The 51,678-nt window shown below is 40.4% G+C and overlaps 5 protein-coding genes across 7 annotated transcripts; 2 read left to right on the top strand and 3 right to left on the bottom strand.

The window, feature by feature from the left end:
• Positions 1-8,173: 8,173 nt before the first annotated feature.
• On the top strand, positions 8,174-12,054 carry krt98 (keratin 98). The gene is made up of 8 exons (XM_040146166.1): positions 8,174-8,512; positions 9,239-9,321; positions 9,497-9,653; positions 10,332-10,493; positions 10,581-10,706; positions 11,432-11,652; positions 11,838-11,848; positions 11,957-12,054. The coding sequence occupies exons 1-8, from the start codon at positions 8,174-8,176 to the stop codon at positions 12,052-12,054; spliced, it is 1,197 nt and encodes a 398-aa protein (XP_040002100.1).
• A 1,937-nt stretch (positions 12,055-13,991) lies between these two features.
• krt15 (keratin 15) lies at positions 13,992-16,377 on the bottom strand. The gene is made up of 7 exons (XM_040146165.1): positions 15,896-16,377; positions 15,538-15,620; positions 15,245-15,401; positions 14,956-15,117; positions 14,704-14,829; positions 14,351-14,568; positions 13,992-14,184 (listed from the first exon to the last, which is right to left on the bottom strand). The coding sequence occupies exons 1-7, from the start codon at positions 16,325-16,327 to the stop codon at positions 14,079-14,081; spliced, it is 1,284 nt and encodes a 427-aa protein (XP_040002099.1). The 5' UTR covers positions 16,328-16,377; the 3' UTR covers positions 13,992-14,078.
• A 6,104-nt stretch (positions 16,378-22,481) lies between these two features.
• Positions 22,482-26,525, bottom strand: LOC120800235 (keratin, type I cytoskeletal 50 kDa-like). Its single transcript, XM_040146169.1, has 9 exons — positions 26,277-26,525; positions 24,845-24,973; positions 24,293-24,375; positions 23,821-23,977; positions 23,483-23,644; positions 23,237-23,362; positions 22,824-23,050; positions 22,698-22,735; positions 22,482-22,588 (listed from the first exon to the last, which is right to left on the bottom strand). Exons 1-9 carry the CDS (start codon positions 26,508-26,510, stop codon positions 22,482-22,484), a joined length of 1,263 nt encoding a protein of 420 aa, XP_040002103.1. The 5' UTR covers positions 26,511-26,525.
• A 2,382-nt stretch (positions 26,526-28,907) lies between these two features.
• On the top strand, positions 28,908-31,331 carry LOC120800234. 2 transcript variants are annotated; one of them, XM_040146168.1, is made up of 6 exons: positions 28,908-28,948; positions 29,202-29,286; positions 29,426-29,504; positions 30,295-30,564; positions 30,642-30,911; positions 31,065-31,331. In XM_040146168.1, the coding sequence occupies exons 3-6, from the start codon at positions 29,441-29,443 to the stop codon at positions 31,139-31,141; spliced, it is 681 nt and encodes a 226-aa protein (XP_040002102.1). In that variant the 5' UTR covers positions 28,908-28,948; positions 29,202-29,286; positions 29,426-29,440; the 3' UTR covers positions 31,142-31,331. The 2 variants fall into 2 exon arrangements, with proteins under 2 accessions (XP_040002102.1, XP_040002101.1); XM_040146167.1 differs by lacking the exons at positions 28,908-28,948; positions 29,202-29,286 and adding an exon at positions 29,011-29,035.
• Positions 31,332-31,339: 8 nt separating this feature from the next.
• Positions 31,340-47,420, bottom strand: hap1 (huntingtin associated protein 1). Of its 2 annotated transcripts, XM_040146164.1 has the most exons (15): positions 47,059-47,420; positions 42,451-42,527; positions 42,130-42,246; positions 41,931-42,025; positions 40,546-40,654; positions 39,982-40,060; positions 39,764-39,894; positions 39,502-39,576; positions 38,898-39,109; positions 35,174-35,392; positions 34,571-34,908; positions 34,287-34,475; positions 33,937-34,039; positions 33,541-33,599; positions 32,940-33,045 (listed from the first exon to the last, which is right to left on the bottom strand). In XM_040146164.1, the coding sequence occupies exons 1-14, from the start codon at positions 47,216-47,218 to the stop codon at positions 33,560-33,562; spliced, it is 1,944 nt and encodes a 647-aa protein (XP_040002098.1). In that variant the 5' UTR covers positions 47,219-47,420; the 3' UTR covers positions 32,940-33,045; positions 33,541-33,559. The 2 variants fall into 2 exon arrangements, with proteins under 2 accessions (XP_040002097.1, XP_040002098.1); XM_040146163.1 differs by lacking the exon at positions 33,541-33,599 and having other exon boundaries at positions 31,340-33,045; positions 47,059-47,418.
• Between the last annotated feature and the right edge of the window lie 4,258 nt (positions 47,421-51,678).

Below are 51,678 nucleotides of genomic sequence, written 5' to 3'. Positions count from 1 at the left end.
AAGATACTGAGTATTTACTCAAAACAAACAGGGCCTGCAAGACTTCCAAAAACTTAAAATAAACACACATTATCTAATATTTAAGTCTCAGTCACTGTTTCTGTAGTTTAATCCTATAAATCTTTGAATGTTTATAGGATTAAACTAAATCTAAATTTATCTCAAATTTAAAGTGTCTTCTTACGCATTATGAGTCATAAACTGCATGACTCAGTAGAAATACCACTCCACCCTCTGCCCTCTTCAAATCCGACTGCTTACTGAGAGACGAGAGGTAAAATAAAGACAAGGTTCATCAATACACAGACTTCAACCTATAGTAAAAAAGTTTTTTGGTTTTTTTTTCCAGGCCAAGAGACAGAGCAAACTGTGCAGATAACTGGTTTGCAGGAAGTGCCACTTGTTAATCTTTGTGTGATGTGTATCATGTAATGCTGTACTGTTATGTCAATCACTGTACGCTGTGCTGCAGTTAACAAGGTAAGGTTTCAATGGGAAGAAAAATTAAAGTGGCACGGTGAACTTTACGGTTAACATTAATGAAGTGTTTTAAGGTCATAAATCTGTCCCAAATCACCTGTTATTAACGATTGATTCACACTGTGAAGTAGCCTAATATTGAACTGTAATGGGGAGATTACCTCCGGCAATATCCATTCTGTTCAATTCTGAAATTTCTTCTTCCTGCTGTATAAAATGGACAGATGGTTTCTATTCAGTGCAAAAACAAAGGCTCAAGGCTCCAGGAGACATGAAAGGAAGTCTATTGTTCTGTTTCTTCACTCAGGCATATCTCCTGAAAGTTACCATAGACTCAAAACAGCAACTAATAATCCTCTTTGTTTGCAGCATAGCAAATACAAGGATGGCGGAGTGTATGTGTCACTAGTCATGTTTGAATTTTATCTATTGTGTGTTCTGGATGGTCTGGATTCCTGCACCTGAGCGTGGATAAATACAGTGTCCTTGCCATCAGTTTCATTGTGCGGTGGGAATGAGAGTTGGCTGGCGTTCTCATGTCTTTCAGAAACCAGTCACTATTTTTCGGAAAAGTTGGCACGTCATATTAAGATGGCACATGAATGCACGTTTGTTCTTCGTTTTAGCACCTGGAAGTTTGTCAGTGCCGCTGGCACATGTGGAGCTCATCCTCTCCACCAAAATATGTGCCTGTCGATTGCAGATGTCGGAGGGTCATCCTGAAAGTTACAGTTTAATCTCTAACCTCATTACCATTTTTTTCTGATCAAGAGACACATTTTTATCAATTTAAATATAAAACAATATGAGAGCTACCTGAACAAAGTTTTCTTCATCTTAGGTGATTATCACATCACAGTGTGGACAAATAGCACTAAGAAAAGAAACAGGCCCGCTTCTTCTACACGGAATCTGAGTTGGGTGCTCCACCTCAAAAAAGAACTGCAATGGGTTTTTGTTTTGCCCCAAAAAAAAAATCTGCAGAAAGGTGGCACTTTAGTGGTAATAAAAAAAAGGGAAAATGTCACCTCGTGTCTTGATCATTTTGGTGAAATTTCAATTATAGGTAATGGAATGACAAACGTACAGACACGTTTCGGTGGGAAGGATGCACATACTGTATATGACAGCAGTGAGCTCTCTGCTTGACTACACCAGCAGCATGGCTCTATGGATGTCGGTCCACCACTCTGGTTCAGACTGAAATATCTCAACAGCTATTGGACGGATTCCCATGACATTCTGAACAGACTTTCCTGATTCCCAGAGGATGAATCCTAATAACTTTGGTCAGCCACTGACTTTTCATCTCGTGCTATCATCAGGTGACCTCAATCAAATCTGATGACATTCCCATCAGTTTCAGCTATACCTTGTGTTAAGTGCTAATGGGCAAATGTTAGCATGCTGACATGCTCAACAAAGATGGCGAACATGCTAAACATTATAACTGCTAAACATCAACATGTTAGCATTGGCATTGTGAGTCTGTTGGCACGTTGACATTAGCGTTTAGCTCAAAGTACCACTGTGCCTAGAATATAATGATAAAATTGAAAAATATAAGTAAGTATAAAGTAGAGAATACTTTGTATTTTTATCACTGGAGTGTTATCTTTCTTTCTGTCTTTCTTTCTTTCTTTATTTGCTTAATCTGTTTTAAGGGAAAACAAATGAGTACTGTATTGGTGCAGTAACCACTGAGCAGCCTACTGCACCTCATTCTGGAGAAACTGGAACAGCAGGTAACCAAGACTAATCTCTGTGACTTTGTCTATATACTTATACCAGCAATGGAGTGTTTGCCACGAGGAGTGTTTGAAAGTGCTCTTTGAATCGGTTCCACAGTTATATGACTTTTAGAGAAAAGCCATATCCACCCTGTATGAAAAGCTAATCACTTCTTTCCTGCACAATAACCAACCGTTCATCAAATTTTTAAGAACATGTATTCAGGGTGTTTTGTAATGCTTTGCTTAGACAGACAGATGTAATGGCGCACAAACAGCAGTGGCAGCAGCTCTGTGCAGACGGTCCTTGGAGCCTTCTCTAAAACGTACCACACCCCTCCTCCGGCATTATCACATCCAGCTCAACTATTTAAGCCTGCACTGTGCAATAACATCCAAGCATGCATCATCTCTGACAAAGGTCCAGGAATGAACCTCCTCAGCAAAATGTGCTGAGAGGTGGGATTACACCTGTGACTGTCTGTGTGTGTGTGTGTGTGTGTGTGTGTGTGTGTGTGTGTGTGTGTGTGTGTGTGTGACATGGTGTGACATATTGTGTGTGTGTGCTCATTCTATGTGAAACCAGTTTCTGCAGACAGAATTAAACATTCACCTGCACATTGTTCAATTATCAGCTGTGAATATAGACTCTCTCGTATCTATTCATGTTGTGTCAACAGACCTACCTTCGCTCAATCCAGTAGTACAATTAATAAAGATAGATTGGAACATAGCCTGGTCTGCCTGAAAGTGCTTTATTCCTCATGGGCTTCTCTACAGTAACTACTTCATTCATTTCTTCAGATAAATTGAGTACTGATATACTGACATATAAAGCATGTCTATGTCATAGTATGGTGTCACATTTGTGGAATTTCTCGTAACACCCATAAATACCTCCTTTGAAACAAAAGTCCCTCAAGTAAAAGTTTTCAGTAACTCTCGGCAGTTGTTCCATTTTATTTGAAAGTTCAACTGAACTAAACTAAACTAGCTAAAGACTAAAAGTTATTTAAGAATGCTTAATTTCTTCTGTGCTTTCCTTTTGTGTGTAGCTGACCTATTATGACCTATTATGTTGATAATAAAGCTCCCTACTGGACACAGACAATAGACAAATAGAAATCTGCTATTGATGATAAAAATTTAATGTTCCAAACGAGCACAAAGCTCATAAGTTGGGCAGGAGAAAAAGACAGTTTAATATGGTTTTTAGTGACCAATAGGTCTCTCAAAATGCAACTGGTTATCACACGGCCACACACATCCTGTAAAATGGATTTCTGAGCCCTGGAAGTGAAATTTATAGCTGAAGTGCACCATCTAGTGATAGTCGTTGCGAACACTGCTCACCATGTAAACCGAGCATGCATCATTTCTGTGTAGGAGTCGCAAGTGAATCACGACGCCACGCCCGAGCAAGCTTAGAAAGCTGAGGAAAGTAAGAGGCGGAACTACTGGTGTATCAAACTCTCTTTGAGAATTTGACATCAGCGTTCTCATTTGTTTAGTTATCTATCAGACAGCCACAGCCAATGACAAAATGAAGTAGGCAGAAAACGGAAATATGAGATTCAAACAATGACATAATCTGTCTAATGAATACTATAAAATGTATTAATGCAACAAATAATAAGAGAATGTTGTGTGTGTTTAATTTCCAGAGGGTTTCAAGGTGTTTAAAATGCAGCTGAATAGTCCCACAGATTCACACATTCTCTCCCTGTGACACACACAGACAGACACAAAAAATGTGGCTGTTCAATCCACACGACTGCACATGCATGCACACTGTAGCCCACATCTACTGACAGCAAACAGCTGCAGAATGTGTTTGTGCGAATGACTGAGGGGATCTGCACTCATGGAGTGAGCAGAAAAAAGAGACAATGCAGTTGTTCTTGCTCTTGTTCTTCTGAGCAAATCATTCGAGTCCACTTTTATCTCTTTGTCTAGCGTTCTGTTGTGAACAGTGAAATAAAGTGCGTGATGAGAGGCCCACTTTTTCACTGAACAATGCTTGGGCTGGATTGGTCCGAGCGTTGTACTTTTTTTTATTACACATCTTGGGGCATTTTTCTTTTAGCTCGCCTGCATCTCTAAACTCACTGACAACATACCCTACAGTGTTTTATTTCAGAATATAACTAAATACAAATTTATACCTCAGCCCTGTTCATCATGGTGGGACTACTGTTAACTAAAGACACAGGTTGCTCTTGGAAGGAGACTTTCATTGAGATCTGCAGGAATGTCTATTTCCTGGGATTTATCTGTGATTATTTTAAAATAGATTTTATTGCATCATGAATAACAGTGGTGTTTACTATTAATTTAAGCATCAAATGATTTTCTACACTGGACCAGTGTATGATTAAACACTCAAAAAACAGCTGTGATCACACAGAGGGCCCATGCTCCCCATACAGTGCTGAATATTCAAAGTCTGTATATAGTGTACTAGTATTATGTGAAGTCATATGTATTGCATAAAGAGTGACTTTGTTAACTTTGCAACCAGTCACTTTTTTAAAATTGTATTTTTCATTAATTTAGGTCAGTTTGTAAAAGCTGCTTTCCATATAGACATCAAAGTGTAATTCTTATCAGTGTATAAACTCCTAATTTTATCCACGGCAGTTCAGTGTAAAACGCAAACCAAAAAAACAATAACAAGCAGAGAGAATATTTTTCGTAACACTGAATCTCCCTTCACTCTCAATCTAACATCCTCATGTCCCTGTAATGCTCTGTGTCAGTTTATGTTTCTGCCCAAGAACATTTGTTGCACACGTCATCTAAACTATTTTTGATTCTGACTCTTTGAATTTCTGTGATTTAATCTGATTCAATTCGCAACTTTGCCAAATCACAAGGTCAGCTTAGTTCTGTCTGGAATTAATTGCACAAAATACAGTTATTTTCAGGAACCCCTTTATAAAGATATTGGTGCAATACTTCAAGCATTGTTCGAGCATGAGTACATAAAGGTGTGTTACTACACCTGAAATGCCTCTTACCACATGCAAACATACCTTCAACGTCTCTTATGTTAAAGAATTTGTAGGCATACCAAAGGGTGCCGGTGTGATATAGAGAAGGCAGGCAGAGCAGCATTTTTTTTCTCAAGTGTTTAAGAGAACAAAAGAGTTGTTTTTGTTTGGTTTTTTTTGTTCTTTTTTTACACAGAGTTGAAAACGAGAAAGTTCTTTTACACTCTAATCATGCAGATCAGGTTACTGCATTACTGGAGGGCTGTTGGTCCCACAAGGCTTTAGGGAAATGAAGTATAAGTTTTAAAACCTATTATAAGTCAGAAGAATTAAGATAATGTGTAGAAAGTCCTACAGTAAAAACACATTGCTTAGATGAGATTTATGCAGTGTTGTGACTATAAAACCAAATTTAGCCTTGGGTGATCTAAACCTTGTAAAAGAAGGGAGGAACTTAAATTGATAATTTTAGATAATTTCAATTGGCCTTTTTCACAGCAGACAGTTTGGCATGTCAGAGCAGGAAAACCAGATGTATCATATTAGTCATCATTAATCATATTAATCCCTGCTATTGTGCACACTGTCTTCTGGTTTACTGAGACACGTAAACAGAATGGATTGTTCAGGTGTGTTTACACATGCATTTTACCTTCTATGACAGGTCAAAATGTCTGCTGTAAAAAAAAGAAAAACTACCTGAAGCACCTTTTTGTGATGACAACTTAAGCGTTTGTTTGTTTTTTAATCATTAATTTAAAGATACAGCACAGTCTAAAACTTGAGGGATCTAAGACTTCAAGTCAAGAACTTCAAACAGACCTCATCCCGCATAAATCCTTTCAATATCTGACATCTGTCACTGGAATAAATGGTGTCATGTGTCTGTAATATTATTTTCCACATTGCACTACGTTTAAAAAATACCACTTGTCTGGCATTGTGCAATCACACCATCAGTCATCCCTTTTTCAAACCTCACCCTCTTTATCAGCGTGACTGCTGACTGGAATGGTTGTGAGAAGATGAGACAGGAGGGCAGTCAGGCAGCCCGGCTCTTGTCGTTTAAAGAGATTATTGGAAAAAAAACAACAACCAGGTGATCATTTTCTACTGGCACAGGGATGTGTTTCTGTTATGAGGAGACTGCAATGATAATTATAAACCAATAAAACTTGCTGGTACATTTTTAAAGGTTAATGTTAACTTTAAAGTTAAAGTCGAACTTTTAGAAGTTGATAGAGATCATTACAGACTATTTCACAACATTTCCTAAGGCTACAGTGGGGGCCTGCAAAAGTGCTGTTTCACCAGTGAAACGGGTTTAGATTATCAGCACATTGTCAGACTTGTCGTGAGAAGGACTCCCTCGGGGGTTTGGTAGGAAAGTAATCTAATAATCTTGCATTTATTAAATCTCAGTGTTTCACCATCTAGGTTGCAATCCTAATGCAAGATAGCTGATTTTTGTTTTGTTTTTTGTGCTTTTGTGAATTGGAATAAATAAAAATTGCATGTACTTTAAGGGACTAAAACACCTTGAAATCACTGCCTTCTAGCTATTTTAAGACTAGGAGACTACAGCCATGCTAGTGGTTCTGTGAGGCGGTACAGACAGTAGGCACAGCGGAGTGCTTTGAGCTAAATGCTAACATTAGCATATTGCAAATATTTAGTCACAAGCTATATTGGTGAAATTAAACCTGATGAAAAGTCAGGGGATCACCAAAGTTATAATTAGAGGTTCATCCTGAGGGGAGCATGAATGTCTTCACCACATTTCATGGCTATTGAGTTTTTCGGTACACACTAGCACGGTTAAAAATTATCAAGAAAAATGGTCAGAAGAAATATCAAGCAAACCTAAACTGAGAACATTGTGTGTTACTGAGTACATTTACCATCCAGAGCAGTATGTCACCCCTAACCTGAGCAGAGCAGAGGTCTGCTTTTGTTCAGTCAGCGGGTCAGAAAGGGTTCCCTGTGTGATTTGGAATAGGATGACAGTGAAATATTCTACTGTTCATTCTTACTTGATCTTTGTGTTAAGCTTCTCCTGTTTGTACACCTTGTACATGTTTAGATACGAGGCGTTTGACCAAGCTCAGCTTTTGTTAAAGGCTTACGATCACAGCATGAAAGCACTGTGTGCTGAATTTAAGTTTATATCTGATATGTTTTGACACATATGAATACAGTACAATGTATTCTGCTTACTTTCCTTTGTGTTTTCTCTTGTCTCTGTAGGTAATGTAAGTAGCTTCTTGTAAGTTCAATAGACTGGACACCAGTGGGTGTATAACAGTTGATTACAAATTTAAATTCATACATACATTCATATAATTACATTGTATAAATATTAACACAATCTTGAACATCATAGTTACAAGCTTACGTGACAAAAATAACTTTGGCTAAATTAGAAATGCCTCGCCCTCAACCTTTGGCCCCAAGTTTCACTGAGGTGAAATTGTCGCTGGTATGTGCCATTTCTGTCACTGCTGCGAGCAAATAGGTTGAGCGAATGTTTTGGGAAATAGCTACATATAGAAGTTTCTTCTATAGGAAGGCATTGTTTCTTACTTTATGTGTTTTTAAACCTGCTTTAAAGCAGCCAAACAAGGAAGGCTTAAATTACAAGCTACTAAACATTCAGGACTCTGGAAAAAGAACTGTGCAGTATTCAAAGAATGCGCTTTCATTGAGAAACGATAAAATGTTGAATCACGAGTTTGACCTGAAAAGAGGCGGATGAACCCCTCCCCACCAGTCACCACACCTGTGCTGATGGAAAGATTGTATAGAGGAGTAGGGGGGTAGCATGTCAGCTGCATTTTTTCCTTTCAAGTATCCTTCCTAGCCCTTCCCACTTTGCTATGTGCAGCTATATAACCAAGGAGACCAAAGTGATGCTCTCAACTGCAGATCAACTCCAGTAATCCTACCTGGTCCAGATCCAGACCCTCCAACATGTCATTCAGCAACAGATCCTACAGCCAGAAGACCATGAGTGTCTACGGTGGAGCAGGTGGTCGTGGCACCCGCATCTCCTCATCCCAGATGAGCTATGGACCATCCTCTGGAGGCTTCAACCTGGCTGACGGCCTGGACCTCCACGTTGGGGCCAACGAGAAGGCCACCATGCAGAACCTGAACGACCGTCTGGCTTCCTACCTGGAGAAGGTTCGCAGCCTGGAGAAGGAGAACGACAGCCTGGACAAGAAGATCAGAGAGTGGTACCAGAGCAGAACTGTCATCTCCCACGACTACACCAGCTACTTTGCCATCATTGATGACCTGAAGGACAAGGTAAGAGGAAGGACATGTGGGTGTGTTTCAGTGTTTTCTATCATCTTTCTCTTCTCATCTTTCTGATGTTAAGGGGTAGGTATCTGTTGGTATTTACTGTATGACATTTGAGTTAGAGAGCCAGTAAACCTATTATTGTCATAGTTTACAAGTAGGCCACATAATCAGGAAGAACATGTGACAAACAGAAAGCAGGAAGGTGATACATTTCATGACTCCCATACCAGATTCACTCCAACTGTGCGTCACATACTGACGACAGCGTTCAGTGTCACAGTGACAATTACACCAGAATACAGTGCAGGTGTATGGTAGAGACTGACCAATGTTTCAGCAAGTTATTATGGGCCAACTTTTTACCATACATCAACAGCTTGCATATGAATTTTCTCTTCAGTTAACCCTAAAATTGTTGGATATAAGACTTTAACTGTGTTTATGTTAATATTACTCTTACTACCATCTGCACTTCTGCACTGTACCATCTCGTTACTACAGTGAAACATCCTTCCTGAGTGCAATTATTCGTTACAACACATTTTTAAGGGAAAACCTTACAGAAAAGAGTGAAAAAAATGACACTAACCAACAATTTCAACTCTCAAATATCATTATTGGTCTCAAAAATTGGTTGGGATGTTGTGGACAATGTGTAAAAGTGTATGAAACATGAGCTTGACTGTACTTTTTCTTACATTTCACTGTTTTATTTTTTCTCCTCCCCAGATTCGTATCGCTTCCAGGCTCAATGCAAAGACAGTCCTGGACATTGACAACGCAAAACTGGCTGCTGATGATTTCAAAATGAAGTGCGTGTACTCCCTGTGTTTTTATGCCCCTGCCTCTCTCTGCACTGCCGCATAAGTGAAACTTCACATGCTCATTAAAGCGTGGACTCGTGTCTAACTGACGACTTCTGATCTAAAAGACCCACTGAAACCCCTCTGACCTGTCCGCCCGTCCATCTGTGTGTCTCCCCCTCAGGTATGAGAACGAGCTGGCCATGAGGATGGCTGTGGATGCGGACATCGCTGGACTGAAGAGGGTGCTGGATGATATGAACCTGGCCAGGATGGATCTGGAGAGCCAGTATGAGGCCCTGAAGGAGGAGCTCATCATGCTCAAGAGGAACCACGAAGAGGTGAGATGAGGGACAGCTAGTAGTGGTGCACCCATTTTAACCAGTTCAAAGTTTTTGACAGGGGTTTCACAAGCAGCAGAACTAATGGGTTTAAATCCGTCATCACGTGATACATTCCTACACACAGGCCAACACACGCACTGTGTATGCACATGACCTGAAAGCATGTTACAACACTGGCGATTAATTAAACAATGTTCAACATCATCCATCTTTTCAGCAGCAGGGAATACACCAGCTATTTATTGTAAGATAAAGTTGTCAACATTGGTCATAGCTATATATTGTGGCCTAAGCTGCTCGCAATTCACACACATGACCCCTGTCTTTCCTCTGATAACACTAAGGAAATACCATGTTAGGTTAATGCTTTTATAAACAGGTCTGCCGCTTTATCCCTTTTCCCAGCGCTGCCCCTGTTCTCTCTGCACACTTCCTCGTATTCTTCTCTCCCTCCATTAGCTCACTGCCACTGTTTTTCTAACATACACACGCTCAGACACACTGAGCACATACACATGGTTAACAGAGATCAAAGAACCCAAAGGAATGCCTGCATGCAGTGCACCAAATGTGTTGTATACTACTGCTGCTATAATATTCAAAAATTTACAAAATATTAAATCCTTTTGAGTTATTTCACATGGTGATCAAGGTGTTTCCCTTTGACCCCTGCAGGAGATTGCTCTGCTGAGGAGTCAAATGGGCGGCCAGGTCAATGTGGCCGTGGACGCTTCTCCCTCCACAGACCTGAACCAGGTTATGACAGATATCAGAGAACACTACGAAGGAGTGATCGCCAAGAACCGCAAGGAACTCGAGTCGTGGTATCAGAGCAAGGTGAGATGTAGCAACTGTTGCCACTTAAGTGAGCTGTAATCTGCTATTATTCTCAGGTAACACATGTAATGTTGTGTCTCTAACCAGATTTCAGCAGTGGAGCAGGACGTGATCACAAACACCGAGATTCTGTCGACTTCCCGCACAGAGATTAAAGACCTGAAGAGCACTCTCCAGAGGCTCCAGATTGAACTGCAGTCCCATTTGAGCATGGTATGTCAACATATATCAGTAAAGATTGATAATCTACTGGATTTAACACGGCGATACTATATTTTCAAGACTACACATATTAACAGCACTGTAGATGTAAAGGTAGGTTGAAAGTATGTTTATAGAAACTGTAGGTTTAAAGACATAGTCTGACATTTTGGGAAAGATGCTTATTTGCTTTTTTGCTAAGAAGTAGATGAGAAGATTGATACCACTTGCATGACTGTGCATTCAATATGAAGCTACCGCCAGCGGCCGGTTAGCATATCTTAGCATAAAGACCGATGTTGGTTCCCTAATGTGAAAACCTCATGGTGACAGCAAGATTCCAGGAAGTTAGTGGATCTGGCTAAGAAATACTCTGTTGCATAACCCCCCGTAACACTGCAACACTTCGGTTTTTGTATGAAATAAACAAACAAGCGGTAAACAGATTTTGTTACCTTTAGACTCAGCCAGGCAAGCTGTTTCTTGTCTTTATGCTAAGCTAAGCTAACCTGCTGCTGTAACCTTGTATTTAGCATCAATTTGACTTTTATCAATTTACACATCTTATTCTTGGCAAGCAAGAAAATAAGGATATTTTGCAAGTGCGTAGAAACACATGATGCTAGTTAAACACTCAGACCAACAGGCCTTTTAGCAGATTTTTACATGCACACTGTTTCACCAGTATCATGTAACATCCCTGAATTTTAATCACCTACTTCCTCCGATCCCAACAGAAAGCGTCTTTGGAGGGCACGCTGGCTGAGACTCAGGCACGCTACGCCGCACAACTAGCAAATCTCCAAAGCATGGTCACGAGCCTGGAGGCTCAGCTGTCCCAGATCCACGCCAACATCGCCAGCAACAAGCAGGATTACGACATGCTGCTGGATCTCAAGACCCGACTGGAGCTGGAGATTGCAGAGTACAGGAGGCTGCTGGATGGGGAGGATGACAGGTGAGACCTGATGAAGAAAGAGAAACACAGGATGGAGAAAGTTTGAAAATATGATGAGAAAATTGTGGGACAGATGAGTAGTTATTAGCAACTACATAAAAATATCCACTCAAGTTGAAAACTTTGAATGGCAATGTAGATATGTTTCAGACTAATGTTTTCTTTCTTTTTCCTTCCATCACCAGCTCAAAACAAGGTAAGCAGTACATATTATTCTTCTTTATCATTAAAATAAATATGATACCAAAGTTCTAAGACATGTCTGAGATTTGCTCATGATTCTTGCTTCTTTTCTTTTCTCCAGTGGTCACAAAGGTCATCACAGTGGTGGAGACGGTTGTGGATGGAAAGGTGGTCGAGAGCAGCAAGACAGTTGATGTGGACGTCGATCAGATTGAGTGAAAAATTGTAAGCATGAGCAAAAAATCAATAAAGATCATGCAGCTGAAGTAAAGTTTCTGGTGTGGTGTAATTCCATAATGAGCAGAGTATCTCCCGTTTCACCACCATTGTCCCTCACTGAGGAAAATGAAGCTCTTTTGTACAAATATCAGGGCACACCCAACAGTGATGAAATTGTGTCCTGGGGTCACTCGTAGTGACAAACCCACAGATAACTATCTCCCAACTCTGCAGCTCTGAGGAGCTTGTTAGCCTCTTGTAGTTCATAGTTTTTGTTTTACAGCACATTTATTGTTTTGGATCAGTACTGAACAATCAACTTCTGATAAACCTGCTATACAATACATACCAGGCACCAAACAACAGACAGACAAGGTTCCAAATACATGTAAGCACAGGACAACAAGTATAACGTTAGCATCTAGCTGGTTGAGGCTTTAACCGATACATCAGAAATGTATCGGTTAAAGACCCAGATACTTTTCTCAGGAATTAGTAGAGACCAAAACAGAGCAAGAATTTACAATAATTATGTGGCTATATGACTCTTGCTGGGCTATTATGTTGCTCTGTTTCTGCTAGATGCAAAGGCATTGTTTGATAACGAACAGCTACTATAGGAGGACTATTTGTTTGTCAGCTAATTTTAGAGTTCCTCTGCCCAACGAAAGTGCAGTATTAAGTGAGGTTGATAAGGCATGGCAGGTCAGCCTTCCTCTGAATTTGTCTCAGTGGCCAACTGCAGCACTACAACTAAAAAAATCCCCTACAGCCAGAAAAACCTTTAACCCACAGACCACCATTTTACAGACATCTGTAAAACTCTTAACAGGACACCTGTTATCACTTTCTGTAATATGAATTTCTCAACCGTTAAGGTTTGTAATTCGTAAATATTTCCCAGATCCTAGAAAAGCTATTTTCATGTGTCAACTGAATGTAAAGTGTATGGAACGGACTGGCCAGGTCCAGGGAAAAAACATGAATGCACGTGTGAACTGGCCGTCTATTTTCAGAAACAAAAAAAGAAGAGATAAAACTTTTCGTTGTATGCACTGCGGTGGGTTGAATGGGTGCTGTCTGGCATCAGTTTCTTAAAACACATACATGCTCTTCCCCCTAGTGGCCAAACATTGATTAATGCAGCTTTAACCAGTGAAATGAGGGACTGGGTCGTATCCCGGCATGCATTAGGTGGTAGTAAAGTAAACTCCCTTTGAGAAGTTGCCAGCTCATCACAGTGTAACACCCAGTGAGCTGAATCCATGCTCCCATCCAAACATGAATGTGGACGGTTAGAGAGAGCAGCTTCAGACCTAGGACTTTCTTGTTGTGAGGCATTAAGACTAACTTATAACTTGCAGAAGTAAACCGGTATATTACAGGTACGGTGTCACTTCTGAAAACTATTTTTCAAATGGTTTTTAAATCTTTATTTAAGGAAAAAGCCCTGAGCATGCATGCTGTTTTAGAACACAGAGCTGTATGACTACTGTTGTACCGCTGAACACTGTGGGGCTTAAGTCCTGAACTCACCGCTACCTCAGAGGAAAACTGGTGGGGAGTGGGGAGAACATTACTCTTCTCTACTCAGATCTTCACAATTAGCCTCAGGATGCATATTAGCAACCTAATATTCACCGTCTCTTTCTTTATCCTTTTATATCCAGCTCAAAATGTGGTTGACAAACTTGGTACTCCAGCTTCAAGATTTTTACTTTACACACATATTTGTCCAAATCATTATACCTCAGAGCTGCAAAATACTTAAATTAACTATTATCAGTATGAAGATGAAATGAGTAATTCATAAGACCTTTTATATATGCCAAAACAATGCAACCGTTAACATCATGACATTCTTTAGAATTAAGCAGAAACAAATAAGTCAAACAAATAGGACAAAGGGTAGTCAGCAATATAAGAACCTTTATTGCATTCACATGAGTATGTGAAGGAAGTTTTGGATTCAGATGTTGAACTTGCAGTCCTCAGGTGCGGGCCCCCCTTGTTGCGTTGACAGGTTATGCAGTGGTGGTAGTGGTAGAGGAGGACACCACCTTGCCATCCCTTAGTTCCTCTGTGACCACTATCATCTTTGAAGAGGAGGATCTTGAGGGCACAACAACACTGTGAAAGGGGAGAGAAGTGCAGTGCCTCCATTAGAACAATAGTAAAGGTTCAATTTCCAGAGCTAGTTATTAGTTTATGGTGAAAGGACAGAATTGTTCCTTGCGGGTAAACTGCATCTTTCAAAGCACTATTCCCTCATTCTGTCCCTTTTTTCCTCCCTTACCTGCCCTCTCCATCCAGCAGCCTCCTGTATTCTGCAATTTCCATCTCCAGCCGTGTCTTGATGTCGAGCAGCATTTTGTACTCTTGGCCCTGGCGTTCCATGTCATTGCGCAGCTGCATCAGTTGTTCTTCCAGGCCCGTCACCTGCATTTGAAGGCCTTGGAGCTGCATGGAATACCGTGCCTCTGTGTCAGCTAAAGTGCCTTCCAGGGCCGCTTTCTGGAGGAGGAATGAGAAGAGAAGAAGAATGGAGAAGAGGGACAATGAATAAACTGAAAAATGCGGTGAGTTGCATAGGTAAAGGAAGTATTTCTAAAGAAGAGTAGAGATTTTCCCCAGATCGTTTTCATTTACCATGCTAAGTTGTGACTGTAGCTCGATCTCCAGGCCCTGCAGTGTGCGACGGATCTCAGTGATCTCTGACTGGGACGTTTGGAGAATTTCTGTGCTGGCTGCCACCTCCTTGGTTAGCATCTCTGTCTGGAGTAGACATGAGAGAACATCAGTATTATACATTACTACATACCCACAAACAACAGTCTAAGCAGGCAATGAGAAATTACAGAGTTAATAAATGAAAACACCAGGGTTTTGGTCCAATCTTACCTTTCCCTGGAACCAGATTTCAAGTTCTTTCTGGTTCTTTATAGCCACATTCTCATACTGCTCACGGATGTCAGCCATAATGCTGGCCAGGTCTACCTGTGGCTTTATTTCCATATCTACATTGATTTGTCCACTCATCTGGTTCCTCAAGGCTGCCAATTCCTGTTGAATAAACGGTTTGGTAAGAGGGGGATGTTTGCTGAGTTGTTTGAGTAGATTTTTTTTTCTACATTCGAGACAACTGAATTGCAATACAAGTGCAATCAGATCTTCAGTGTTTGTGACCCACCTCCTCATGGTTCTTCTTGAGGTAGATCAGCTCCTCCCTGAGACCTTCTATCTGCATCTCCAGGTCTGATCTGGCCAGTGTCAGCTCATCCAACAGTCTCTTTAGACCAGCGATATCTGCCTCCACTGACTGCCGCATGGCTAGCTCATTCTCATACCTATGAACCAGCAAGAGATCAGACTTTTGCACCTCAACATCAATGTATACACCTTGAAAATATACAGGTCTTGTTGCTTCACAGTTTTTTTTCACTTATATTTTAGACACTTTTTGTCTCTCATCTTTATACTTACTTGGTTCTGAAGTCGTCTGCTGCAAGTTTTGCATTGTCAATGGCCAGATAGATGCCGCCGTTGTCACGGGTGGCATCCTGTATCTGTGTAACGAAGAAATGTTTCAAGTTGCATAATTAGTACAATTCTTTCTCCATCTGCGAACAGACTCTGTAAAACATTTGTTTTGCTGTCGCCAACACTTCACAGTAGCATTGAATGTAACACAAGGACAGTCTCTCACAATCACTGTAGACAAAATCATTCACATGAATTGCCACTTGGATTAAGTTCCAGCACATAAACATTTCCATCTGATAGTTGCATTACATGATAAATTGTGGAATAACATTCAGTACTCAGAAGTCGTGTAACATACCTTTCTCTGTAAGTCAGCAATGGTGGCCTCGTAAGCAGAGTAGTCACGGGCATTAGGGGCCGTCTTACTCTCCAAGAACTGGTGGATCTTGAGCTCCAACTCAGAATTTGCCTTCTCAAGGCTGCGCACCTTCTCGAGGTAGGAAGCTAGACGGTCGTTCAGGTTCTGCATGGTGGCCTTCTCATTGGCCCCAACATGGAGGTCCAGGCCATCACCTCCAGAGAAGCCTGCACCCCCTCCATAGCTAAAACCATAACCGCCACTTGAACCACCTCCAATTCCAAAACTGCCAGAGGACACAGAGATCCTAGCGCCACTGCCTCCTGCACCGCCATGCACACTTGACGCATATGACTTTCGCACCGAGCCTCCACCAAAGCCTCCACCTACAAAGGAGCGCCCAGAATAGGTGCTTGTCATGCCGGTTCTCATTGCTGCGGATGATACTGTAAAAACTGCTCAGGAGGTCTGCCTGCCCTGGAGAGGAGATGGACTGAGATACAGAGCTCTGCCTCTCTCCCCTTTTTATCCTGCACAGGGCTGCTGCTGCTGCATCTGGTGTGGGTGGAGGCATGCAGGGCAGAAGGGAGGGGCATTACCTAAAAATCTGCGTGTTCAGCCCAACCCATCACACACATCCTTCAGGTTCATTTTGTGCAACGATCGAAGGAAAAAGTGGGATTAAATTTAAGCCTATTTTGTTAGGGAATATACTAAATTCATTCAAACCTCCCAACTACCTGCAAACCTTATACAAAACATAATAGCTTCATTATTACACTCAACCTTCATTCCCATGCTCCATATTAATGTGCATGAAGACAGGGCATTCATGTGAACCAGTATCTTTTAATCTACAAACCATACTGTAAATTGTAAGACAGCCACGCCTGGTACTGTTTTGCCTCAGGTTAGTTATTCAGTCAAATCTGGAAGGTTTAAAGATTGACAGTGTTCTTACAGGTGATATGTCTTTATTGAGTTTGTGCCATAAGTCTTGAGCAAGACTGCCATACTGTCCTGGCCAAACCTGTTACGTTACCAAGGCAACAAGAATTGTAACACTATAAACAAGTCAGTACAATCGTTTTTTTCATTTGACGTTCAGCCAGCACGATTCCTCTCACACACCTTTTTCTCTTTTCTCTCCAGTATCTCTCTTGAAAATCATCTTTTAAGTATTGGTTTGTTTGCAATTCACAGTTTCATTTATTTTTCAAGTCTTAAACTTTAAATTTATAAACTCTCCTTTTTGCTTTGCTCATTAATAGCCTGCTTGGCTGCCAGATAGAAGCAGCTTTTATAGAGGCTCATGATGTCAGTTGAGACCTGGCCTCATTCAAGACCGGGCATAGCACTGGAGCAAAGCTCACCATAGGTGTGCCTGCAAGTTTTTCAGTTTTCTTGGCATTGTACTTAGGAATGTGTATCATGCCCAAACGAGAACAAGTTCTTTCTTGTTTGCTTCTTTCCATTTCACTGCAAAACATTCCCTTAAGTGTTTTACAATGTTCTAGAGGATTTGCATCAAGCAAGTAGAAAGGCTGATTTGATTAAAGACACGGGATTAAATCTTTCCTTTTCAGTTTTTGATTAATTCATTTCAAATACTTATGGTTATAAGAATAATACATGTATTGTTTCAGATATTTTTATTTGTGGTTAAACCCAACAAAGAGTTGTTTTACCTCTAATTGACAAATGACTACTGCAGACTGTGCACATACACACCGTGGAGTAATACAAAGCAGATGTTTCTTTTCACTGCTGCTTTTCATTTTAAGGTTGCAAACTAATCTCATGCATGTGCTAAACAGTTGTAAATTATGTCCAAGATACTGATTAGTTTGAAAACCCTGTAAGATATGAGTGAAGATATTTTAGTCTCTCTAGGCATAGAATTTTCACGCCGACACGCCAACCTCTTGTGTGTACACACTGTAACGTACAGCTCTGTGTAGCTTAGTTGAACTAGTTGAACTCTTAGTTGAGTTTCACTGCTCCATTCAGGGATGTCCACACCCTTTCTTTTTAGATTTATTCACACATTGCCTACAAGTATTCTACAGCACAGAATAAAAAATAAAAGTTAAAATAACAAGTCAGCAAAAAAGTTAAAAAAAAAAAAAAGAACACCTAAAAAACACCCCTTTACTTTCATCAAGACTTAATCATTGATTTTTACAGATGAGCAAAATTACACAAATGCTTAGTCTTAAAAACAGAATGAGCAATATAAAGAGGTGAACACCATTGTCGCTTGCAATTTGTACAACTTCAAACATTCCACTTACAGTCTCACTTCTTAAATATGTATCCTTTGCACTACCAGCAGACCCAAGTGTTGGTGCACTACAGAGCCTTTGCACATTCTTATAATTGTGCAGTCAGACATCCCTGTGAAAGAATGATGTATGGGTGTGGCACAAAAGGTGAGGTTTAAACAAAGCACATTTTGAAGGTAAATTGTGGTTGAGTTAGTTTATGTAAAGTTTATTGAAGTTAGTGTGAGAATAAAAAGATCAATTGTCACTGAACTTTTAACACATGATAGATTTTAGACAAAGCAACACTTAAAGAAACACACCTCACTGTGATATGGGCGTAAGACTCAGTAAAACTCATTTGTTTTCAGCAGACTGACAGAAGTTGTGAGACTTGCCAACATTTCTTGAAATGAAATACTGAAAAAAACATCGACACGCATTGCACAACTTGCAAATTAATGAATCATTAATTTGCAAATAGAAGCTATGAGAATATAAAGAACATTTAACAAATTGTAAGAAAGAAGACATTCAAAACTAATTATCTCCTGTCAAAAATTATGTATCAATTATGTATTTTTAGTGAAACCAAATTAAACCAAACTTGTTTATGAAACATAACATTCCATAATTTAATTGTTCATTCTTTACATTTAGCATGTTAGCATTACAGTAGCTAACAGTAGCATGTTAACATGTGTACAGTTAAAAGTGAGCAGCTGCTAAAATGCTTTGGTTCGGCATGTAATGTTTAGCTTGTCAGTGATGGTAGCATGCAGTACAGTTTTTAATCCTCACTAGCACAGAGTCTGCAAGGATGGAAATGTCAGTCAGTCCGTCGGTAACCACTTTTATCCAGACTGAAATAACTCAATAACTACTTGATGAAATTATGTTCAAATATTCGCGGTCTCCATAGGATGAATCCTGCTGACTAAAGTGATCCTCAGACTTTTGCTCTTGCTCCACCCTGTGGCTGACATTTGTGGCTTAGATAAAATATCAACTGTAGGAAAGATTGCTGTGAAAAATCCACAAATATTCAAAGCCCCTTGACGATGATTCCTAATAATGTTGGTGATCCTCTGACTTCTCCTCTAGCACCACCAGCAGAAAGTAAAGTAGCTTGATGAGTACTGGATTGACACATTCATGGTTCCAAGATGAATTTGTCCCATACTTTGGTTAATGACCAAAATAAGTGAAAAAACTGTGACATGACTAGGCCTAAGCTGTACCAGTGGTGCTTTGAGCTAAATGCTATTGACAGCATGCTAACATGCTCACTGTGACAATGCTAACAACCGCTTTTCATCTAAATGGGAATGGGAATGATTCACCATTGTGACCCCTATGACAAAATCTAACATTAGCATCTAATATCAGTATCCTGTCATGAACTGAATTGGTACAGGAGTGGGAACTGTGACATCAGTAGAGCCTGCTAAAATACCACATCTCAACTACTAACCAACTAAAAAGAAGAAAAAAAACTTTTATTAGAGGTTTCAACATCCTGCAGGAGAGGCCAGATTCATTATATCGCTGCAGTCAGACTGTCCTCTAAACTTTCATGCTTTAAATGCCACATACTTTAGTGATTTGAACAAGGTTCGGACTTTACCTGATCTCATTAATTACTGTCGCATTACAGGTAGTTTTCCTGCTCCTGCAATGAATTGGCAATAATTAAAAATCACATAAAGGTGCAACGGGGCGGCCGAGGTCAGGAGGCAGTGAATGGGGCTCATCAAGTCCTTGAGGTGCCGCTGAAAGGGCAACCCCCTAGCTGCAAGGAGCCGCGTGCTAGCCAGCAGACGAGACTGTGTTGCTGAAAAAGAGTATTTGCAAACCTGCGAACACAAGTGAAGGTTGCAGATGTTTGCAGATGTTTTCATTTACTGGCCTCTGCATTTTTGTTCTGATTTTATTTATTTTTTTGTAGGCTTTTTGAAGTAAATCCGTTTTTAACACTGCGCCCTACATTACGTTAAGGGTTGCATCTCTTTGTCATTATGCTTCCTTGGTGTTATCCACCAACACTTCACAGGTAAGGTCAGTTAACTGCATGACTCCCTCTATGCAATGCATATGGCGTGAGTGAGGGTTCAACTTACAGTGCCTTTGCCAAAAACCATATCAGTAAGTCTTTTTGACACGTTTACTGTGTCACATACTCCAAGCACTTTTCATCTAAATGGGAGTGGCTTGTCAGGATGCAAAAGGTCCATTCAAGTCTGAGTACGAAGTGCCTCACAGAGACAAGTAAATACAGCATGTATTGGAAACAGGGACAACAGTATGTTCAAAATGAGAAATAGCACAGAGTGCGTTTGCCTGGGTGTGGAAGTCTGTATGAGTCAACTTGAGACAGCATCTCAGTTTCTATCGCTTGTAAGGGAGGAAGTTTGAGCTGCGGTGACTCAAGGAATCAAGTGTTGTTTTTTTTTGTGGAAAATGCTTCCCTGCCCTTGTGGGGTTTTTGTTTTTTTTTGTTTTTTAAATTCTATTTCAGGTTGAGACTGGTCTCTGCTGTATAGGTATATGCCCTTCAGGGATGGGACACACCCTTTCCAGCAGGCAATCATTCATGATGTTCAGATGCAGTGAGAGGTCTGGAAATTTCCAACAGAGAATTCTGAAGCCAGAAGCAAGCAGAGCTGGATTCGAGTTTTCTGTGATTGACAAGATATGTAACCGATGTTTGAAATCAGCAGCTTTGTTGTCTTTGTTGAGACTGCGACCCAACTTTACTGAACTCCATGAGGCGCGCATGTAACAAGATCAAGCACTTAGCTGCTTGTCATGGATTACCACGAACTACTGCGTTTTCTGCCTCTGTGAATCAAATATCTAGAGAGTCAGTGCAACGGCGAAAAGCCCGTGTTCAGGAAATGGGTCCACTCTATGTGACAACTTTGTACTTTTGCAATCAGGGAAGACGTTTGACACCACAGGGGAAAATTTGACATTAGGATCTTGACTTAAAATAGGACGGTCAGTGTGAATGTTAAGCATGAGCTGTAAGAGCCCAACAATGGCACACAATTATGTTTTATTTGTTTTATTTGCTTTAGTTTGTTCTTTTTATTTCCACCTGTCCAGTCATGAAGTGTAATGAAAAAGGACTAGGTCGAGACAGTGGGGCGAATGAACACCGTCCTCCTTGCCTAAACCTCATATTGCTCTCCTGCACAAAGCTGCTGAAACAGCAAATTACGTGTAATAGCGCTGATATAATTTGCAACAATGTGTTGAAATAAAAGGAGCACAAAAGCAGGGGGAGGAAAGTCTTGAATGATGAGTCATTTTAACCAACACCCCTACATTAGGTAGGTAAATCAGTGATTTCCAGATGACTGGAGATCTCAGGTCTCCACTTGATTCAGCCCCCCCCAAAAGAAGAAGCCTTTGGTGACTCAACGGACGAACTGTGAACCTCACTGAACCGAATCTTCAAATCGTCATTTTGAAGTAACTCTTCACATTTAGAGCAGGACACATTTATCCTGTCTGAGAAAGCTTTTCTTTTCTGCTGGTTTCTGTGCAAATCAAAATCCAGTGTTAGCCTTTTGTTTTATACAACGATAAAAATGACATTAATATATATCATTTTGTGCTAGTTGCATATCATTGTTTATTGTTTTGTGACTAAGATAAAGTAATGGTGCTTCTAAATGCCTCTTGTGCAACAACAATCTGTTTCTACTCAAATGAGGTCATTGATCCAACAAAGTTGTGCAAGGACTCTTGAGCACTTTTGCAGAGAAAGACAAAGGTGACACCTGGTGGTCGTAAGTGAAATTACATTCAAAATACTACACAGTGCTCAGAGTTGTTAGATGTTATTTTTTCTATCCAAAAACCGATGCTTTATTTTTATTTTTTTTTGTGAAATCTATGATTCAATTATGCCAATTAATAACCAATGTTAAAACTATAACCCACCTTTCTGTAATACACATTCGTGATTAAGAACACGCATCTCCACCTTTGTTTTCTGGCTTTTAATCATACTTCATACTTATCAGAGTGAGCATCTGCCGAGGAAAGATCGTCACCTGCTGCAACGTTGCTATATAATGCAATCAAAAAGAAATGAAAGAAAATGCAGAGGTAACCCCCTCAAGAAACAAAAGTGCTTTTTTTTTTTCAATGTAGATGTTTTAGTACATATTAAGTACAAACCTGTAATGTAGTTAACAGTTTACTCTTTATTTATTAATTAAGTAGGTATTATAGGAGTCAATTAATGACTATTTATGGGCCAAATTATCACAAAAATGTAAACTCAGGCGCAGCAGAGGTGAGCAGAGGTGTCACTGAATGTCCTCCACTTGGGTGTCAACCTTGGAGGACACCACCTTTCCATCAACAATCTCCTCCACGATGGTCTTCACTCGCCTCTCGATGTGGGGTTTATGCTCTGCAGAGGCGGAGGACAAACACAAAGCATCACAGTGTGAGAACCACAGGGACATCATAAATGTTACAAGAATACAAAGTTGGTGTGGACAGTGACTGGGGATTCTTACCCTCCACCTGTTCCACCACCTTGCTGATGATCACAGCCCTATGTAGAGAGTGAACATTATTCAAGACATATTCAATTCCTCCAGCTGTTGGCTTAAATCTTCCAAAGTAAATACTTCATCTCTCACTTTTTCTCATACAGGTCTCCCTCCAACAGCCTCCTGTACTCTGCGATCTCCATTTCCAGCCTCATCTTGATGTCCAGCAGCAGCTTGTACTCAGATTGCTGCTGCTCGATGGACATCCTCAGCTGCTGCAGCTCTACCTCCAGCATGTTAATGGTCACCTGCAGCTGGCTGAGGTGAGCACCGTATCGACTGTTCACTTCCTTCAAATTCTCCTGCAGGCACTGAATCTGCGGGACGGACGGGGATGACGGAAAGCTGTGAGTGCGATCAGAGAAAAGAACTGCCCTGTCTGCCTGAAGGGAAATCTTAGTTCCATGATGTGTCTACGCATTACTAATTCATCTCCATATGATCAGATAACTCTAGACAGCAAAAGCCTGCTTTTGCATTCTCTCATTTCGTCTGTGGCCTACCTCCGTGAAGATGCTTTCCCGAGTTATCTCCAAACCCTGGTAGGTCCTCTTCAGCTCTGACAGCTGCGTGGTAAATGTGTTCACCTCTGTCGTGTAAATATGGATGTCCTTCTCGAAAATCTCCACCTTTTTACACACAGACACACATATATACAATAAATCCCTTGACATTGCCGTCTGTAAATCTTTTTCATCGTACTTTTCATTCTGAGTTATTTTGGAGATTTCCAGGCTCTCCCATCTCACCTTCGATTGAAACCATTTCTCGAGCTCCAGCTTGTTCTTTATAACCAGAGCTTCATACTGCTCCCTCGTTTCCTGCAGGACTTTTTTCAGATCAACAGAGTCTGTGGCGTCCATGGTGATGTTCACATTGCCAATCTCCTGGATCCTCAGCAGACGCACCTCCTGCAGCATGGAGAAGAGATGCGTTCAACTTTTTTTTTCCTCCTGTGCCCCCCTACTAGTGAGAGCGTCGTGGCTGCAACCACCAGTGGATGGCGCCATTGCACCTGAATCATACACTATCTTCAAGCCCCGACCTTGACGGCAGGTACATTTCTCTGCAGCAGAGCGGTTCTCACCTCCGCATGGTTGCTCTTGATGTACGCCAACTCCTCCCTCAGACCCTCTATCTGCATCTCCAGCTCACTGATGGAAAGAGTCAGGCTGTCCCGAACCCCTCGGAGACGAAACACATCGGACTCCACCATCGAACGCATGTTCAGCTCCGTCTGATATCTGCAGAGGGATGTCAGGTGGAGGTACAGAGTCCGTATTGTTGTGTATTATGCATCCTCATAACGGACTGTTACGATTGTAATGAAATCACATTATATTCAACAATAACTGCAACAATGAGTCTTTGGGCTGTTCCAATCGGTGCAAATATCACTCCAAACATATACATCAAACCATGACTTTTTAGCTCTTTTTCAAAAATAACAGACTACAATTACAAGACATTCGTCAAATTCGGTCGACATATGGTCAGATGAAATTACTGAAGGGCGTTGACAGGTTTTAGCAAGAAGTAGCAGAGGAATGTAAACCTACTTCATTTTGAAGTCCTCAGCAGCCAGATGAGCATTGTCAATCTGCAGGATGACACTCTGATTCTCTGAGCATCTCCTTACGATCTAAAGAGAGGGGAAGTGAAATGTTGTCACCATTTATTCTATACAATCAATACTATTCATTTATTCACATTCAAAAATACGTTCCTTCCTCCTATTTCAGAAACTTGCAGTAGATCCATTTTTCTCTGAATGTTTTGTATTTCTAATAACATGAAGTACAATGGGCTCTAACTGAAAGCTTTTATAGATAGACTAAGTGCTTATCTGCTTTTTACACTTTCAACAACGCAAAGGCATCTGTAGCTATTTTTGACTGTTTTCTTGGTCCTTTCATTTCGAGAAAAGGTGTCTTTTTTGATGCGATGTCTCTGTGAATGTATTTATAGTAGCATGTAGTTGCACACATGGCCAGGTGAACCTGCTTTGGGAGCACTGGAAATGCAATAAACATTACGTCTCTGAACATGAGCCTGAGGCATTTTCGTGATTGTTTTTTGACGCCTCATGATGTGTGAAATGTGAGAGGCACCTTAGCTTGGAGATCAGCCATGATGGCGAGGTAGCCGGTGAAGTCTTTGGCGACGGCAACGGTTTTGTTCTCGTAGAACTCTCTGATCTGCAGCTCCAGCTTCCTGTTGGCTGCGTCCAGGGAGTGCACCTGCCAACACCACCAGAGGCTGATGTCACCAGGTGACCGATGACAGATGTGGCCACATATGAAGCTCTTAATACATAAATCCTGGCTGGCACTTGGAAGCAATCACTTTCTTCCTGTATTCGTTGGTTCAAGATTACAATACACAGCCCATTTGTTTTTGCACCACAAAAATACTGTGCCATTTCCTTTTTTAATTTTTTTTTTTCATTCATAGCACTGTGAGTAGTAAATGTCGACAGTTCAGGTTACACTAGCTTTATGTTAAGGAGCTAGTGGATCAAATTGTCCATGATTGGGTAATGAAAAGTAAGTTATCTCTATCATTGCTCATAGGTTAACTCCTATATTCATCATAGACCACATGCACATGTTATATTTCTCATCTTCTTGACCTTCCTTTAAGAAAGTGCATTGACCTGCATCCGCCCTCTGACTTGATACTCCCATCAGTGATGGAAGAGGTTTTCAGGTCCTCAGGTACTTCAATTATTTACTCTTCTCATGTTTAGGTGATGTGAGTATAATGAGCAAACCAGACTTAACTTCTGGGAAGTAAAAAAACAACAGCAGCTCCCTGTCAGCGGTGTATTATCATATAAAATATCATGCCCATTGCAGTTACATCGCTGATGTATTAATATTTTACTGTTGCAGCCGGTTGAGATGGAGCTTAATTTAAGTAACGGTATGTATTGTTGGTTAGTTTATTTTACAATAATCTATATTTTTTTATACTAATTATATGTCGGTTTTTCTGCAAAGGAACAAGTAACTGTCAAAAAAGAACATGGAGCAAAAAGAACCATATTTCCCCTCTGAAATGTATTAGAGTGCACATATCAAGTGATGTAAATGTCAAACACTCGGAAGGGGAAGTACAGCTCTTCGCCTTTATTATCCCTTTTCTAAGACCAGCCGTTTTTGTTTTGGTTTTTTTTTTTGGCCTCAAGCCAAAACAAAGAGTAGGGATTTACTGTTAACACTTTAACACTGTTGTAGACGTGTGTGTGTGTGTGTGTCCCTGCAGGGTGTGAATGTGTTTGTGCGGGTGGATACCGATCATATAATGTACTGCGCATTCAGCAGGTGTAGGCAACAGTGATGGAGCAAATTGAGCCGCTGCTCATTCATTCAAGTGGAGGCGAAAAACCGTTCTTCTGTAAATACAGTGTCGAACTAACAGAAGTGATCGCGCAGCAGTGGGAGAGGTGTGTGTGTCCTCCGGCTGGAAAGTACAGGAATGTGTGAGTTTGCAGCAGTGATCATCGTTATCATCATCATCATCGCCAGTATCAGTGCTCACCTTCTCCAGGTATGAGGCCAGGCGGTCGTTGAGGTTCTGCATGGTCAGCTTCTCGTTGCTGTGCACTGCGCTCTCGCTGTACGGGACCAGAGTCCCGGAGCCGTAGGAGAAGGCGCTTTGGGACTGGGAGATGCGGGTCCCGTAACCCCCCGCGCCCCCGTACACGCTGGGCGCGCGGCCCCGGAAGGGTCCGACGGTGGAGATGCGGGTCTGGCCGCCTCCGACAAACTGCATCCCTCCGCCCAGGCAGAGCGCGCTGGCGCTGGAGATGCTGCGGGAGCTGAAGCTGGACATGGCGACAGGTGGATGTGCAGGTGGAAGCTGAGCTACAGGTGGGCGGCAGAGCCGGAGAGTCTCGGAGGAGTGCCTCTGCCTAAGACGCCTTGGCACTTTATAGGACTCCGGTCCCTTGCCACAAAAATGCGTGGTATGCCGGGAAACCGTTTTTTGTTTTTCTTTCCAACTGTTAGGTGTGTACAGTAAGATTAGTTTCGCTGTGTGAAAGGCAGGTTGAATATCTAGTTGGGCTGCCAGATTGCCGGATAATTGATCAACAGATGGCTATCAAGCCAGGCATGATGATAACTGTTTTGTTTGTTTGTTTCTGTTTCTATTCCTTTCACTGTCACGCATACCTAGGCTGTCGCATGTTCAAATGCAGTAGACTCCGACATTTGATACGACAAACAGTGTCCACAGCCTCGAATATCTGAGAGAGATCCTTTAAAGTGATGGGGATCCCTCCGATAGAGGGAATAAAACAGCCTGCACCGGCATCAGAATATGGGATTCAACCAGCGCTCAATAATCGGCCAGTGCGCGGCAGGATATCAAGCACCCTCTCTCTGCAGCGTCCTGTACCCGCACAAAAGGCATTGAATATCAGGATAATGTGATGTGCCAACTAAGAGTTCTGTAGTGGGACGATGTGGCGTCTCATCGTTCTCTCCCAGTCCCGGAGTGGTGTACAGACCATCCCGGGGCGGTGTCGCTTTCCCCTCGCCCCCCCCCCTCTCTCTCCTCAGCCCCAAAGAGGAATTCTTCTCCTCATGGTTGGGAAAAGTTTATGAACAGATGTCCCTCGGGGACACAATGAATGCTTGATGTCTGGACACGTCTGCAGAAGCATGCCAAGGGTGGATCAAATGATTATGTCCCAGTTGTACTGAAGAGAGGATAGAAGGTGTGATGTGGACGAGAACTGCAAAAGACAGGGATGAATAGCAATATTAAATTTCTATAGATGTAGATGTTCTATACATGTACTATACAGTAAGGTCCATAAGTATTTAGACAGATACACAAGTTTTGCAATTTTGCCTCTGTACACCACCACAATTGATTTGAAACAGAGCCATCAAGATGTGATTGAAGTGTAGACTTTCACTTTTAGTTCAAGGGTTTAAACAAAAATATCGCATTAAGCGTTTAGGGATCACAGCCATTTTTATACATGGTCCCTCATTTTCAGAGGCTCAAAAGTAATTGGACAAACCAACACAATTATAAATATGAGGATTATTTTTAAGACTTAGATGAAAATCGTTTGGCTGAATCTGAGCAGATAGTGTAGCCCTGTACACTTCAGAATTCATCCTGCTACTTCTATCAGCAGCTACATCATCAACTAGAAAATGTGCTCAATAGAGTACAGACCTCCAACAAAGCCAATGTCAAACAACATACACCACACTAAATAATCTGGATCTGTCCCAAAATTTAATGGGTTATAATGGGTTTAATGGGTTATTTCCTGGCCCATGCCCCATCTCTCCACCAAGTTCGGTGCAAATCAGTTCAGTAGTTATTGCATAATCCTGCTGACAAAAAACAAACAGACAAACACGGGTGATCACATAACCTCCTTGGCGAAGGTAATAAACACAAGTGAGCCATTTCCATTGGCAGCCATACATGCCCATGCCATATCACTGCCTCGTCCATGTTTGACAGATGATGTGTCTGCTTTGGATCATGAGCCGTTCCTTTCCTTCTCCATACACTTCTCTTCCCATCATTCTGGTACAAGTTACTCCTGGTTTCATTTGTCCAAAGAATCTTATTCCAGAACTGGGCAGGGTTTTTTTTAGATGTTTTCTGGCAAAGTCTAATCTGGCCTTTCTGTTCTTGAGTTTTACCAGCAGTTTGCACCTTGTAATCTCTGTATTTACATTCATGAAGGCGTCTCTTGATTGTAGACTTTGTCAATGATAGGCCTGTCTCCTCGAGAGTGTTCTTGACCTGGCCAGATGATGTGAAGCGTTTCTCTTCACCAAGGAAAGAATTCTGTCATCATCCACTTTAGATGACAGAATGTGTTGCTGAGCTCATCAGTGCATTCCTTCTTGTTAAGAATGTACCAAACTGTTGATTTGGCCATTTCTAAAGTTTCTGCCATCTGTCTGATGGGTTTGTTTTGTTTTTTCAGCCTAATCATGGCCTCCTTCATTTGCATCAACACCTCTTTGGACGCATATTGAGAGTTCCAATGAACGGCTACCAAATACTGATTCAACGCTTGGAATCAACTCCAGACCTTTTTTTCTGCTTAATTTGTCATGAACTAACGAGGAAACAGGCAACACATGGCCATGAAACTGACTTTCAGTCGACTGTCTTTTGAGCCTCTGAAAATGAGGGACTATGTATAAAAATGGCTGTAACTCAGTGTGGTGAGTTAACAATTGTAAAAAAAACTGTAATGAGCATCTTAAATGTCAATAGTATTAATCAACTTGTTATTACCCCCTGTATAAATGGTAAAGAATTTCAATTTTGATATTTGATATAGTATATGGCTTTTAATCAGCTTTTCCCCTCATTTTTCTACAGTAAACAAAAAAGCATTGCCAATTTTCTGTAAAAGTCTGTCTGTTTTAAGTGCTTTGTGAAAATTTGAAAAAAAAAAAAAAACATTTTTTTTAGATGCTGCTGTTATCATGTATTTTCTGGGAGATGATCTGGAACCAAAACTGAAAGACAGAGAGAGAGAGATTAGTAGATTAAGTGGGTGTGTATGTATAAACCTCACCTGTTTACAGTGTTTGGCATCTTGCACATTCATCAGATTTCCTGATGGGTGTGTGTCATTATCAGAATGATGAGTGTCTAAATGTCAAGTCTTAAGATCTGTGCTTGTTTTTCCATAGGATTTTTCAGGTCTAATGACTGAAGTCGTACATAGAGTGCACAAGCGACATTCCAACAGCCTGCGGGATCATGTTACAGGTGCACAGTTTAATTTGCTGTACGGCTGCTCAGATTTAATCATTATTCGGAATGTCATCAGGTACTGTCTGCGGCTGAACATATTGCGCAGTCCCCAATGTGTCGCTTGCACTAACGCTTTTTGTACAAATCAAATCAGTCACTCGTGGCTGCAGAGTAACTCCAGCTGACGGACGACACTTTCACTAACAGGTAGAAAACATTTGAAGGCTGTGCTCATGTTGTTTCTGCTTGACACAAGTCACACATCCCAGATTGTCAGGGCCAGCGGCAGACACACTAACTTGGCCACTTGCAGAAAATCTATACAGTATGGAAACAGAAAAGAGTAGCATGTACGTCATTTGGAAAATGCAGGGCACAACGTGAGATGATGGAGGCAATAATCACCTCCACCCAGTCACTGAATTGTGCACATTGCTCGTTCCTCCAATGAGATGTTCTCATCTTCCAGTTCTGTTTTCTTAAATAACAAATAAAAAAACTTCCGTCTACAGTTACCACGAACGTGTTACTGCAAAGGCACATGGGAACGAGGAAATGAGAAACTGTTTTTTTCTGTCTTCTTCGACCATGTGTGATTTGTTCGAATAACAGTAACTAGTGATGTGTTGAGTGGAGATATCTGAAAACCCTGATTTCAGCCTCCCACTGCCTCACACACTCCTAAGTGAAGAACAAGTCAGTGGCTGCGTAGTTACATCAGACACTTTGTATTGGGTGAAAAAGGCTCAAAAGGAGTATTGGATTTCTAGTGTAAATACATTGACTCCTTTTATTGTTATTGCAGGGCAAAAAAGGCCTTTCCAGGCGAGTGAAAGGCACAATAATGGGCTGGTGGACGTAGTGGTCCATCGTTTCCTTTACGCACATCCTCCCGATGCATCCGTCCCCCGATCAATCAGTGAACACTGTTATCAGTCTTTGATTTTAGGCCATATCACTCACACAACAAACTTTTGGTATAAAAGGCTGGATCTGCTCAGAAGGACCAGATCTGCAGCAGAAGCATCCCGCCTCTTGGACTTCGTTGTGAACGTATCTCATCTTATCTTCACAGGTACAGTAACTTTGCCATTTTCGATCGTTATTACAAATGATCATTTTTAGCAGAAATCTTTCTTTTTTTGTACACAGACATGTCAGGGGAAGTTGTGGTGGTGTTTGCACTGATGGCTGCACTGGTAGTGTCTGGTGCAGCCTCCTCACCTGAATCCTCCGCAGCTGGAGAGGGTAAAGAGACTAACACACTACACCGGCTTCTGGCCAAGAGGGAAAAAGTGAGAGACTTGGCTCTAAGACAGGGGCTGGCACCTCAGACTCGCTCCGGGCGCATGGAGAGACGGGCACACCTTTCGGAGGACGAGCGAGAGATTATGACCAAGCAAGTAATGCAAGCAATTTCAGGTATGCTGTGTGCTGGAGATTCTTTTCTCACTAATGTTTTGTGTTGTTTGAGTTAGTTAGATAAATGAGTGAGTGAGCAGAGAGCCAAGGAGATGCTCAGATCTGTGTACTGAACCCTTGTGTGTGGTTCACCTAGGAATGATTTGTTCACAGAGATGATGAACTCTGAGTGCACGTCAGATCGGGACTACCAGGGCTGGGTGGACTTTGGACGCCGAGACGCGGAATGAGACACAACAATGTCAACGACAACCTGAGAGCTCGAACTGCTTTTTGTTCAGATTTTACATACGGGAAACATTTTAAAGTCCCTGAAAATGTATAAATAAACTATTTGGCAGAATTATTACAGTCGTTTTATCCGTTGATTTCATCGCTGTCCAGAGGAAATACAGAGACATACAGAACTGTACTGGATGTAAATGCAAAGGTTTATTCACAGTTGGTACAATTTATACACACACTGACATATACAGCTGTGATGCTAGCAGCGACTACAGCAAACATTAGTGGAGAGAAACAGTGGTTTGGTTGATTAAAGTCTGAACACAAATTATTATAACCTGTGTTTATGATTTCTTCCCTTTTTAATCCACAGTATCCTATGCCTTTTTGCTACGGTTGCTTGAAGAAACATGCTGATTAAATAATTATGACCTCTCTTCTATTTGTATTTCGAACTTTGTATTTCTTATTTTCTAATAACTAAGGATTCCCCTTAATACCATGGAGAATTCACTTTGAATGCCCAGCATGGTTTTGATTTCATTTACATCCCAGCAGTTTCAAAATTCCTGATGACATGAAATACAGCAGACTTGTACAAGCAAGATTTTCAGTCAACGTGAACAGTAAATACACATATTGCTTCGAAAAATCCCATTCAATGTCTTTGATGCAGCAAACCTGATTTGTTTTTTGGTGAAGTTTGGCTCAGGTACCATGTCAATAAAGTCTGGCATTTCACCAGCTCAGAACAACATGTGGTATGTGACAGCAGGTGATGAGCCGCGGGGCAGCTAAAAGATGTCAGCATGATCGGTATTATTTGGTTCAGTCGGCGTATCATCTGTCCCAGTCTGGGGCAGGTGTCATTGCAGTGCTTGCTGATCAATTTCTCAAGTGTTTTCTTACAGTATATTTGACAATCTTATATACAACATGCTCAATGTAGCAGCTAATAAGCAGGAAGACCAGAGTGTATTTTAGTGCAATTTTTCAGTGTGACAGCATTGGCTTGCTTCGTGGTTTTAGCTAATAATTTACTGCACGTAGTCTTTTTTTAACTCTCCCAAATGACAATGTTATTATTTATACAGAACTTGAGTGTTCGCTTTGGAAACTAAAAAAATGACAAGTGATGAGGTCTTTTAAAACCAGTGATAGGGAAACCTGTAAAATGACATTCACAAAACACAGTATAAAAAGGTTTTTTTTTCCTTTGTGATGTTTCTTTTTTGTGTAAAAAGCAATGTGTCAGTCAGACAGACTGGTGATCAGGTGATTGTCCTGAGATGAAGATGTTACACACGCACACACATCGGTTTGTCTACTGTACACGTGTTCATAGAAAAGCAGTACTATACACTACCGACAACTCAAAGTATGGCTCTTGCGCATTCTGTGGCTTTTGTTTTCGAGACATTGGTGCTGTGGGCCCTGAACTGCACAGTGGGAATCACATGCCTCGAAGGTGAATGAGAGCGGAGTTAAGTGGTGGGTAAGTCCTCATCAAACTTCCAGAGGATGCCTCACTGCTTCTCTCTTCTTGCCACTGCGTCCCATCATCCCCCAGGCTGCCACTCTGTGCAACCCGAGACTTTGAAGCTTCCCCACTAAGTTCAGGCTGAAAATGCTCCTTCTTCCTTCCTTGTCCAGTGATGAGCCTCCACCTTTGTCTTTTGCTGTGGAGAATGAAGGTTTTGTACTATGTCCGTGGTGCAGGTGGTGCCGGGGACAAGGAGAGGCTGAGATGCCGCGCTCTTGCAGCAGCTTCAGGAGTCCCAGTGATGAGGTGGTGTTGTTTGTTGCGGTGGTGGTCTGGCCTCCCAAGCCAAAGTGCTGGTGGTGGGGTAGCGATGAAGTGCTCACGTGCTCACAGTTCCAACAAGATGGTAGGCCGAAAGAGTGAAGGCTGCCAAAAGAAAAAATAATAAGAAGAATTAAAAACAAAAATGTCATACAATAGATAAGAAAACTAAGCTGTTTGTTGTTGAGCAAACATGCAAGTTTATTCACAAATTACACAAAACGATGATTATTTCAGTTAGTTAATTTGTTGTTAGTGTCTGTCTATCACTGCTGTAAGATAAATAAAGTTGATGTTAGTCTGGTAGGTTTGCCAAGATGAAAACCTACAAAGGGCAAGAGACATTAAAACATGTAGTCTAACAAGTATATGTGGGGTGAACAAACAAGTTAGAGCAGATGAGACAGTTAGACGGCTCTATATCATTAAGAAAAGTGTTAGTAGGAAGTGAAAAGCGTATATTTACAGAAGCACAGTAAATGATTTTCCTATGAGGTAACCGTGACTATTTCAATAAGCTTATAGCAAATTTTGAACTTCTGAATCTCAAATCTTAAGCAGAGAGTTCCTTTCTGAAAATTTAACTCTCTTTACTCTTACTTTGCCCCGAAGGCTCCTTCTAGAGCTGGAGAAAGAGCCTCGACAGACGTTTTCTGCCACTGTGGGGGTAAATAGCAGAAGTTGGTAGAGGGAGAGGAAATCTGGCATAACCACTCGTTTAATTAAAGTCTCACCGCAAAAAAAAGGTGTGGATTAATAAGTATAAAACACTCTTCTTCAGAAGTTCCTTGTTGAGAGTTTGCGGTAACTCAGATCAATTACATCAATACAAAATCAAGTACAAGCTCCAATTTTACTTTATTATCCAAGACGGAAATTCACCTGGTCAGGGCTGTGGAAAATACATAAAGGCAACAGCAACGTGTTCAAAAAAAACAAACAAACAAAAAATAAATAAACAAACAAACAAACAGAAAAGGCACTGTATAGTCTTACCTAGTAGAGAAGGAGGGGAGGAAGAGGGAGGGTTGGAGGACTTGGCAGGTGGTAATGGTATGTGTGGGAGAGGTCTGAGGGAGGATGGGACCAGATGGAGAGACTGCGAGGTCATGGAAGGAGAAAGGCACATTAAACTACACATGAAAGACAATGCACACACCGATTGAGGCACTAAAGGGGCAAACACAGATGCAAACTACACTAACACTGCCATCTTGAATAATGAAAAGATATTTAAAGCTGAAAATGTTTTTTTACAGGGCATTTAATGAAGTAAATAGGAATGACAGAGGAAGTGGAACTGTCTGAATTCAACATTTGTACATGTGTGTTAACATGTGTCCTACCCATGCTATGCGCTCCAGAGAGCTGCGATAGGTCGGGTTCGTCCTCCTCCAGGTCGTTCAGGCTGTAGACATGCTGTATGTCGACCTCGAGCTCCCTGAAGTCTTTAGTCAGGACGCCCGGGCGTGGATGCAGGATGCCCCCCAGGTTTGGTTTGGCCAGCTGCTGCCACTGATGCAGAGTCACAGAGCCTGACGAAGGGAGATGAAGAATGTTGCAATACAAAGTAGCTGAAAAAGACTGAAACAGGTTCCAGGAAGACAAATTATAAAGCTGAAGCTTTTACCTTCCAGAGGTTTGACAATCTGCAGGCGGTCGGGCAGATAGGACCTGGATCCTCCCGAGGAACCACAGGAGTGCTGTGAGCTGCCATTGGAGTAGTTGGTGTCTGTTGACGCTGCAGGGCTGGAGGCCAGGCTGTCGTTTGGTGTCAGGAAGCCACTAGAAGACTCGCCCTCCTCGCAGTCTGCTGCCAAGGCACGGAGTTTACGCTCACGCTCCACATCAAAGAAAGGCCGCTCAGAGGAGTGGTTCTGTTGGCGGGCTGACAGGCTGCGCAAAGCAGCTTCAAGGTCCTGGCCTCCTGGTGTGCCTGGCTGACCCAGGCGCTTTGGCCCGCTAACACTACAGGGAGAGGACATGACAATGTTTAGCTGCTTCAACCCTGCGGATGGTTTTCTTTTAGTGGGTTAACAATTAGAAGCTCATGTTGCAAAAAACTTGCACAGTTGAAACCAGAACAAAGTAATTTTAACTTCTGGTCAAAAGCCTAAGGTTTTTAAAAATACCAAATATGCAACGTTGCATGCAGAGAAATGTGTATGAAATGTGGAATTTTCCATTTGATATAATAGTGCAAGTACATAGACGCATGGACACTCAAACACACCTAATGTCTTCTTTCTGAGCATGAGTGGAACTGGGCTTGTCCTCTAGGCTAAGGCTGGCATTATCAGAGCCATAGTAGCTAGTTCGGGGGGTGCTGATACAACTGGAGCGAGTGGACACCGGGCTGGAGCCCGGGAGCCCCGGGGAGTGGCACCGAGACCGCAGCCTCCCGGCCTTGTTCACCACCTTCACTGTTTCAAACACACGCCACGGGTGGTTCCTGCCAAAGGAAACACACTATAAGTGGTCATTAGATCATACAGGACAGCATGGCAGCAGCTAAGAAACAGTCCCAGACAAATTCCAATGGTGTATTTATTACAACTTATTCCAATACCTCTGTGATTTTGAATAAATAACAATGAGAAACGATTCTATGGTTTTTGAATGACTGCAGCCGCCATCTGGGTTTTCACTAGAGGAGAAATCCTGTAGGTCTCCACCATCGTGAAAACTTGTTTTCGAATTTCAAGTTTTTCTCTACAACATTTTAAAAAAATCACGATTAATAAGCAAGAATCAAGGTTACAGTTTGGAAAATAACATCCTTGGGTGTTCTTTAACACTCAAAAACATGGCATGGGTGAGTTTGAGCAGATATGATTGACAGTTATCTGGCAACATAAACAAACAACCCCAAAACTGTGACCAGATTTTCATTCAAATGTTGCTAAATACCGAATGAAGTATGGAAATACAGAAAGCCCTCATGTGAAATAACAGAAACTGTTTAACTAAATCGTGTTTAGTGTAGTATCCCATTGTTAATAGTAAGAGGCTGATTAAGATGGGGTAAAAAAATAAGTTTTCAGGGCCTTTTTAGGACTTCTCCTCCATTTTCACTCTTGACCTTGGAAAAAATAGTTTGACAGAACAAAAATCAGATAAAAACGAAAACTTAACATCAAAACTGGGGAGAAGTGATATGATCAAATATTCCAGAAGAGCTACTAAATGGACCTTGGGTGAGCTTATTTTCTCAACTTCTGTTTCTGAGGTCAAAAATAAACTTTGAGCCTCAATCCTGGAATGAACAGCTCCTGAGCATAAAAATTCAAATATCAACAAAAAAAACCCCCTTTGTCTGACATCTTGATCTTCCGCACGCGGTACACTATAATATCTTCCTTCAGTCGTCATGGGGGGCAGAGAAAGGAGAAAAAATATGGTAAGATTTTCTCATCTGCTCATTTGCGCTTAGGATCTTTAAACAGATTACTCTTGTCCTTTTTTCACTGACCTATTAAGTAAAAGTGGAATTTTGCATTTTAACGTACTGTAACCAACGAAGGCTGTGTGAAAGGCCTGATTCATTTAATGTCTAAGCACTTCTCGCTGCAATTTATCCTTATTTGCATGAAAAAATTATTTTCATTGGATGTGTAGAAAAAATTGTACCACACCATTGCAAATCAGCATAATCTTAACCTCCAAGAGAGGCAGATTGTTTGAAACAATTAAATAAACACAAAAAGAAAAGAACATTTTTGGTTTTGGTAGGTTGTTTATGAAGTGGAGTGGACCAAATGTGTTTTGTTTGCCAAAGTGATTGAAACAGATATATTACTGATACATAATGTTAATAATAATAATATATAATAATATAGAAAATATTTTATGAACAGATGACACGATCAGTGGAGGAATTCTAAACTGTGAGAAAGAAAAGTCTTGATTAATAATCAAACTTGCACTAATACTACTTCCCCACAAGATCTTCATCCCTGGCTTAAATCAAACAATTTATACTGTGGTGTATGACTGAAACTGTCTGACAGACTTGAAGTGAAATGGTGTTGTCTTTAATGAAAGGTAGCTATCTATAGCTACAGTTTTCTTTGACAACAGATTGAAAAAGCTACAATACATTTACTGTAAATTTATGATTGGAATTTTAGCTGAAGACTAATTGTATATTTCTGTCAATTAGAAAAAGCAGCATAACAATGCTGCAAAACAACAGCCCCATGGATACGGGCCAGCTGTAGACACAGAGGTGCCTGCACTTCGACAAGCCCTCCAGTCAGCTAAGAAAACCAATCGGAAGCTGGCCCCAATGAACACCGATCTGAAGAAGCAGGCTGCGATATTCAAGCGCATGAAGATCAGCAGGGTAGAGGAAAAGGGTAAACTTGTGCATCAAAACAGAAGTTTACAGAGGGTACTCAGGAGAAAATACATCCGCGCTACAAATGAGATCAAACGGTTGCAGGATGTATGGACGGCTGCTGAAACCACAGAGAAGAAAGAGAATGAAAGGCTCCGAGCTGCTTTTAACAACACCTTGAATGAATTAGAGTCAGAGAGGGAAAGATGGAGATTTAGAGAGAAAAAAAATAACCACTGAGATCAAAGAAATGCAGGAGAGGTGCCAGGACCAGGGAGAGGTGATATTGAAAAAGAAAAAAATTATCATTAGGTACATGAAGGAACTGCTGACTCTTAAAAGGGAGCACTTACAAACGGTGGTCAGAATGAGCCAGAAAGACGATGCACCTAATCAGAGTGAGAAACAGTGGCAAATAAAATGGGAGGCCCTGGAGATCAGACTCAGGGAGGAATTGGCTGAAAAGGACGCGAAAGAAGGTATGCTGTTTCATTTTCATTTACGCTGATCATTTTGCTGTGGAGAAAAGGCTCAATAGACTCCAACAACTTGTTCAAAACTGTCTTTTTATAGGCTGATTAAAATATACTCTGTTTTGATCTTTTTTTCCCCCAGGAACACACTGCAAAAAAGAAGAAAACTCTATTCTGTTTCCTGGGAAAGAGGGAGAAGAATTAAGACAGTGACAGCAAGGAAGAACTGCTGCAGTTTGATAATCACTCATGGCTAATATTACATAAAAATAACACTTTTATAAACTTGATTTGATTTAAAATCTCAGCCTTTAAAGTAACTAATAACTATAGTTGTCAGATGAGTGTAGTGGAGTAAAAAGTACAATATTTCTCTCTAAAATGTGGTCAAGTAAAAGTATGAAATAGCATAGAAATACACAGGTAAAGTACAAGTGCTTCAAAATTGTACTTAAGTACAGTACCTGAATAAATGGACTAAGTTACTTTCCATCACTGTTAATATTAGTGTATTTTACTGATAAACATATATATATAGCTACTAAGCATAGCCTCAGGGGCACTTTCTTCTACCACACCTCAACCAAACCAACATATGTAATGTGATTTCTCAATTTTATTCCTTAAAATAATCAGTTATACTGTCTGTAAATTTCATACTTCACTGCTTGATGTTCAGAAACCATAAGTACTTTTTTATTTTTGGCATTAAATATAGAATCACTTAAAGATTTTAAAAAAAAAAAAAAAAAAAAAAAAAAAAATTATATATATAACGTGACAGTGAGCTGTCCTTTGCAGAGAACAGCAGCTGTACTCAGCTTGGATTTGTGCCAGTTACAGTGAAACCCCACAGTGACAAGTTTTTTGCAGTGGAAAAAAGTATCAAAACACCCACAGAAATTTCTCAAACCAGTCCTACATCATTTAACCATTTTTCTGCTGCCCATATGTATGCTGAGTATGACACAAACACAAACTTTCACTTACAAAAAACAAAAAAAAAACAAAAAAAAACCTCAGCTTGTTGCACTCTGGTCCCTTTTCTGAATCCTAAACTTTATTTAGCTATAGGAATGGTTAAGGGAAATTCAAATGCAGCTATCCACAGGTGTGAACACACACACACAAAAGGACAGACTCACTTGTATTCTGAGGGAGCCGGGGCGTCCAGGCCTTTGCGGAAGGTGCCTTCTATCTCAGCTGCTAGTGAGTCCATGGGCAGGACAGAGGCCAGCGCAGTGTACCGCTGCACCGTGCTGTTGGGCAGGCTCTTGTTCCGCAGGTTTTTAATGTCCTCTCGGGCCTCGTGGAGCATGTCCTCACACTGTGAGTACTTGTCCTGCAGGTCCTTGAGCTGCAGACAGGGGGAGAGAAGTCAGTCAAACACAGGAGGAGTTGAACATATTAAGGCTGAGGTCTGCTTCTGCAAAAGATACACAGACACAGGCAGTTGACAGGATGTAGAGAAGGGTTTCAAGGGAAACCATACGGGGGCTCTTAGACCAGCTGACATGCGCTTTTTCTAAGGTTGAAAACATGTTTCTATTTCTGCATGCCTTTGCTTTCCGCATATTCTGGTTTGTTAAATGCCCACAATTACCCAAAGTGCTGTGAGTTACCTTTGCAACTGTCTATGTTTCAGCCTCCTGTGTCTAAATCCTGACAACCATTCAGCCATTCAGACAGGAAAACAAAACTGAGTATGTTGTTGCAGTCACTGGGAGTATTTGAGAGTAAGTGACTTGCCTCTGATTTAAGTTTTATCTGGCTCTCACGGAAGGCACTCAGGTGTTGGTTCAGCTCCTCATTCTCATGGCTGAGCTAGAAGGACAGAGTGAATAAAGTAAAAATAGTTATACTGTGATCTGACATTAGTCCATTGGTCAATGCATAAAGAACATGGAATCAGAAAGCAAATGACATCTATTACAGAACTTTATATGAAGTCAGTAAGTGCTCCTTTAGGACACCTTGCCCGGAGAATTTGTGTGTGGTGTGTCCCTCTCACCCCTTTGCAGCGGGCTTGCAGGTCCACAATCTGAGCGAGCAGTGAGCTGATCTCCTCCTGCTGTCGGAGAGAGTCCTCTACTTTCCGTGCTAACTCCTCTGACAGGTCGAACACCTGCTTATTGACAGATGCTGAAACACCCAAGTCAGATAAATACACTTGTAATAGAGTTACAGTTACATTATTTTCAGTTACTGAATCAAGACTGTAACACTTACAGAGCTCTTCCACACACACCATCATCAGCTCCTGCTCTTGCTCCTCGTAGTTGGTCGTCTCTGTTGTGAGCTCATTAGCCTGCATTGTTGATGTCAAAATAGAGCTTTTAATGCTAGGGTAAGCATGACTGTATTATGTTTTATTAAACTATACATTTTGTGAATCATTACATCTCTGATATTTTGCTACGTCATGTATTTGTTAAATTCACATCCCCAGTACACCTGATGCAACCCTACACAGTAATATAACAATCCGCAAAAATTGGCTCAACTCCTCCTTGGCATCACGTTAATGAATTATTTATGTTTAGAAGTGGGTTTATTTTTGCATTATCAAATGTGAAATGAGAATGCTTACTGCATTTCTAGAATTTGTAACCAATTTTCATCAAATAAATGTCACTGTATGATAGAAATTATTTGTTTAGGACTAAAACAAACAATATAAACAATATCACAAGCTACAATTTATGATGACCATGAAAATGATAATGACATCCTGTATGTATGAGCACCTTTCCTTTCATTTTATTCTGTGTGAGAACTTGTAACATTGCATACCTCTAATCTCAGTTTGCGGTTCTCTTCCTCTAAACCCTTCAGTTTCTGCTGCAGGAAGTCATAGTGGACGAAGTTGCTGAGAGAACTGCATGATTCGTTCCTTTTTATCCTGTAACAAGAAAAAAAAAGGTGTCTGCATTATACAACTCACCTTTTTCATTATTAGAAAAAAACATCTTTAGAAAAAAATGCATAACCTTAAACTGTATATAATCACGAATACTCAATTCTTTTGCAATAAAGTCACATGGCCGTTAATTTGACCTTAAAGAAGTTTTGTGAAAAACTAATAGTGAAAAACTATCACAATAATTCCTGATCTGAAATCAGAAAACGACTGATTACTGACTGTCTTGTTATCTCTTTCTAACAGTGCTTCACTTCTTAAGAAAGCAGAACTACATTTAAGCAGAATTGATGGACAAACGTCAACCTTAGACAACCGAAGAAAAATAAGTTGATTTTTAATTGAGTAGTAATTGATGCCCCTAAAAAGGCTTAAGTGGCTGGCCGAAAGAAAAGAAATGAAAAGAGAACACCAGTGAATAGTGGTAATGATTAACTGCTGATGGGAAGGAGTTAAGTAGAAGGCTTAGCCGGAAACATTGAGAGGATCAGTGGAGACTGTTCTGACGTATGTTTACTTACGCACAGACTGAGTGTAATGAGCAAGAATATAAAGCAACATTCTTCAGAGTGGACATTTGGGATTATTTAGGAATCTCGTTTTTTGTTATAAATATCTTGTGCATAATGTCTACCCTCTTACCTATTCTGTGTGAGCATTATTGTTACCCTGCAGTTATAAATTACATGTTTCTTTTAGGCTTATGTTAGATAAACAAGAAAATATTGTTTTTTCTGTTGCTTGAAAAAGTTTCATTAAGCAAAAAAAGCAAATCATAAAGACAAATTTAAGGACAAAGACAACTATAGGACATATCTATAGGACATATCAACAACTAAGAGGTTGTTCTTTACGTTCTGAAAGGGAGATAAGATGAGTATTTTCAGTTAAAGCATGGTAACTGCTCAAGTCTTTCATGGTATGAATTACTGTAAATCCTACTTATTTTTTAATCTTAATTTAATCCTACTTATCTACTGTAAAGTCTCTTTGCCTCTGATGTTCTATTAAAAGTTTGGGTTTTTCTGTTGCATTTCTGGATGTGCTCCTCTGATGGAAATGGATTATGGATAATAAGTATTTAAAACTGGATTATTATTGTAGGTTTGCAGTTTATTAATGTACGTTTCTAGACTGTCACAAACCCCCACTTTGTTTTAAAACAAACTAAATACTACATGCTTTCATGAGGCTAAATATTACCAGTAGTCAGCCATTCATCAACCTCTGTGTACATGAATGTGTATGTTTTACTCACGGTGAGAGCGATTCAGCGTTCTCATTCTCTTCAGTGCTCGCGTAGAACTGGAGGAGGTCGTCTCTCATCGAGAGCTCATGACGAAGTTGAGCAATCTAGAAAATAAGTCATGATCACTTGAGCTCAGCAAACTTAACATAACACAGATCATGTAGGTCGATGTGACTGCAGAAGTGTGCATAATGAGGTTTGTTTATACCTCCTCTTTTGCAATTTCAAGCTGTTCATCCAGCATTTCATTGCGTGCTGTTAGCTTTTGGTTTTGCTTCAGGAGGGACTGACCGATCCGTGCTGCTAACTCAAGATCCCGCTCTTTCTGCAAAGTGATACAAAACACTGCATTTATTTTGATAAACAACATCTATGATGTAGGAAATGTATATATTAGTTGTAGTGAGGAAATCACAGTTGTACTGACATTTTTGGAACAAATCTGATAAAAACAAACAGCGATTGTCAGTGAGGCAGATAAGTTTAATCCCCTTTTATCCTGTTCATCTGCTGAGTGTCTCTCTCTTACCTCCTCCAGCAGGTGGGTGACTGCCTTAATGTCATGATACGTCTTGGTGACCTGGCCCACCCTGTCTGAGCACAGCACTGAGGGAGGAGGGAGAGAGGGATTTAATGAATGGAGGAAGAGGCAGAGCTGTAGATGGCACAGAGAGGTTACTGCAACAACACAGCCTTCCTAACTGGTTATCAAGAGATAGGAGTTATGAGCAATAATAAGTAGCCAGTAGGGAAGCTTTTTGACTTTGACTGATCTATTCCTCTGTCTAAAATGATAAAAGGACTAAAAAAGCCCAGTTTTTTACTTAAGAGGGAGAGAAAAGAGTTTGGTATGTTTTATGTCCACTTATTCTTTTATTACGTTAGTTGATATTGTTGTTTCTGAGCAGTTACTGAACTTTCAAAAATGAACTTGCTGATCAAATCACTTGTCCAGTGCCATTAAGTCTCTTTGCCTTTGATTTTCTAAGAAAACTTTTGGGTTTTCTGTTGCATTTCTGGACTTACTTCTCTGATGGAAATGGATTATGGATAATACGTATTTAAAATTGGATTATTATTCACAGATTACATAATCATGTAAACAAGTAAAGAAGGAGAGGCTGCCCTCTTCAACGTGCCCTTGTCCAATACTTATTATTTAATATTGACCTGTAACAACATCATCAATACAACCAGGCTGAAAACTCTGAAAGTATTGTTTGTCTGAATGAGTGCCTCCAGTAAAGCACACTCCTCCTTAAAGTTTCCACAGCTACAGACCACAACATCTCCATGTGGTCAGCCAGATACTGATCCTCTTAGCTTGATCCTTTTTAGCCCAGATAAGACACCAATAAAGACCTCGTTCTCCTGGATACCAATATAGCTCAACGGGAAAGACTGCCAGGTCTAAATTGACAAAGTGTTCACACCAGCAGGACATGTACAGCATGGAGGGGATAACAGTGACTGTTTATTGACCTGCAACGTTGTTTACATCCTGGAGAATGATTTGGTTATGTCCACTTCAAAGTCAATAAAGATGAAGGGGTGTGAAAGATTAATTAGTCAGGTCCTCAATTCAGACAGATCTGGTAATGATGTTCATAGTTTCTTAATTAAAGACATTAATGTATTGTATATAAGCCAAATAGTGGAAAAAAAAAAAAAAAAAAATCATCATTTCTAAGTTTAAATTGTTTTAATTACCCACATTTTATCAGAAATGCAAAGGTTAATGCTTTGTCTACCAAGGTATCACATTATAAAACAGTAACCATTAAGTAACTGCCTGCAATAATAAATAAATGCTTTTGGAAGCAAACTCACTGGCATCAGATGAATACCATCTTTTGACATCCGATTTGTCTCTGTCTAAAGATGTGCATTTGCCTGGGCTTGCACTGTTAATGACACTACATACTTCTAAACCAAAATCAGTAGTGTAATCTTACTTCAGTAGAAAGCTTAGGGGGACTGAGATGGGAAGCTGCCTTACAGCAAAGTAATTAGATTGGGGTACTTGAATTTGGCCTGGAAACACAGTGATGGCTGCATCAGTGTCTAATCAGTCTAATGGGAAGAAACTAACCTTAGGCTGAAGTACCGCACAGTAAACTATAGCAGCCCATGAATTATATAACATACCGTAAATAAGGTCTATAGCTCTCTTAAGTGATTTACAGTATGGTAGAGGTCATGTTTTCATCCTTACTAAGTACGTTTAAGAGAAATGTAGAAACAAAAATGCTTTAAAAGTGTGATAGCGAAAGCATTTTAACCTATGTCCTGAAAATAAAATAATAATCAATAAAATTGACAAATGATACTGCAAACTTTTATATTAATTTTAGAGCTCATCATTGGCTATATAAACAGGTCCACTGGTCGGATCTCATTTTTCTCTCAAGGACATTGCAGAAGGGGCAAATCCACGTCAGTGTTGGATGCCTAATCTGCCATTACTAGACAACGCTGCCTCCCAAATGCCGCTCAGGCATACTGTCATTCTAACTGATTCAGTTCTAAGCATAAAATAAAATATCTCTGAGATCTGAAAATGTGACAGTCACATCATGAAGCATCACTAAGAAAAATGCTTTATCTGTTGATGAAGTTCATGTGATGTGATCGAAAGTTCTACAATAGCTACTAAATGGACCCTGAGGTGAAATGATTTTGCTCTTATCAAGGTCAACAATAAAATTGGAAACTTGACATTAAATTGATTTTGTTCATTACACTGCCAAAATCATACAGAAAAGCTATAATAGAAGTACTCGCATCATCCACCTTGAACAGCCTAATCAAGAAGACTGTCAACGTGTCTCTTTCTGTTAATAGGATCTTGCTAGCTAGTTATTAACGTTCACTGAGTAACTTTCAATCAGGTGGTATGCCAAACAATCATTCAAGCTAACAGTAAACGACAGCCAGAATTATGGATAATGTTGTTCAAATACAAGTCCTCTTGAGCACTAAAAGTTAATTGTTAATTGTAATTGATGTGAAATACCTTTGCTGCATTACATAAATTAACAAAAGGTTAATCAGATGACAGTTGAACTTTCTCAAATCTCATTTATACCTAAAGTGGATTGCAGCACTTGTGCTAAAAGCAAAGTCAGCAGCAGGACTGTAAAGAGATTTCAGATAGTGTCCTGTAACTGGTCACTAATCTACAGTCTCACACACACTCACACACACCATCCAGTCCACTGAAAAATTACGCAAATTGTTTGTTACATCTTTAAGGGATTGTGTCTCCTGTCAGCCACAGGAATATTAAAGTAAAGTACCACTGCTGAATATTATTTACTAGGAGTACATATTTATTATTCTTAGTCAATTAATCATCATCATTTCATCTTGGACGTTTCTCATGTATCATGAATTGCAATTCAATGAACATGTCCTTCAGAAAGCACCTAAACTGTACATCCACCAGATCTCACCAGCAAAAATACCTGATATACTTCATCACTGCCACAGTGCACGGAAGATCAAGGGACGAGATGTTACTATGCCAGCTAGAGGTTTTAGGGTTTGGGTTGAGCTAAATCCAGGCAGCTAACAGCTAGGTGATGATGTCTGTGACGTTGTGAGGATCAGACAGGCATGGATGAGCTCCAAGAATAAGATTCACATTGATCCCCTATTGATCTCTATTGTTCTGATGGGGCACACTTGACAAGTTTGGCAGGACGTAAAATTTGTCTCACAGAGCTTCTTAAAGTAAATCCTTCTGGACGTTTTTTAGAGTAGTTATCTTCTGTGTATAAAGTGGTAAAATACATATGGAGTTGTAAATAACATTTTTACTGTCAGATCCATCACTGATTAAAGCTGGATTTTAGCTTAAAGATCGTAGTGTAATAAACATATCCACACAATATACAGTACAAACTAAAATCAGCTGAAGTACATGTGCACTGAAAATTTATCAAATTGATTTTATGTTTTGCATAACAGAGAGGCCAAAAATTTGTCTAGAATGTCCTCTCTTTCTGGAGGGGTGCCCGTGTCGCAGCATTCGCGCGAGTGCCAGCCACATGCCCGTTTAGACAAAGAACATCCCATACAGAGGAACTGCTCAAACTAACTGCTCTGTTAAAACAGAAGATCAGTGTGAAAGGCTTTATATGTTTAGATGGACACCCATGGTCTTCACTATAATGCATGCATTAATTTGAAAAATTGTGTAAAAAGATTAAATTGTGCCATGACAAACTGCTCTACACCATAAACTAAGCAATACCCTCAAATGATCTTTTATTAAAATAATATGTATGGCACCTGAGAGACACCTGATAATACTGGATTGAAACTAGGGCAACAGCACAGTTAATGTACCTGCAGTCTTTGTCCTTCTGAAGACCACCAAGCAGATTGATCATTTGACCTATTTTTAATTCTCTATGCTTACAAAAGACTGTTCCCACTCCAATTTAGAAAATAATAGACTAATAAACTAAGTAAAGCATGCCGAGGGGAAAGAAATCCAAAAATAGAAACTGTAGCATTAAAATATTATTCCCTAAATCTATGCCTCTGACCTCCATATATTAAACACAGCAGTATAAGAGAAAACACAACTACACAATGCTGCTAATGACAACTGCTTATATGTACACAGAGCTTGACTGTGCTGCTGCAGAGTGTGTGGTCACAAGCTCACACAGGCTCAGTGACCTTCACCGCACTAGGAGGAAACATTTACGCTGAATATATTTACAAAACTTTACATGTCTCGGGGCACTTTAATTTTGAACTATAGCATCCTTACCACAGGAGCTGCAAAAACAGACACTCTGTTCACTGTAATCATCACTTGCGTATTTACCTTCAATGACATCACTGCACCCTGCAGCACATACAGTGCACTATTAAGTATTAAAGCACTTAGATAACAGGACCTTGACAGTGCAGTGTACAACAACGCTCACCAGAGAGCAATATTTTGACTTGCAAAGGAGAATAAAAATATTAACCAGAACACTTTATACTTCTTGCTTTATATCTAATTTTTCTTAAATCTCTACTTTAAGCATGGGCTCTGCAGATCACTGATCAGTCTCTGGTGCATAGCACCTGCCTTTCCTTATCCCCTGTAACATCACGTACTGCCTTATCTCACCTTGTGTCACCTCCCTGCAAAGGCTGTCGTTCTTGTTATTGTTGTTACTGTTATTGCTGTTGTGGCATTTTTCCCCCTCTTCCACTACTTCATCCACAAGACTTGAGGTGCTCTTCTCCTCTTCCTCCTCCTCAGACGCTGAGGAGCTCCACACCTCCATGGTGACCGGAGAAAAACTGCCCTCCGTCTCTCCGTCGATCAGTTAAATCCCTTCTGTTTCTACGCTGTGTTGGCTGCGCTGTGACACACCAGCTGTGTCTCTGGCATCATTTTGCTGGCCTGTGTGTATGTGAAAACAGTATCCACTAGCCTACGTGAGTGGGCGTATACACCTGTGTTTGTGTGTGCATGAGAATCTGAGCTGCTTGGTGTTAATATATAATCCTTAAGACTGTAAGGGCCATCTGTCGTCATGCCTGCCTCCGTTCACCTGGCCACGTTGGACTACCGGGTAAGAAAGGAGGGGAGGAAGAGAAGGAGGGGTGAGGGAGGAACTAAAAATCTGAACCGCGAGCAACAAAAGCTGATAGTGATCACACTGACCATGTTAAAACACAAAAAGATTATTTATTACATGGTTATAACTAAAAAAATACTTCAGGAATGGAAAGCTGATTCAGTTAAAAAAGGATGCTGCACAAAGACCACCCACCCCTGTGAAGTGATGAAGATGGTAGGTTCCACCCCTGCCAATGGCTACTCTTATTCTACACATACGCAACACCAGATAGAGAGAGGGCTCTGCGTAATACTGGTGCAGCCAGAACCATGCCCACTTTACAAGGGCCTGGTGGATCAACAGAGTGATTACAGTCTGAGATTTTATGTATTTTGACTGAGATTATTATGAGGAAACCACAAGAAAAAAAATACTAATTTAATTATTTTCTTGCCTCGAGAAGGTCACATCAGGCCTTTGATTCCACCTATTCAAACATACAGTATTTCTCCCTATATTAAAATAATTATTCATTTTTGTGTAATAAACAAAGATTACATCCGTAACTAATTATAAAACATTATTACGGAAACCCCAGAAACCGTGTTCATCTTTTATCAGTTTTGTTTTCAATACAATCAAGATCAAATCATGATAGATGACTTCCAATGAATTTTCAAGTGAACTCTGTTGTGCTACAGTGATCCCAAGTCATTCTACAACCCATCATCTTAATCACTGTCCTGTCTCTGTCTGTCTCATGCCTTTGCAGTTGGTAACCCCAGACACGGCAGTTTCGTACAATCAAATATTAACCTCCTCATTCATTTTTCATCCACAAACTGACTCTCTCCAGGTCAAATGCTGTACGCAACGGACAGTGGAGACACAATTTTCATTATCTGTCCAATCCCATTTCTTCCTACACTCAGTGATTCTTTGCAGGCATTTTTTTAGCCCCTGCGTAATAAAATCTTTGAAGACAGCAAAAGAAACACACATTGTTCTTTTGAAAATCATATCTCCCTCTAAAGGGATGGTTTATCAACTAGAAGTTGATGGACCAGTACTACAACAACATATCTAAAAAATGGTTCAGGGGCATACAGGCTATAAGGAAGTAATCTCTCAAGTACTTTGCCCACAATAACAAGCAAAGACATGACAAGTGCTTCATCTCTGAATCATTGCCCAGCAATAAAATCAATACTCCAGTCCAGTGCTTTGATTAAACCTTCTCTAAACATCATATCACCAGGTTTATTGAGATGAAGCTTATAAGAACTATCTATTAACACCTTCATTAGGGAAGTTTGTTCCAAAAAAGACATACAAAAACACAGTCTGAGTTAGGTCTTGATAAAAATCAACTCCACCCAGTACTGTAATTCATTGTGAGGATATAATGAACATCATATCACCAGTACAAGCCCCTGCAAAGTGGGAGCTGATATCACTGGTAAAATATTTGTCTGAGGAAACACCCTGAAAGGTCATTTGCCACCTACTACGGTTTTTGCCTACAATGTCCACAGAAATTAAGGACTGCACAACAGTCACGTATTGCTCATATTGCTGATCTAATATATAAACATGTAATATTTATTAAAGATCAGACATGTTCTACTCGTCTGTATGGGCTCCCCACAACAAGAGCAAAACATCCTGCAGGACAATGCTTCCTTAAAATACAGGTCGTGTTATCCCATGAAATGTGATTTTTGGTTTATTCATTCCATAACTACTATCATATTAAGTTATAAAACTGTTTCACATGCTATGTGAGACTAAATATTTTTCCTTTTTACCAAAACTTATAAAGCTGAATGTGGTTTTAGCAAGCAATTTGCTATTTACACACCCAGAAGACACTGAGCAACATCAGCATTCATTTGGAGTCTTGTCTGTGTCTACATGATGAATGTAAGCCCAATATTTACTCTCCTTTTACTGTCCTGTTGTTTGGTGAAGGTAGTGCACATGCGTGTTTATCAGGCCTTTTTGCTGACAACAGTTGACTGCTGTGGCTGATGAGCTGAGAATAACTGCAGGGCCAGGTGAGTTCCAGCTACAATCAGTAATTGGAGGCAGTGAACTTGAGGTAAAGAACATTAAAAGCAAACAAAACCCTATGTGACCTGCCAAAAAGAGGCAAACACTGCAGCATGGCACAATCTGCGTAGTGTGTCCTGCTCCCGATAAGAACATGTGGCTTGGCATCACCTGGGTACAGCTTTTCCGGCATTATGTGGATACAGCCAAACAATCTCATGAAGTCCTATCAGACTGTACCAAGGTCTTCAGGAGTAAGGGAACTCTTGAAATAAAATTCAGATCTGCAGATCTTTCCTGAGAAACTGAGAAACTTTATAATGGCAGTTCAGTAGGGGAAATGTAGAAAATAAACTGCAAGTTGAGAGAGGTTTTCATGTGCGAGCACAAGTTACAAAACATACACATTTGAGTTCCTTAATCTTTTTCAAATACTGTATGACTGCAAAATAAATATGGCAGATATCTGCACATTCACATGTTTGCTGAATGTTATGTGTCTCTGGCCAACTAAAGTTGATGGGCCAGTACTAGAACAACATAGCTAAAAATGGTTGAGGGGCATACAGGCTATAAGGAAGTAATGTCTCAAGTACTCTTCCCGCAATATCCCGCAAAGTTGAGAAAAGAGTCGCTGCGCAAACCACGGATTTACCGGTTGTGCATCGTGAACATCAAGCTGTTCTGAAGTGAGGCTCTTCTAACTATCAAAACACTTTACTTTATTACATATACCCAGAGACTCGATGATCAGCCCTTCATTTTAAATCTCAGAATAGACCACAGTGTTTTAGAGAAGTTGCCAAAAATAATGATCACTCATGTACACAGCTACAAAGGAAAGTTATATAGTAGTTAAGGTGAAGATGCCACAACCTCCCATCACCCTACAGGTCTAGAAAACCTATGCATATGATTATTATCCCTTTCTGGGTTGCTACAGCAACTGACATGGCAACAATTTCATCATGATGTCGAAGTGGCCACTGGGATGTGCCATCTGCGTAGCTCCAGCGGAAACTGTTTAGGAAGCCAAGTGACAACAGGTTAATCGGCTTGCTGACATTTGACATCTGTGACTCACAAATGTGGCAGAATGTTTGAAGGAGAGGGGAGTGGACATCAGGCTCCACACACTCACACACACATACACACTTAAGTTCACAGAGGAGAATGAAGGACAAGGCAATAATAGCCTCCTGATCAAGCAAACAAGTTAATAAAATGTAGTGACTAGGGCTGAAACTAATGATTATTTTCATTAGCGATTAATCTGTTTATTATCTTATCAATTAATCGATTAACTGTTTAGTCTATAAAATGTCAGAAAATATTGAAAAACTATTTCCTAACTGCATAAGTGACATTGTCAGCTTGCTTGATTTCCTTAAAACAACATTTCAAAAGCTAAAAATATTTAGTTTAGTATAGAATAAGATGAAGAAAATCTTTGAAATGGAGAAGCTGGAACTAACAAATGTTTGGCATTTTGCTGGATAAATTACTTTAAAGATTAATCGATTTTCAAAATGTTTGCTGATTATTTTTCTGCTGATCAACTAATTGGTTAATTATGGTGACAAAGGGCACAGCACATACAAGAGTGAAAGCACAAAAATTAGGTGAAACGTGCTCCTAATTCAGAAATCCAACAATTACTAAAACACATACAAATAGGGAAAACACATGCAACAAGAATTGTTACTCACTCCCCATCAGCCCCCCTAGCATCCTGGAGCGTATTAATTTTTGTTGCACGTTTTTTCCCTGTTTGTATGCGTTTTCCTATTTGTTGCATTTCTGGATTTGGAGCATGTTTTCCAAATCCGTGAAATGTTTGTGCTTTCACTCTTGTATGTGCTTTGTCCTTAGGGGCCACCATAGCTAACTGACTAACTGTTTCAGTAATAGGAGTGACTGCCTCTCAAGGTCAGTCTAGTAAAATGACCTCTCACCAGAATCCTAAAACACATCTTTGACATAATGCCGCAAACTCCTAAAAAACATCTTAACAGGTAATAGTAGGTAGAAAATATAGTGTTTACAAATATTTCAAATGCATTGTATATTTTCTACTTTGAAAGTTATCAAAACACATTCACAAGTGCTATATGAAGGAAACTGGACTT

The sequence above is a fragment of the Xiphias gladius genome, chromosome 15, assembly GCF_016859285.1.
Source record: "Xiphias gladius isolate SHS-SW01 ecotype Sanya breed wild chromosome 15, ASM1685928v1, whole genome shotgun sequence".
In the NCBI taxonomy this organism is placed as follows: Eukaryota; Metazoa; Chordata; class Actinopteri; order Istiophoriformes; family Xiphiidae; genus Xiphias; species Xiphias gladius.
The sequence above is the reverse complement of the archived record's forward strand: the minus strand, read 5'-3'. Positions and strand labels throughout refer to the sequence as shown.

Excerpts from the sequence above, each read along its gene's own strand:
- krt98 (XM_040146166.1), top strand. The coding sequence starts at position 8,174 with ATGTCATTCAGCAACAGATCCTACAGCCAGAAGACCATGAGTGTCTAC. Across the intron at positions 8,513-9,238 it reads TTGATGACCTGAAGGACAAG|ATTCGTATCGCTTCCAGGCT; the intron begins GTAAGAGGAAGG and ends TCTCCTCCCCAG. Across the intron at positions 9,322-9,496 it reads GCTGATGATTTCAAAATGAA|GTATGAGAACGAGCTGGCCA; the intron begins GTGCGTGTACTC and ends TCTCCCCCTCAG.
- krt15 (XM_040146165.1), bottom strand. The coding sequence starts at position 16,327 with ATGAGAACCGGCATGACAAGCACCTATTCTGGGCGCTCCTTTGTAGGT. Across the intron at positions 15,118-15,244 it reads TCAAGAAGAACCATGAGGAG|GAATTGGCAGCCTTGAGGAA; the intron begins GTGGGTCACAAA and ends TTTATTCAACAG. Across the intron at positions 14,830-14,955 it reads AAATCTGGTTCCAGGGAAAG|ACAGAGATGCTAACCAAGGA; the intron begins GTAAGATTGGAC and ends TGTCTACTCCAG.
- LOC120800235 (XM_040146169.1), bottom strand. The coding sequence starts at position 26,510 with ATGCAGTTTGTCGGAGGCGGCCAGACCCGCATCTCCACCGTCGGACCC. Across the intron at positions 23,645-23,820 it reads TCAAGAGCAACCATGCGGAG|GAGGTGCGTCTGCTGAGGAT; the intron begins GTGAGAACCGCT and ends TCCATGCTGCAG. Across the intron at positions 22,589-22,697 it reads GGTGGTGGAACAGGTGGAGG|AGCATAAACCCCACATCGAG; the intron begins GTAAGAATCCCC and ends CCGCCTCTGCAG.
- LOC120800234 (XM_040146167.1), top strand. Across the intron at positions 29,505-30,294 it reads CCTGCGGGATCATGTTACAG|GGCAAAAAAGGCCTTTCCAG; the intron begins GTGCACAGTTTA and ends TTGTTATTGCAG. Across the intron at positions 30,912-31,064 it reads AGTAATGCAAGCAATTTCAG|AGATGATGAACTCTGAGTGC; the intron begins GTATGCTGTGTG and ends ATTTGTTCACAG.
- hap1 (XM_040146163.1), bottom strand. The coding sequence starts at position 47,218 with ATGGAGGTGTGGAGCTCCTCAGCGTCTGAGGAGGAGGAAGAGGAGAAG. Across the intron at positions 40,655-41,930 it reads AACGCTGAATCGCTCTCACC|GATAAAAAGGAACGAATCAT; the intron begins GTGAGTAAAACA and ends TTCTTGTTACAG. Across the intron at positions 34,909-35,173 it reads GCTCAGAAAGAAGACATTAG|TGTTAGCGGGCCAAAGCGCC; the intron begins GTGTGTTTGAGT and ends CTCTCCCTGTAG.